This window comes from Silene latifolia, chromosome 7, assembly GCF_048544455.1.
Source record: "Silene latifolia isolate original U9 population chromosome 7, ASM4854445v1, whole genome shotgun sequence".
Lineage (NCBI taxonomy): Eukaryota > Viridiplantae > Streptophyta > Magnoliopsida > Caryophyllales > Caryophyllaceae > Silene > Silene latifolia.
The window spans coordinates 23,010,689-23,081,286 of record NC_133532.1 but is presented as its reverse complement, the minus strand read 5'-3'; the positions used below and the strand labels follow the sequence as shown (position 1 = coordinate 23,081,286).

The following is a 70,598-nucleotide window of genomic DNA, read 5'->3' as shown; positions in this document are numbered from 1 at the left end:
TTCCCGCAAGAGGTGGAGTCTAGTGGTTAAAATTTGGGTGAAATTCCCAGGAGATCTAGGCCCAAGCCTCCCCAAGAGCAAAATCTTGTGGAGCATTATTGGCATGAGTGCATGCCAAATAGATAGACTTCGAGCCTGTCATCCTCGGATGACTTACCTGGTATACGTGGTTTGCAGGCTATCACGTACACCCGAGAGTTTACCCAATGCGCACCGAAGGTAACGGCTGCGGGTTCCCTCGTCACCAAAAAAAAAAAAAAATCTAATTATTACAAATGTAAATATGTTAATATCATACTTAAAATTTTACTTTTCATAATTCACTCACAAAAATGAAGACCAAATTGTATAAAGTTGGCTTCAAATAGTAACCGGGTAGATTGAATTAGATAGGAGCAGACCTAGGAAATAGGTCATTAGGGTCGGGTTCGGGTCGAATCACTTCGGGTCGGGTCATTTTCGGGTCAATAATGTTCTTGAGTCGTTTCGGGTCGGATCACTTTTGGGTCAAGTCACTTCGGATTGAGTCATTTTGGGTCGGGTCGTTTGGGTCATGATTTTGCATTAATTTAGTATTTTGATTCAGTCGGGTCATTTCGGGTTACTAAGTCGGGTCACTTCGGGTCGATCATTTTCTTTTCTGGTCAACCTTATTGTAGATAGGAGTAAGAATCAAGCTCAAATTTTTCTAAAGTTGATTTTCTTTAGTATTTGATTTTTAATTTCAAATCAAAATTTTACTTTTCATAATTCTCTCACAAAAATGAAGACCAAATTGTCTAAAGTTGACTTCAAATAGTAACCGGGTAGATTGAATTAGATAGGAGTAGACCTAGTAAATGGGTCATTCGAGTTAGGTTCGGGTCGAGTCACTTCAGATCGGATTATTTTCGGGTCAACATGTTCTCGGGTCACTTTGGGTTGGGTCACTTCGGATTGAGTCATTTTGGGTCGGGTCGTTTTGTCATTTCGGGTCATGATTTTGCATTAATTTAGTATTTTGATTCAATCGGGTCATTTCAGTCACTCAAGTCGGGTCACTTCGGGTCGGATAGTTTTCAGGTCGGGTCTTTTCGAGTCTATCAGGCCACTTTCGGGTCATTCTTATCCGGCCGGGGCATTCGGATCAGGTCAGTTTTACCGGGTCTAGATAGGAGTAACCGAGTAATTATCTCAAGCTATGAAACTTGGAGGAAATGAATAGACAAGGCGAACCAAACGAATCGGGTTACAAACAAAACGAATCGAGTTAATGGACAAGACGAACCATGAACAGATTAAGAGAATGTACACAGAACATGAACCGTTGAGATCAAACCAAACCAAATGGTCCAAATCCCAACAGACAATTAAAAATCAAATCCCACAAATTTTTTAATCCCCCGCGAAAATGCAAATCCTTTTACACACTCTCACAAACCCTTAATTTAACAATCACTAAACTTTCCCCATTTTTCCAATCTCCAAAAATTGCTCAAAAATGAAGAGAGGTAGAAGAAATTCAACCAAAAAAGACTCTAAAAAACTCCAAAAAACACTCTCTAATACTAGACCTTTGAAACCCATGCTTACCCAACTCTCTGTCCTTCATTCTCAAAAGATTATTAATAATAATATTAATAATAAAATTAATATTAATATTAATAACAATATTAATGTTAATAGAGTTGAGTGTTCTAAGTTGCAGAAAGTTAGTTCAGCTTCAAATGATGTTGATTTAATTGTTGATAATGTTATGGGTAGTTCTGATGATAAAGATTTCATCCTTAGTCAGGATTTTTTTTGGTACCCATCTCATTATTTTATTCAAGTTTTAATCTTTTTGTGTTATTAATCATTACCCATGTTTTTGTTTTTGTTTGATTTCAACATTCTCTGCAGTTTTAGCTATTTTTTTAATTTAATTGCTTAATATGATAGGCTGCTGAATTGATATGCTGATAAAATTGGTAATTGTGAGTGTGATTTATGTGTGAGAATCGTCACAACCAAAAGTTTAAGCTGATGGTTGGAGCCAAATCGATGGTTTGAGCTCCGGGTTTCAAAGAGTTTTGAGTATTGAGTCTTGATGCATTGCTTTGATTGAGTAAGCTTTTGTTAAACTGGTATTAATTGGTGTTGTATTTCGATTTATGAAATGACTCGTTTTGTGTGGTTATTTGATTCAAATTGTCAGTGTATTTGTGTGTGAGAATCGTCCCGACTAAAGGTGTGTTTGGATAGCAAAAGTTGAGGGAAAGGGAGGGGAAGGGAGAGAAGGGAAGGGGAGGGGGAATGTGGTGTGGATGTTTGGATATAATTTCCCTCCGAATCTTGCCTATTGTAGAGAGATTTTAATTAGGCTTGGAGGAGGAAAATTGGATCCCTCCAAATATCTCCTCCTCCATTTCCTTTAACCCTCATTTGCTATCCAAACAAGGGATTTTAAGTCCCCTATTCTCCCTCCCTTTCTTTTCCCTCCAAATCCTTCAATCCAAAGACACCCTAAGGGTGTGTTTGGATAACAAAAGTGGAGGGAAAGGGAGGGGAGGGGGAAGGAGGGAAGAGAAAGGGAGAGAAGGGAAGGGGAGGGGGAATGGAGTGTAGTTGTTTGGATACAATTTCCCTCCAAATCTTGCCTATTGTGGAGAGATTTTGATTAGGCTTGGAGGAGGGAAATTGGATCCCTCCAAATCTCTCCCCCTCCATTTCCCTCCACCCTCATTTGCTATCCAAACAAGAGATTTTAAATCCCTTACTCTCCCTCCCTTTCTTTTCCCTCCAAAACTCCCAATCCAAACACACCCTAAAAGTTTAAGCTGATGGTTGAAGCCAAATCAATGGTTTGAGCTTGGGGTTTCAAAGAGTTTGACTGTTGAGTCTTGATGCATTCCTTTATTAATCTGTAACAAAGTTTGGTTTTATAAATGTCTGGTTTGCTGAATATTGACCCTGTCTGTGGAAATGTATTGCAGCACACCTGATTACATTACGCCCGAATGTCAAAATCTTTTCAGCAATTTGGATGGGAACAAGGTAGTGATGATGATTAGATTCTCTTGGTATATTAATCCAGATTTTGTTCTTGTTGTTGTTTATTGGTTTTATAGATGTCTTTGCTTCTACAGCAGGAAATTAACGCTTGTCCACCTTCACCGGAGAAGTTGAAGACTACCTGGCGTAAAATACATAAACAAGGTAGTTGCCTACTTAGAAGCTCAGACTTTAGAGCCTTAGGATTATACTTCTTTCTTTGCTTACACCAGGACAACTTTAACTTTGTTTAAAAATCTGCATTGAAGTCATGAAGTTTGCTACTAATTCGGTCCATGTACCTGATTTGATGTGTTAAAATGAGTAGTTAACCAGTTAGCTATGACATATGAAGGTTGAGATGTACCCAAATGACGTTGATTCTTGTGTATGCCCATGAGGATCCTTGACGTCTTTCCACTTCACATACAGCAGTGGAAACTATATTAGCATTAGCACCATAGATTGCTTATTATGTAGGGCTCTGAACTCTCAAGGACATGAGTGTTATTTCACTACGGAAAACAACAACATTACCCTAGTGGCTATAGGGATCCCGTAAAAGGTGGGGTAAAAAGTACGAGAATGAATGTTGTGTTGGTAACTTCTGTTAATATTTAGTGAAACCTACCAATATGTTCTCTAATAGGCTAATACAACTCTTTGAAATGTATCACTATTGAATTGGAGCATGTACATAGCTGCGTGTTTTCAGTATAACTAGAGCAGCTGTTCTATTGCGCTTTTTGGTCTTCTACCTCGCTGAATTTTTATGATTTTCCAGATATCGTCCCTGTGAAATCCCCAGATTCCCTGTCTGATAGTCAGAAGACTGAGGAACTCTCAAAAGATTCTTCTTACACTGATGAAATAAAGACGGAAAAAACAAGCCTATCAACTACACTGGGAAAAGGACGAAGTTATGTTCCTCCGTCAGCAGTTGCTTTACGTTGTCGTGTCATGCCACCACCTTGTATAAGGAACCCGTATATAGATGATGCCTCAGAAACGGATGTGGATCCGTTTGATAGTTGGAGAACTAAGTGCCCAGGTAGCTACTTCTGAGCCATTGTTTGCTTCCTTCTCTAATAGTGTTTTGCATAATGAGTTAATGGCATTTTCAGTTTGCGCTTCTTCCCCAACCCTTCTACTCTTCTAGGTGTAGAGTCTCTTTGGAGACAAACGGGTGATGATAATGATGATATTTGTACCATCTAAAATTTCTGTTTTTCTAGAAGTGATGTCATATCCACTTTGCTTTTCTGGCACTCAGGTTTTTTCTCAGTTTCTGCTGGTGCTGACAGCATGTCACGATATCGAGCAGACTTTCAAGAAATTGAGGTACTTGCAGTTCCACACAGCTTATAAATTTTACGTTTAAAAATCAACATACTTAATACTTGATTTCCTTCTTCTTAGCAAATTGGAAATGGGAACTTCAGCCGTGTATTTAAAGTGCTGAAGAGAATTGATGGTTGTATGTATGCTGTAAAACATAGCATCAGGCAATTGTACCAAGACACAGAAAGGTAACTTGTTTGCTCGTTGCAGTCCACGACTTGACAGCTCTCTTATTGTCTAACTAACTTATCTTGAAATGATAACTGCAGGAGGAAAGCTTTGATGGAAGTTCAAGCATTAGCTGCTCTAGGTATGTGAAAAAGTCTGATATGTTGTAAAATGTAGTTAGTAGTAGACGCGGTAGAACTGACCAAGATTCAAATGACCCAAACACCGACTGGACTTGGAAAGAACACCCCAAAGTACATCCAAACCTAAATCAACGCAGTCCGAGAAAACTTGTATTGAAAATGTCCGAATTGGGCCTGGCCAATTACCACCTACTCGAAAATGATCTGTACTAAAATTGACCCTATAACAAAGTGCTTGAAATGGCACGGCCAACTTGAACAACCCGTTTGCCAAGTCTAGTTACTCAATTATCGCCACCTCAGTAAGATTTTTGAATAATTTGATTTGGTAATTGCAGGTTTCCATGAAAATCTAGTAGCATACCACACATCTTGGTTTGAAAATGAGAAATTGTACATACAGATGGAGCTCTGTGACTATAGCCTGTCTATTCATAATTCGTGTTGCTTGCAGAATGAGGAAAAAGTTTTGGAAGCTCTATACCAGGTATATATTTGTCTTCAGTTAGACACTTGCTCAGAATTGTTCTTTTGTGTGAACGTGATAAGTAAAATGATGTTGCAAGCTTTAAAATGTTCGAGATAGTCGCAGACTCTCATACAAAGGTCTTAATTCTTAGACCAACCCGAATACGTAATATGCATTTAATTTGTATGGTCAATGAGTTGGCATCACATCACATGTAGAACCATCTCATACTATAAGTTATTGTGTTCTTTGATACAGATAGCCAGAGCACTGAAATTTATACATGAGAAAGGTATTGCTCATCTCGATCTGAAGCCAGACAATATTTATGTCAAGAGTGGCATCTTTAAGCTTGGTGATTTCGGCTGTGCTACACTGCTTGATAAAAGTTTGCCCATTGAAGAGGGCGATGCACGCTATATGCCCCAAGAAATTCTGAATGAGAAGTATGATCATCTTGATAAAGTCGATATCTTTTCACTCGGAGTCTCTATTTATGAGCTTTTGCTAGGGTCGTCGTTGCCTGATACTGGTCATCAGCTTCTAAAGGAGGGGAAACTGCCATTGCTTCCTACCAATTCACTTCAATTGCAGAATTTACTCAAGGTAATTATAGTTCAGTTCAATTTAACTAACTAAACAAGAATGTTGCTCTACGTTCCCACACGATTACATGACTAACTGTCACACTCGGCTAATTCTAAGAAATTTCGTGTTGCTGAACTGATTTGGACTGTCAAGTGTCTGTCGAGTGTTAAGGGCAGCCCGGTGCACGATGGCGTCCCCGCTAGGCGTGGGTCCGGGGTAAGGGTCCCACCACAAGGGTGTAACAGGGGCAAGTCTTCCCTTGCCATTTTTGGCAAGAGGCCGCTCCAAGGACTTGAACCCGTGACCTCACGGTCACAAAACAACACCTTAACCGGTGCGCCAAGGCTCCCTTTCAAGTGTCTGTCAAGTGTATGCGAAGAAAAATAGTGTTTCTAAGCGAGATAGTTGATCAGTCTTTCAATAGGTTTGCCTTCTGCTGTGTTTTATTCATCATCTTATACGGAATATCTCATGTTCAGACTTAATCTCACTATCGGTCATTGTGCCACAAATGGCGCAAATAGTGGATCCTGATCCAAAATCGTGACAACTAAGCCACAATGTGCGTTCACTGTCCAGTTCTTATACCTTGGTTTTCTCATATATTGACATATAACAGGCGATGGTGGATCCTGATCCGGCTCAAAGACCTTCAGCAAAACAAATAATCGAGAATCCAATTTTTTCCAAAACCATTCAAGCCGTGAAATCCAAGTAAGCCATGTTGGTTCATCGGAGATTTTGAAAGGTCTAATTATAAAAGACCTACCAAAATGCCAAGATTTCAGCTTGCAACCCGCCGAGGTTAGAAAAAGTTGATCATGAGTTTCATATAACTTATGTTCTTCAATGGCTATATGCACCAAGTTTTGCCGTATTCAATGGTGCAAATTTTGTAAATGTGTAATGTGTAACATGTTTCAGTGGTTTTGGCCATGCCATATCAAATTATCAATGCAAGCTGGATACTGTTCAACAGTTCGATTCCTGTCAAATGGTGAAAATGCATGTTACTCAACTCGATTAGAAGTATATTATCCTATGAAAAAAAGGACTCCCTCTATCCTATTTTTATCATCTCCGAAAGAATTTAGTGGTCAAATACTGTTGACTTTCACTAAAACAAATTCATAATAATATTTTGACATTCACTATAAATATTTCACAATATATAATTATCGATTGAATGTCAAAAAACATAATAAATATTTTTTTCACAAATTATACTATAAGACTGTTGTATAATGCATCCTAGAAGTCCAAAACCTAGAGCAATTGTATGAGACGGTTTGACCCGTGTAGTCTATACAAAACATAAAGAGTTTTTTATTTTTTTGCTTCCAAAAACTGTTCAACCTAGAAGTCCAAATTAAAAGTGCCTATCCATCTCTGAAACTTCAGTTGCACACTTGCACTACTTGATGCTATGATATTTTGCACGGTTTTGTGATTATTTTATAGTCAAATGTGTGACAATGGTCCAAACCGTCCAGTTTTATGGTGCTTTTTTTTTATTATTATTTTTTTTCTAAAAAAGCGGCCACATCTCGTCTTATTATTTTAGGCGAAAATAACTCGTCTTAAGAGCATCCGCAAAGGTGAGGCTCCCATATCTTCTCTTTCCTTTTCTTATTTGTCCACCTCATTTTCCACTAACTTTTCCATTTACCCTCCCATTTCATAATTACATTTATGCAACAATGGGGTTCCCCAATTCACACACAAAAATTTGGGAACAAAAAATAACAAATTGCCTTACTTTTTTTTGGGGAGCTCCTCTAAAAACAGTGGAACCCCAAATGTTGGGGAGCTTTGTGCAACAATAAGGAGCCCCATATAAGAAGAGAGAGGACATATGGAGAGGCACCTCCCTACCTTTACGGATGCTCTAAAAGAGACTTACTCTATTCATTTGTTATTTTTTCTCACATGCAAATTGAGTCACATGTTGATGTAACATCAAAGAAAATCCAATTTTACTTTCCCTGTCCGTGCACTTGACTCTTGTTTACTAGTCCAAGTTCACGTGAACCCTGGGAGTTTGCACGTATTTTACCTCCTCCGTACCATACAAATGGTAACGTGGTAAAAAATGAGATTTTTAAGAAAAGAGGGTAAAAAAAGGGGGTAAAGAGGGAAGAAAATAGGTGGGGTATGTAATTGTGTGTTTAATTGTGAGTTGGTAGGTGGGATATGTAGTGACATTTTATGTAAATATCAAATGGTTATAAGGATAATTTGGTAATGTTGTGGGCCAAATAAGAAATGTTACCATTGGTGTGGTACAGCCGTATTAGGTAAGTGTTACCATTGATCTGGTACGATTGTATATCTAATCGTTCAAGCATTGCCTATTGATTGAGAAAATTCAGCGGCATAACAAGCAATATAATTATAATCGCTTCTGTTTAAATAATATTATGACGTAATTAATTAATTAATTAATCCCCCTATTTACTAAATGAATATGCGACCACTTTTCCCGCCTAAAGGATATTTCCTAAAATATTGCGTGATATTTTTAACATATATTATAGGTGTGGACATGATAAGTTATAAATGGACATAATCTTTTGTATTTAAATATTTATATCATTTAATATTTCACATTCTGCACAAATTTATCTCCGATTTTTTAGGATAAAAAAATTCTTTTTTTAAAGAACTTAATCATAAAATTATTGACTTTTTATGATAAGAAATTGCGGCTAAAAAATATGGTATTAGTAAATATTTGTTAAAAATTCATTGAATTTTTATGATAAAAATTTGCAGCTAAAGTAAATATTTGTAAGTTAACATCATTAATTTCCCGGTAAAAACCAAAAAAAAATACCCATTTTATTACTTCTTACGATCTAAATTTTTATTTATTTATCCAATCAAAATACATTAAGCAGAAACATGAAAAATAAGTGAATTGTCGATTTAAATTCTAAAATAATACACTAGAAAGTAAAACTCTATAAATACCGTGCATCTATTGCACGGGGTCTATATTAGTAAGTCTATAAATACTGTGTATTCATTACGCGGGATCTAAACTAATTAATTAATTAATTAAAAGCAACTGACATTCCCTAATCATGGTGCCCTATATAATAATGAGGTTGACACAAAGAAAACAAATACGAGATGGTGTTTCACTATTTGGAAAAAGAAAGCCGCCTTTGTTGAGTTCTAGACTATTAACATCTCAATTCTCAAGCATGAAATAATAATCAAGGTCACGCTTGTGACGGGTTATCATTTGTGACGGATATTTTGTGAGATAAAATGGTAACAAAATGGGTTAGTGGAGAAAGGGAACCACATGAATAGTGTTGCAGAGAGAGAAAAAGTGGGTACATTATGAGATAAAATAATATCCGTCTTCAGCTTGTGACGGATATGTCATGTCTTCAATGAGAATTTGGGAATAATAATGCATTTATATATACAAGTCAAGCCACCCTTCTACCCGTGCATGTCAAGTGTCACACACTTTTAAAAATTAAAACTCGTGGTATAGAGTATGAGTTGAGTTATGGCTTAAATTTACAACGATTTTAAATGAGGATTGTATTTACTTTACATATAACTGGTAAAATTGAATATTAATTTGGAAATTATTTGGCCAGGGTGTCTAAGGTTTAACAAAAATTTAGTTTAATGCCCCTGATATTTATTTGTATTCTAATTTAGGTATTTTAGATTTGATCATAATTTCGTTTTCACTACTTAAAGATTTTAACCTAAAGATTAAGATTAATGTATAGTGGACTTGTATATATAGGATAAATTGTTGTAAATATAAGACGGATATTATCATCTTAAATAAGGATCGATGACGTGAATTAAATAGGTAAAGTAGCATGGCTTATAGGAGTGACCTCAGTTTTTTACTAAGGTTGTTAAGAGCATCCACAATAGAGAGGATGATTTCATCCTTTTTTTTGTCTCTTTCTATCTTTTTGGCACCTCACTCTCTCTTTCATCCACCTCATTTTCCACTATTTACCTCATATTCATTCCTCTACATCTATTTTACTCCGACAATAAAGAGGATCCTCATGTGATCCTCTTACATTAATTTTCTTATTTTACTTATTTAATATTTAATATTATGTGTCACTTATTTTAGTTTAATAATTTATAAATTAATAAACTATATAAAAAAAAAGATAGTGTTGCTAATTGCTAAATTAAAATTAATACCATATAATTCATAAAACAAAATACATCAAATAAAAATACATAAAATTGAACATTAAATTCCGATACATATTAATCTATGGTCAAGCCTTGAAACATAGTTTATGTTAATGTTCATATTACTTTTGTACATATATACAACCCGCATTAGTCAAATTACTGTATATTGTTTTAATTTTGTATTGTATGTATACACAGCATGCATGTATACATTCAATATTATTGCTTTGTAATTTGTACGTAATCAAGCTATGCTCATTGCTCAACATTCATTTTTTTTTTCTAACAACCACTGTACACAACATTCATTTTCATATATTGCTTTTTTTATTCCATCTTTTATATATAAAAAAAATAAATTAAAAGTTATACAATTAAATATTAATTTGTGGGTACAAGGGCCTATGTCTTCTTTTCTCTAAAACTAGAGGAAACTAGAGGAAGTATCCATGTTTCTCTATAGAAGAGGACATTTAATATGTTTCCCACAATATTGAGGATGTCCTTTTAGAAGAGAGAGGATTAAGAGGATTATTGTGGGTGTTCTAAGGAGTATTATTAGCGGTCCAGTTAGTAGCAGAAGCAGACAAGCAACCCTTATTTTTTAAAATATTTTTGCATGTGAGTCAAATTGGTCGACGTACAATTAGATGCCTCCACGATTCCACAAATATGGCATTTTGGCATCTCACATATTATCATTACTCAAGTACTCATCATCTTCATTTGACTTCCTCAATTATTTTAATTGAGTATTAATTAACTCTAGACACTTAACTTAATGGGTGTATCATGACGTGATTTGGTTATTAAATTTTGGTTTATAGTAATGAGCATTTCTAATGGTTAAGTTACAATTTATTGTAGCCTGATTTATCGTATAGGTAATTCTAGCAACCTCACTTTTAAGTTACACTAGTATTAGTGTCGGCTTCGCTCAGGCTACCTGTACTTACTATTAATTTTTTTTTTCATTAAATAAAATTACTAAAGTTGCATAACCCATAAATTTATCATTAATATATTTTTCTATGACATATCCTAAAATTACGATGAAATAAATTTTGAGACAAATTCACTACTCCCGCTATTAATAACTCTTATTAGTGAAACAATAGTAATAACATTTCACTGCTTGCCCGTAATCATTGTTACTTTCACTACTCCCGCCGTAATTATTATTACTGTCACTACTGTCGCATTAATATTGATAATTTCACTACTCTCGCCGTAATTATTGTTACTTTCACTATTGCCGCATTAATATTGATTATTTCACTACTCACATTGTTGTTTCTACCACTTACACTAATCTCGGTGATAATATTGTTACTTTTACTATTCAAGTGAGCGATTACTATCATATAACTATATCCAATGTATCAACAATTCTTTTCTTTACTGACGAAATTACTTTTACTACTTAGTCGTGAAATTTTAAGAGAATTATATATTTATATAAATATATTACATATATGCATTAAATCAAATCGAAAGAATTATGCAATATTATATATTATGGAATCTAACTTGAATTATTTATAATCTACTTATATTATATTTTTGTATGTTAAATAATTAATATCTCTATACATCTAATAAATTATAAAGTTTAATAAAATTGCATAGATTTGAAATTTAATATATAATTTTATGATGATAATAATTAATACCATAAGTGTGCATGTTTATATTAATTAATTATTTTATTTTAAGGAAATTTACCATCTTCTATAAATATTTAGGAAAATTACCAAGCATCTTCTTTGTTTTAGTCTCCTTGAAATTGACCATCTTAATTAATTATTTTATTTTAAGGAAATTGACCATCTTAATTAATTATTTTATTTTAAGGAAATTGAACATGTTTTAGTCTCTTACAAATATTTAGAAAAATTACCAAGCTTTTATATAATTCAATTTTAACCCAAAATGTATAATATTTGCATTGAGGTCCCTTAATCGGGTCCATCACACGGTGCTAGTGATTTAAAACTATATAATATGATTAATTTGTATAACTTTCTTTAATTACATTGAACTCCCTTGGTTTCTGGATTTAATATATAGTATTGATTGATTGATTGATACCTTAATAATGGTGAGCTACGTACTTGCAGAAAAAATTTTACTGTTAATCCGGTACCCATGAATTACTCATATTTTTAATTAACCAAGTCAATTTTTACAGACTATTTATGATTTATTCCTGTAGAAAAAAAATTACTATTATTCCAAATTAAAATAATACTCCGTATTAATTGTTGCTATTATTATTAGTGTTTGAAGCTAGTTGTAACTTGTAAGTAGAAACTTGATTGTACATTATTGTGGTAAGTAAGAAAAGTAGAACAACATTGCTGGATTTGGGATGACACAAAGACAAAAATACACTACTATTAAACCAGCACGTGTTATATTAAATGTACTCACATATAAATACAAAATGAGAATTAGCCATTTTAATGTATGGAAGCTTTGTGAAAGATGACGATGACGGGACACTTTAGGGTTCACAACAAATAAAAATACTTCGAATTCGATTACAATACTCATCGAATTCGACAATTGAACATTAATTTAACATATTCGAGTATTCAATTAATTAATATTTCGAAAAAATTCCATATTTTAACTAAAATCATTGCAACTTTACATATTGTGATACTAAAAATTATACGTTGAAATTTAGAGTTGACAATCAGGTTAGTTGCGTCAAAACTTGAGAATAAAAATTCATTTGGTAGTATTATTAACACGACACAAAGTCGACAATAAAAATTATAATATCATAGTATAAGTTTTATGACGATCTGATTGAAAATGAGACGGGTAATTCAACATACATGTGAATTTTTTTTTTTTACTATTGTTAAAAGAATCAATTAAAATGCTTATTAATTATGTGTTCATATTAAGAATGTAAACAGAGAACAAAGTAAGTTTAAGACAACTCATTTCATTCCAGAAATACATTTAACTTCAATTAATTTCTTCCTGGATTTTCTTAATTGGGAAACCCTCTTTGTAATTCACTAATTAATTATTTCTCAACAAAATAAAACAAAAAAATCAAGAAACTTAAAATTGGTGGGCCCCTACTTCATGGAAATTAAAAACCCTTTTAAATACCCTCATCACCTTCCTAGCTCCCATGAATCTTGATCACTTTCTTTGAACAGAAAAAAAAATGACATCGATAGGAGAAAATACAAGCAAAAATAATAAAAATGAAGAAGAAGAATATATCGAAATTAAAGGGAAGACGAAACTACGTCGTTATGACTCCCTTGATCTTGAATCTTCTAGTGTTAAAGGTCATCATGCTCATGCCTCCAAGGTACTTTTCTACGTCCACAATAGTTTTTTTTTTTTTTTTTTTTTGTATGTAGAGATATAAATTTTCGGATATGTTCGTTAATTATACACTCGATATATCATGTCACCATGCATCTTTTACGAGTTAAGACTACGTACCTTTGTTAGTGACATCGTAGATACGATTGTATATGAGTTATGAGTATATATGTTATGTTTTGATCGTCGACCTTGTTACTCCCTTTGTCTAATTATTTATTTATTTATTTTATTTTTTTGTGAGATTATTATAATAAAAGATAAATATATAACTGAGGCCGAGGAAGTAACATTTATATGTTTCTTTCAGAAAGTACACCATTAATGTTTTTATGAGATGCAATCGCTATATAATATCACTATACCATTCATTTTTACGATCTCACATCGTGATAGTTCATTTTTACAAAAAAAATCATTAATTAGTGATACATTTTACATAAATTCTCTTTTTATATAAAAAAAAACCATCTCAATGTAAACATCATTTTACCCCATAATTACTATGCCTTTTTCTTGTTTTGTCAGTTTCTGCATGATATTATTAGAAGTTGGTCTCACCTAAGAGGAGTCATTTTCGTCTAATTATTTAGACGGAGTTTTGAGACCATTATGATCAACCAAATGGAAAAAAAAAAAAAGTTACCAATAAATCATAATATTAGATGGACCATTATAGTTATATTTGCCTATAAAATAATTACAAAATTATGCGTCTAATTATTTCAGACACAAAATAACCCGTATGAAATAAAGACTTAGCGTTTTATTAGACTTTTGTCCGCCTTTTTTACTCGTGTTATTTTGGTTTCTTCGTAGGATTCTAAGGAATCTTAAGACTTTTTTTTGGGTCGTCCTAAATCTAGGACTCTAGGTGCAAGTAGTGTTTAGTTTCTTCTTCTAAAACTAACATTATTATTAGTGAAATGATCAAGTTGGTTAAGGGACCACAAAATTAATGATTTTACAGTAAATTTTTATAAAACCGTCTTATATATATGAAAATTAATGTTTCATTGATATATGGAATACATAATAAATCTGCATGTTGATTATTAATTTATACACCTTACTATTTTATTCATTTTAATGCTTATGGCAACATTCGCATAACAATTACCGTTTCCATTAAGCATAATAATGTTAAATTAGAATCATATTACTACGATGAGATATGCCTGTCTGAAATAAGTATTTGTGCATTTTGTAGTGTAATTGTATTTCGTAATAATTCTTTTGTAGATCATAAACATACAATGTATGTTCTTATACAAGATTAACTAATTTTTCTTTGAATTTCGCCTTCTTATAAGATAAATTTGTTGTTTATTGGAAATTCATGGGTGAATATTATAGGAAATGAGTTGGGCAGTAGTATTGTCTCTTGCATTCCAAAGCCTCGGTGTAATATACGGAGATATCGGAACGTCGCCGTTGTACGTGTTTGGAAGCACCTTCCCAAATGGGATTAAAGACACAAACGATATCTTGGGTGTTCTTTCCCTCATCTACTACACAATTACTTTACTACCCTTGATTAAGTACGTCTTCATTGTCCTAAGGGCCAACGATAATGGAAAGGGTACGTTCGTCATTTCCATCTTCTTGCTTATTTACTTTTTTCATGACTTTTCATTATATTCTTATCACTAATTCACTATATTTATTCTATATGTATATGTTCTTTAATTAATTTTTAGTACTTCTTTTGTTCTAATCATTTATTTACCCTTAATTAAAATACCATTCATAAATAATAAAAAGACAAATAAATGATTAAAACATATGTAATACGGAGTATGCTTTAGGGCGAGTAGGCACAACTAACCCCTTTTTGCTGCTAACAATAACTATTTTAAAACTTCATTAATTACTTCCTCGTTCTTTTGTGTCTCGGTTTATATTAATAGCCTTATATATTTATCTTTTATATTATGGAAAATGATTAAGGTGCCAAAAAAGGAATAAAAACCTTAAATCAAGCATTAATGACATCAATTTACGCGTAATTGTGTCATAAATTCCTAATTTAATTCCATTTTAAAGTTGTATTTATCATTACCGTTATATTATTTATGAGAAGTATTTTAATCAAAGTTAAATAAATAATTGAGACAGAGCAAGTACAATTTTACGAATAATGAGGAAATGACAAGTGTGATTAGTAAGAAGCTCTAGTTTTGTTGTTAAGTGGTAGGTGACACTTAGGTCACTAGGAAGAGTTTATTTGATTATTTTTAATATGCTTTTGATGATTAGTAAACCTTGTCCAATTTTAATTAGTCAAATGATTCAAAGAATATACCAAGATGGGGTGATTGATTTTGGGTACTACTAGACTGATCTTAACTATATCTAACATTTTACTATCGGCATTGTGGGCCAGCTTTAAGTTGAAAGACGTCAATTTTGTGCATCATACTTTTGTCTGAAACAAACATCGTTTACTTTCCCTCGTTTATCACAATTCGTCAACTAAAACGGCCTTATAAATGACACGTGTTACTTCAACTTTTAATTGTAATTTTTAAAATAAATTCTTGTCTTAAGACGGATGTCCTATCTTCAATAATAAAATAGGTCAAGTCGATGGATGCGACAAAAGCAGAATATTACAAACATGTGAGTAGAGGTGTTTTCGGGCTAGGCGGGCCGGGCTCTTCTGATCAGGCCCGTGAGTGAGGGGTTAGGTCAGGCCGGGCTGTGGGAGATATAACCCGGACCAAGCCCGCGTACAATTTTAAGCGGGTTTGGGCGGGCCGCGCTAGCGGGTCTTACCAATTTTTTAACTTTTTTGCTAAAATGGCGGGGCGGGCTGGAAATTTAGGGCCCGGGCCAAGGGTGGGCCTGCTGATGGGCTGGTCGAGCCGGGCCAAAATGCCTAAAATAACGGGCCAAGGGCAGGTCGGGCCGAGTCAGGCCGTGTTGTTGACCAACTCTACATGTGAGTATGTGACATGCTTTAATATAACACTAAAACAGTTGATCTACCTTAAATCGACAATATCCTTCTTAGGGCTTAAAATGGCGCAAGTACTAATCAATATAGATAGATGTGACATATTTATTGCAATTTCCTCGACATAATACTTTTTCTCATTTATTTATTTGGTCTGTCTCATCTATCTATTTGGTCCGTCTCATGTTTAAGAATTTGTGTAATGTCAATTCTAACATGTACGAGTAACATGTGAAAAACGTTCTCATTTTTGTACTAACAATAAACAATCTTTGTTAAAATAGGAGGAACATTTGCGTTGTATTCTCTACTATGTAGAAATGCAAAGGTAGGATTACTTCCAAGTACACAAGTTGAAGATCAACAAGTCTCTAATTACCAGTTGCAGTTGCCAAGCCATCATTTAGGATTGTCATTGAAGCTCAAAAACTTGTTAGAAAACAGCATTCTTGCCAAATACGTTCTTTTGATCGTTACCATGCTTTCTACATCCTTGGTTATCGGTGATGGTGTTCTCACCCCCTCCATTTCAGGTTCGTTTTCTCGTTTCATTTATATCAAACCTTAAAAATATAACTTATGGAGCTCCTTCGTTACTGGTTAGTATAGTTTTCTGATTTCAATCTGTTTCGCAGTTTTATCCGCTGTGAGTGGGTTAAAAGAAGCTTCAGCATCTACCTTTACAGAAGGTAAATATTTACTGTTCTCGAAATTCTAACGTGTATAGTCGAAAGTAGAGCTGGCCATCAGCACGGGCTTACCCGGCCCGGCCCGGCCCACCCTTGACCTGCCATTTTAGCAAAAATTAAAAATAAATACTCGTAAATAAATTGGTAAGGTTCGCCAGCCTGGCCCGCCCTGGGCCATGGTCCGGGTCAACCATATTCCGGCCCGGCCAAGCCCGCTCCTCCCATGGCTTGGCCCGAGTCTGACCAGGAGAGCCCGGCCAGCCCCCTAGCCAGCCTGGCCCGGTTCTAGCCCGGCCCGAGTACAGGTCTAGGTCGAAAGTATTGTTTTTGAAATTATTGTGGTGATTGGTATTCTGACTTTAGTTGTGATCTGGTTTAAATTTTAAAGGAAGGGTGGTGTGGATATCGGTTGCAATTTTGATATTGCTGTTTTCGGTCCAAAGATTTGGGACAGACAAAGTGGGATACAGTTTCGCGCCAATTGTGAGTGTTTGGTTCGTAATGAATGCTGGAATTGGTATCTACAATTTCATTAAATATGATCCTACCGTTATCAAGGCGCTTAATCCATGGCATATCATTGAGTACTTCAGAAGGAATGGAAAAGAAGCTTGGATCTCCCTTGGCGGCGTTGTCCTTTGTATCACAGGTTATCCTTCTAACCGTTATCAAGGCGCTTAATCATGTTCGACTGTTCGTTGAGTTTATAAGTGACAATTAAATGAATGCTGCAGGGACTGAAGCATTATTTGCTGATGTTGGACACTTTTCTGTAAGGTCTATCCAAATAAGTATGTCTGCAGTCGTATACCCTACGCTTATGCTAACTTACTCCGGCCAAGCGTCTTTCCTCCGCTTGCACCAAGATGACGTCACCAATACTTTTTACAAGGCTATACCAGGTTAATACTAGATACATGTTGTTGTCCTGTTTTCTATCTGTTCTAAAATGCATTTTTTCTGATTTACGCCAAACTAAATCGACTCTTCAATTCTTTATGCAGGTCCATTGTACTGGCCGATGTTTGTGATAGCGGTTCTTGCAGCGATTATAGCAAGCCAAGCTATGATTTCTGGTACTTTCTCCATTATTCAACAGTCCCTGGCACTAGGATGTTTCCCTCGGGTCAGTATCGTCCACACTTCAGACACTTTTGAAGGCCAGGTTTATATCCCGGAAGTGAATTACGTCATCATGATTGCTAGTGTTCTCGTCACTCTGGCTTTTAGAACTACAGAGAAGATAGGAAATGCATATGGTTAGCTCCTTCATTCCGCTTTACAAGCATTATCTTTTCTACATGTTTTTTTCTGGCATAAAAAACCCGACTGCAATTTTAATGCAACTGGTTTCGAATTCTGGTCATGGGTAGCTAACTAGTTGCTGTTATTGGAACGGAAAATAGAGGTTACTAATAGCAATAAATATAATAGTTGCGTCTCAACCATCACTTTGAAGTTTTGGTCGAGATGGTTCATCTATCATGGTATCAGAGCCAGGTTCCGATCCTAGGACCTGCCTGTGGGTAGACTTGGCAAAAAGGGGGTCAACGGGTCGGGTTCGGGCCGGGCCAATTCGAGTCTCCCATTGATTTCGGGTTAATTCGGGTCGGGTCATTTTGGGATTCGGGTTTGTTGGTCAGTCTGTTTCCGGTCAAGCGAGTCGGGTTGTTTCGGGTCGGATCAATTTTGGGTCAATGTATAATAGAGAAATAGCCATTTCAAATCTTTTCGGTTCAATTATAGTTATATTTTGTCGGGTCATTTTCGGGTTTGGTGGTTTCGGATCGGGTCATTATCGGGTCGGGTCAGTTATGGGTCATGTTCGGGTCGGGTCGGGTCAATTCGGGTTTGCAGGTCACATTTGGGTGATGTAGTTCGGCTCACTTCGGGTCTCGGGTCAGTCTTATCGGTCGGGTTGATTTTGCCAGGTCTAGCTGTGGGTCATGATGGATGAACTATCTCGATTATTATATTTATTTCTATTAGTTACTTAGATTCGGACCAATACTTCAGGCCTGAAATATCCGCGATTTTACCCTACTATCATGAAACCCGTCATAATGAATTTACCAATTAAGATAGCTGACATCTATATAATTCATTTCATACATTACGTATGTGTCTGACTGAATTACCGACAAAATGCAGGAATTGCCGTGGTATTCGCTGAGACGATCACATCGTCGTTCATGATCCTGGTGATGCTAGTAATATGGAAAAAGAACATAGCATTGGTGATAATATACATCTGTTGTATAATGTCTGTGGAATTCATTTACTTGACATCAGTGCTCTACAAATTCCCACATGGCGGATATTTTCCAATAGCCTTCGCGTGCCTTCTACTATCCGTAATGTACATTTGGAACTACGTGTACCGGAAGAAGTACTATTATGAAGTCGAGAACAAAGTCTCACCCGAAACTCTAAGGGAAATAACGAGTCACAGCAATTTCTGTCGAATTCCTGGTATGGCGATCTTTTATTCTGAACTCGTTCATGGGATTCCACCTATTTTCGAGCATTATCTTGGGAATGTACCAGCATTGCAATCGGTGGTTGTGTTCGTGTCTATTAAATCACTTCCGATTAGTACTGTTCCACCTGAGGAGCGGTTTCTGTTTCGTAGGGTGAATCCGAGGGAACTTTATGTTTTCCGTTGTGTAGTACGGTATGGATATACTGATGGTCGAAACGAGGTTGAGCCCTTTGAAAGGCTCCTAGTCGAAAAGCTTAAGGAATTCATGAGGGAAGATTTTTGGTTTCATCATGTTAAGAATAACCAAGGCGACATTGTAGAGATAGTCGAGGAGACGAAGAATGAGGAGGAAATAACGAAGGAAAACGAAGAAGAGATGGAAAAAGAAATGGAAGTAGTCGAGAAAGCTTCTTGTGATGGGATTGTACATATGATGGGAGAAAGTGAGATTATCTCCGGCAAAGGAGCCGGAGTCGGAAAGAAGATTGTGATCGATTTGGCGTATAATTTTATCAAGAGAAATTTGAGACAAACTGATAAGGCTCTTGATATTCCTCGAAAGAGATTGCTGAAGGTTGGAATGACGTATGAAATATAAAAAATGTGATCTCTAAGTTGAGAAAATTCATAAGCTAAGTACTATAAGAATAACGGTTCTGATTGTTGTTAGTAGGATTACTGATACTTGTGTATAAACATTAGTTAAGACGGTAAGACGGATACCACCGTTTTAAACAAGAATATTTGTAGTTAAGAAGATGCTTGATTGGTTTTCCTTATTATTCAAATATAAAAATGTAACTTCTAAGCATTTGTATTTTCCTTATTTTCTTTTAATTAAGGTGATACTCTCAGTACCACCCGGTGGCGCCTTAGCTGTTATAAAAAGAAGCGATAAAGATAAACAGAACGCAAAGAAAGCAACACACGCTTACGTAGGGATGACAATTATGGCCTAAACCGGACCGAAACCGAACCGACTCGAAGGAAAACATATGATCCAAACCCAACTCTTAATAACCTATACCCGATCCACTATTTAAAAATCCATATCCAAATCCACAATTGAAAAACCCGAACCAAATTCAAACCCGATCCATTCGTACCCAAATCCAATCCTATCAAATATTTTTGGAAATTTAGGCTATATTGTTCTTGAAATTTCAATTTTGTCATATAAAATAAATTTTTTATGTAGTCAAATCAAGTTTTGGATTGGGTTTTTGATTGTATGGTGGATCGGGTATGAATTCTGAAAAAGTATAATGGGTTCGGCATGAATTTAAAATTTTAGATATGAATCGGTGATCCACTAAGTTAGTGGATCGAGTTTGGATCTTGCAAAACCCGATCCATTACCATCTTTACACTTACGTAGTTTATTATCGGCGTGTTAGCTACGTCCTAGCAATTATTTTCTGGGCTAGGCCCATAACAGAGCCCTAGCCCAGACGATAATAATATCTTGATCTTCTCATTCGTCCAATCAAGTATAAACATACAAAAGTTCTTAGGATTGTTATAAACTCTAGCATACCATAAACCATTAAACCCTAGCTTTCCTGACAAAGACATTCAACAATGGAGCAAAAACATAGATGGAGCTCCCTTCCGGACGACATCGTCAACAACATTATCTCCCGCCTTAACCTTCTTCGCGACACGGTCATTACAATTTCCACTACTAGTTTCATCATCAAACAATCTTACAGACAATATAACAAACCTACTTACAATATTTACCAATATTGGATAACCCTTGATAACCTCTTCACCTTATTCGCTCCACCCATTATCGACACATTTTGTCTTAATATTCAAGCTAACCACTACGACGAACCTCGTTGTTGGCTAATCATCGATACATGGGCTCGTCAACTACGTTCTTGTAACGTCCAACATATGAAGCTTTCTTGCTCTGCAGGTTACGGTCAATCTGATCATCAATTGATGTGCCCACCAAGCGTTTTTCGTATGCATTCCCTCGTAACGCTTGAATTGGATCGTCATTCCGACGGCATTCGTTGGAGACTTCCTAATTCGATTACTCTTCCGAACCTCAAGAAACTAAGTATCCATAGGTCGGATGATGTATGTATCGATGAATTCGATTATAAATATTTGGAAAGGTTATTAAGTTGTTGCCCGTCACTTGAAGACTTGTTCTTGTCGATTTGCCATTCTCAGGAAAGGAAGGTATTAAAACATTTTTTTTATTAAAACAATTCTTTGTTATCTAAGAAAAGTTTAGACAATTAAAACCAGACACATATATTTTTTAGATTATTCATTCATTTTTTTTTGTCAAAAAAAATTATATACGGTATATTTTTTAAAAGAATTGTTAACAATTTTAGGAAATACTCCCACCATTTTTTTTAGTCTAAACCATCCGGTAATCCGAACCACATTGGGCCGACTAATCCGGATTTCTGAGCGTGTCCAAGGATTACGGTATTTAAACCCTTCCCAATCGCAGTTGTGGGAGATCGATCCGTCGACCTCCCTATCAAGCGCAGCCCCATGCTACCACTGCGCCAACCAACAATTGGTACCATTTTTTAATATATGACGTTTTGCTTTTTCAAGGCAAGCCTTTGACTTTAATATTTACAAAAATATATTTGATAAAAAAATTAAAAAATTATACCATTAAATTCCTTATGAAAAACTCTTTCATATGAGTATACATATCACTATATTTAAGCATATAATTTGAGAGATATTAAAAAAAGGAGTGTGTGTCTCGAAATGTGAGAAAGTCATATATAGAAAAATAGATGGAGTATTTAGTTCTATTTTAAAATTCAAATATTTTTTTCTTTAAAATAATTTAAAATATTCTGTAATTCATGTTAATTCAATTTCGATTATGATTTCATTTGTTAATTGTTTTTTTTTTTCTGAATTTTGATTGTATATTTTGTAAAAAGTATAATTTATTTCACCTTTGATTGTATGTTAATTCAATTCCTTTTATGATCCTCAGGAAAGGACGTTATTAATCACAAGTAAGAGTTTAAAACGATTAATAATAAATTTAGATGGGAAATTGTTCCGTGATATTATTATGGATACTCCGATATTGGAACAATTGAATTATTCTTCTAATTCCTTATTATCGATGCAAATGTTGGACTCGGTTTCAAATGTCAAGGCGCTTATGCTTTCTACCGGCTCAACAACGAGGTTCGACAATAATTGTCGTCATATTACGTTACCCGAATTGATTCGTCTTGAATTATCTTTGAGCCCTGAAATATTTCAAGCAATATTTGAGAAACAAATGATACATTGTCCGAATTTAGAGGTTATTGTGTTACATCTTACCTTGATAATGCCGAATCCAGAAGCTATGTTTATGTTAGTTCAACGGGTGAAACGTATAGAATTGTATACGTGTATCTATCGATTTAGCGAATATGTGTTGAATCTAGTGACAGGGTTGCTAAGAAGTGCCAAGGTTTTGGAGAAGCTCGTTCTCCATTCACATGTTCCGAATTGGCCTAGTGATGATTATTACTTGGTGAAATCTCAATTTTGCCAAACTTTATTTGAGTGTGTAGAGAGTACATCGGGATGTCAAGTCGAACTCTTAGGAGCATATGAGCTAGGCTGATTACTTGCTCGGTACGGGTCTTTTGTTTACCGTTTATATAAGGCATACGCAGTATTATAATTGTTTTTTAACTATTTTCTTATATTAACTTGTTTCAGTTCATTTCAGTTCAGCTTCATTCAACTCAATTAAGCTAATCTTTTCACAAATTAGCTCTTAGTTCAGCTCTGCTCTTTTCAAAAAGAGCAGGGACTGTCATGCAAAACTTCCGGCTACTACCAATTCTTTAAAGGAATCGAATCTAGGTCATTTGGGCATAAGGAGTGGGATGATGATCTAACCACCACTCGAGAAAAACTTGCTAAAAGAGGAAAGAAAATCGACGCGATAAAAGACAAAAAGGAATCAACGTGTTTCCTTAATTAATACTCCCTCTGTTTCTGGTTATTTGTTCTCCTATTTTATTTGAGTATCTCAGACAGTTGTTATCCTTTCTATTTTAATAATGAAATTAATGAGTAGATTTGATCATTCATTTTCCTTGATCTTTTTGCCAAAATCAAAGACAACAATTAATCGGGATGGAGGGATTATTATTTACTCCATTTTCATCCCGGTAGACAAAAAAACATAAAAAAGGATTACGCAACGTATAAGTTTGATAACAAGGTATGAAAGCAAGGTCAAAGACGTTAATATTACGGCAACAAAAGCACTAATTTTATTTTCTACATATTCATACTGCAATAGGTCTTGGTATAGACGGGTGGGGCGAACAGACGGGTAAAGACCTCTAATAAAATGGGTAGAGGGGACAAGGTGGGGCACCCCCATGTGCTTCCCATTTTATGGTAAATGGGTATTTTGTGAGGGGAAATGGTATCCGTCTATACGTATAGACAGATAATGTCCGTCTATAATTAGAATTTGTGTTCATACTGAAGCTTCTACTCAAGAAATTTATAATTCTATGACGGTCTCTTGTCAAAATGGGACAAACGGACAATATATAATAAATTAAAAGGGGGTATAATTTGATTTTTCTAACAAAAAAAATACAATTTCGAAAAACAAATTCTTGTACGCGATTGTCATACAACAGAATACACTCACTTGTACAGTTATACGTATAGTTGATAGTTGATACATGGTGAAAATGATCCATTATTAAACGTAAGTGGTTTTACACCGAAAACATTGAAAACTGAATCTTGTACGCGATTGTCATACAACCTGTATCTAGAGGTGATCAAATGCGGGTTTGAGTCGAAAATACAGAAATATTTTGGCCCGGTATTTTGTAGATTTGGAAAATACGTATTCTGTAGGTCCTTTTTTTCTCGGATAGATGGCCCGAAAACATTGAAAACCGAAGCCGACCCGACTCAACCCGAAAGGGTTGGTTGAGCCAATATGGATTGGAAACCAATATGATCCGACTAACCCAATTTCTACCTTTACATACAATACAATGGTCTTATTTGATCTAGGTAAACAGCTAGTCTTGTTTCAGACGGGCCATTTTTGTCTGAAGCAATAAGACGGAATTTTATAACTATTTTACCGCTAAAAGTAACCACTATTGAAAAACAAGTTATCATAAACTGAATGTACCATTATGGATATATTTAATCATAAAATAATCACATATGCACGTCTAAAGCTTCCGGAAAAAAGTGTCCGTCCAATAATTTTCCTAAAGACAAGTGACAGCAAGGAAGTAGGTCCCTAATCAGTTGCACATTCGAACACAGCAACTCTCATGTGGTTTAATAAGTCCAAGAGTAGACCAAATACCGCGTTCCAGCCTCCATTACTCTTCTCCAACCCTTTCTTTATTCCTCCATGACGACTTTTCGGGTCAACCCGGGACCCACACAAGAAAAAAAAAATTTAAAAATGGCATATTAGTATGCTCAATCACCAACCTTAACTAATTAATCCAAATCTCAAAATTCCACATTCCACATTCCACAACAATGGAGCTCAAAACAAGCATCCTAAACACCTCAAAACACGCACCCGTGACGATACTTCTAATTATAATCACAACATTACACCTTCAAATACAATTATCCGAATCTCAACAAGCCTATCTCAACAACGACCAGCTCGCTTGTGGAAATAACGACAACGTAACCAAAGGGTTCGTTTGTAACGGTATTTCATCAACGTGTACGTCTTACATAACATTCAGATCAATCCCGCCTTACAACTCTCCTCCCACTATCGCGTATCTTCTCAACTCCACCCCCTCGGCCATTGCAAAGCTCAACAACATCTCTGACGTAGACCAAATTGACGATAATCGTCTTATTTTAATTCCTGTCGCATGTTCGTGTGTTAAACACGGGAAAAACGGACAGGGGTATTATCAGAAAAATGCAAATTACACATTGAAAGTAACAGGCGAAACGTATTTTAGCATGGCTAATAATACTTACCAAGGCTTGACTACATGTCAAGCCATGATGGCGCAGAATCCGTATGCGGCTACTAATTTGACTGCTGGGGAGACCTTCTTGGTGCCTCTTAGGTGTGCTTGCCCTACTTCTGAACAAAAGACGAAATACGGTGCTAAGTTTTTGCTGTCATATTTAGTTGTAAGTGGGGATACTATAAGTAGTATTGCTGCAATGTTCGGTATGACTGATCAAAGTATTGTAGATGCTAATGAACTTCAGCCTAATGAAGTTATCTACCCTTACATTCCATTATTGGTCCCTCTCAAGTCCGAACCTGTTAATATTAACCTTGGTTCATCCCCGCCTGCGCCAGCTCCTCAATCTGACAGTCTTGTTGGTCCTGTTGGTCCTGGTAGTGGTGGGTCTTCAAAGACGGGGGTTTATATTGGAGTTGGAGTCGGGGCTGGGGTTTTAGTCATTGCTATGGCTTCCTTATTAGTCTGGTGTTTTCTCATCCGCCCTTCGAAGAAGAAGGCGGTTTCTGTGGTCAAGAGTGAGGAAAAGGGTGAATCTGCCCAATACATATCCGTACCAGGATCTTATAGCAATAGTCAAACGACAAAATCGTCGTCTGCAGACTTAGATGGGTTCAAAAGCGCAATTGGGTCGTTGACTGCATACAAGTTCAGGGAAATCGAGAAGGCAACTGGGAATTTCAGTGATGGGAATCGGATCAAAGGGTCTGTGTATCGAGGCGAGTTTAATGGTGATGAAGCAGCAGTTAAGATCCTTAAAGGCAGTGTACCGAATGATGAGATTAATATTTTAAAGCGCATCAATCATTATAACATAATCCGGCTATCTGGGTATTGCATTCATGAAGGAAACACTTACTTGGTTTATGAGTATGCTGAGAAGGGGTCGGTTGATGATTGGCTTCTCCGTCAAAAGAAACATCACTCTGAAGACGATTCCCAGGCTCCGGTTGTTCTTAGTTGGAAACAAAGGGTCCAGATTGCCTGCAATGTCGCGGATGCTCTCAATTACCTGCACAGCTACATTAATCCACCTTATATTCACAAGAATTTGAAGAGCAGCAATATACTTTTAGATGCCAGCAACAGAGCAAAGATCACAAATTTTGGATTAGCAAGGACAATACAAAGCGAAGATGAAAGTGGAGTAATACATTTAACCAAACATGTGGTTGGAACTCATGGTTACTTAGCACCCGAATACATAGAAAACGGGGCCGTCACCCCCAAACTTGATGTGTTTGCATTTGGGGTAGTAATTTTAGAACTTCTATCAGGAAAACCAGCTGTAAAACCATCAGGAACAAACCATGGAGGTGCAGATGATCTATTGTTTGTTGTAATCAGGAGGGTGTTCGAGGGCAGCAACGTGAGGGAAAAGCTGACGGAATTCATGGATTCTAATCTACACAAGGAATACCCATTGGACATGGCATATTCAATGGCTCAATTGGCTCATAAGTGTGTAGATCGTGACATGAATTCCCGCCCATCAATGGCTGAAGTCTCCCTGACACTTTCAAAGATTTACTCTTCATCATTAGATTGGGATCCATCTGACGAACTCGCAAACACCTCTTCCCGAAGCCATAGCATTAGTATATAAGTAATTCTATTGTCTTATTTGTCTACCTTAATACCATCAAACTAGCAGAGAATTGCATTTCATTGTCAAACTTGTATCAGTGCATACCTGAATGTTTCATGTACATCACGATTCTAAAAAAACACGAAAAAAAATTATGCAGCATGTAGACATTGTAATCTCTGTAAACAACATTTGAATATGATCAATTTTACCCTACAAAGTACAAATGCAGATTCCACAACACAAAAAGAGTATTATTCAGCCCATGTGAAGTATGTATAAGTCTGATAACAACATATGGAAAGCAGGGTCAAAGTCCTCAAAGACGTTAACACTACGGCAACATTATGACTGTCTATTGTCAAAATAAGACAATATAAACAGAATGAAAGGGGTAAATTTTGATCTTTCTAAATATTACAATATATCTAAACATAAATTTCTTGCACGTGATTGTCATACAACAGAATAATCCCACTTATGCACGTAGGTTATATCACGGTGAAACAGTCTCATATTAAATATAAGATGGTTTTACACCGCAATACAACCTATAACTAGTGGTGATCAAATGCGTGCTTAACTCGGACATACATGAACATATAGGCAGGACATTTTGTAGTTGTGGAAAATAAGTTACCTATACCTCATCCTTTGCAGGCAGATGACCACGTCTAATTGGTTATTCCGTCCATAAAGAATTCCTAAATGAGTCATGAAAGTATACCGAACATACCCTGTCTTCACATTGGATCAAGAACGGGATCAGAGGAATCAAAAGCGGCTAATTCATATAGAGCCATCGAACCAGCTCAACCGGCAACAAGAGCTGTATGCAATATATACAACAGTCTTACGTGATCGAGGTAAAACATAATCAGAATTTTCCTATGACGGTGACGGCAAGTAGGCCCTAATCAGTTGCACATTCGAATACATCAACTGATCAACTCATGTGGTTGAATAAGTCCAAGAGTAGACCAAATACCACGTTACAGCACCCATTACTCTTCTCATACCCTTTATTTATTCCTCCATGACGACTTTTAGGGTCAAATCAGGCGCCATCCATGAAAAAAAGAAGCATATTAGTATGCTCAATAACCAACCTAACTAGTTTATCCAAATCTCAACATTCAACAACAATGCAGCTCAAAACAAGCATCCTAAAGAACTCAAAACATGAACACGTGACGATACTTCTAATAGTAATCACAACATTATGCCTTCAAATACGGTTATCCGAATCTCAACAAGCCTATCTCAACAACGACCATCTAGATTGTGGCAATACCGACAATGCCACCAAAGGGTTCGTTTGCAACGGTATTTCATCATCGTGCACATCCTACATAACATTCAGATCAAATCCACCTTACAACTCTCCCCCTACTATAGCGTATCTTCTGAACTCGACCTCCTCGGCCATTGCCCGGTTCAACAACATCTCGGATGTGAATCAAATCGAGGCTGGTCGCCTCATTGTGATTCCTGTCACCTGCTCGTGTACTAAGCACGGGCGAAGTGGAGAAGGCTACTATCAGCATAATGCAAACTACACCTTGCAGAAAACAGGTGAGACATATTATACTATAGCTACTGATACTTACCCAGGCTTGACCACATGTCAAGCCATGATGGCTCAGAATCCCTACGCAGCTACTAATTTGGCAGTGGGGGAGACCTTCTTGGTGCCTCTTAGGTGTGCTTGCCCAACGTCTGAACAAAAGAAGACATATGGTGCTAAGTTTTTGCTGTCATATTCAGTTGTATCTGGGGATACTGTAAGTAGTATTGCTGCAATGTTTGGTGCTACTGATCAAAGTATTCTAGATGCTAATGAACTTCAACCTAATCAAGTTATTCAACCACTTAATCCAATATTGGTGCCTCTCAAATCCGAACCTAATAATCTTAAGCTTGCTTCATCCACGCCTGCGCCAGCTCCTCAATCAAACAGTACTGTAGGTTTTGGTAGTGGTGGGTCTTCAAAGACGGGGGTTTATATTGGAGTTGGAGTCGCGGCTGGGGTTTTAGTGCTTTCTGTGGTTTCCGTTTTAGCCTGGTTTTTCCTCATTCGCCCTTTGGAAAAAAAGGGAGTTTCTACCATCAAGAGTGAGGAAAAGGGTAATCTAAAGGGGCCTGAATCTGTCCTATACAAATCCTTACCAGGATCCTACGGCAATAGTCAAACGACAAAATCGTCTTCTGCAGACTTAGATGGGTTCAAAAACACAATTGGGTCATTGACTGCTTACAAGTTCAGGGAAATCGAGAAGGCAACTGGGAATTTCAGCGATGGGCATCGGATCAAAGGCTCTGTGTATCGAGGGGAGTTTAATGGTGATGAAGCAGCAGTTAAGATCCTTAAAGGTAATGTACCGAATGATGAGATTAATATTTTAAAGCGAATCAATCATTATAACATAATCCGGCTATCTGGGTATTGCATTCATGAAGGAAACACTTACTTGGTGTATGAGTATGCTGAGAAGGGGTCGATTGATGATTGGCTTTTCCGTCAAAAGAAACATCACTCTGAAGATGATTCTCAGGCTCCGTCTGTTCTTAGTTGGAAACAAAGGGTGCAGATCGCCTGCAATGTCGCAGATGCTCTCAATTACCTGCACAGCTACATTAATCCACCTTATATTCACAAGAATTTGAAGAGCAGCAATATACTTTTAGATGCCACCAACAGAACAAAAATCACAAATTTTGGATTAGCAAGAACAATACAAAACGAAGATGAAAGTGGAGTAATACATTTAACCAAACATGTGGTTGGAACTCATGGTTACTTAGCACCCGAATACATAGAAAACGGGGCCGTCACCCCCAAACTTGATGTGTTTGCATTTGGGGTGGTAATTTTAGAACTTCTCTCAGGAAAACCAGCTGTAAAACCATCAGGAACAAACCATGGAGGTGCAGATGATCTATTGTTTGTTGTAATCAGGAGGGTGTTCGAGGGCAGCAACGTGAGGGAAAAGCTGACGGAATTCATGGATTCTAATCTACACAAGGAATACCCATTGGACATGGCATATTCAATGGCTCAATTGGCTCATAAGTGTGTAGATCGTGACATGAATTCCCGCCCATCAATGGCCGAAGTCTCCATGACACTTTCAAAGATTTACTCTTCATCATTAGATTGGGATCCATCTGACGAACTCACAAACACCTCTTCCCGAAGCCATATCACTAGTATATAAGAAATTCTATTGTCTATCTTAATACCATCAAACTAGCAGAAAATTGCATTTCATGGTCAAACTTCTATCAGTCTATACCTGAATGTTTCATGTACATCATAATACTATGCAGTATGCACACATTGTAATCTCTGTAAACTACATTTGAATATGATCAATGTTACCCTACAAATGCAGATTCCACAATACAATCATACTATAAAACAATACAACTCGATCAGATGCACACAGCCTTAGTCTTGTAGCAACGCAAAGAGTTTGTTTCCGAACAAAACAATATGAAAATCGAGTCAAGAACTGCATCAAATGATTGTTACAATGAAAACATTCATTACAAATTTCTCAAATATTTATTCAACAACAACCACCACCAAAAGCCGATATCATCAAACTAAATATCCTCGAAACAACAAAATTAAAGTCATCATAAACTAACAAAATCACTCAAACAACAGAAAATTGCTACATGATTCATCAATTACTTTGTACAGAAGATGAGTGATCATCAGAAAATAAAACAGACGAATCAACATGCTGAGCTTGAATGTTTTCATTCTCTTTCCTCGTTTTCTCCTCCACATACTTCTTCAATTGTTCATCCCATTTTGCCTGCATTAATTCAAAAACTAATCAATACCCAATTGAAAATCAACAAAACCCATTTCAAAATCAAATTACCCAGAAAAAAATTCGATCAAAATTGAACCTTGTAGCTAGTTTCAAGGCGGTGCATGACATAAAACCCTAACATTCCGCCTGCAATTGTACCGACGATAATACGAGTGTATCCCCATCTTTGTGATCGAACTGTTTTTAATTCCATGTTACTGTTGAGCAATTACAGAAATATAATTAGGGTTTGTGATTGTCGATCGCCGGGATATTTTCCGACGAGATAAAACCAAGGGGTTTGGGGGTTTTGTTGGAGGTCTCTGAGACTGAGGCTAATTTTTGCGGGTTGTAAATGTCAAACCCAAGCTTAGGCGGTTACCCACTTTTTTTTTTTTTTTTTTTTTTTGATGACGAGGAGGTTGGATCCTCCCCGGATACCCACTTATTTCAACTATTCCAATTTGTTATGAAATATTATGGTATAATATTATATGGATGTCCATATCTTAGAATATTCTAGAGAGTATTATCTTATGGAAACTTTATCCTCATTGTATGTGTATATATACCCCCTCATGATGGAATAATATACAATTCGGTCTCCCTTATTTTCCCTCTAACTTCTCTCTACAATTCTCTTGCATTTATTTCACAACACGTTATCAGCACGAATTTTAACCAACTGAGTTTTATTGATAAAAGTATAATTCATCTACTATTCAGATCTGATAATCACAAGGTTCATATCAGATCTTATTTTTATTTTTATTTTCCGCTAATGAAGGTATGTTTTCGTATACTCTATAATTGGTTTCATCCAATTAATTAGGTACGCTTTCACGTTTGAACATATTACTTGTTTGCTAGTAGACCGTCGTTTATACACGATTAAGATACGGAGTATTATCTATTATGTATAGAGGTTACAAGTCAACTATTGCTTTATGGTATGATTTTTCTTTGACAATTACCTGGGTTTATTGACTTAATTCTATTGCTATAAGTCTATAACATAATGTCAGCATTTCCATAAAACCGTTTGATAATAGTTTTGTTTAAAACCTATATGGTATATTCATGTATGTTGAATTGTTCACATGGTAATTAATAGTTAGCCGCTGGACGTTTGATAATTATTTTGATTTAGTATGTTAGTATTTGATGAGATTTTGGCTTATAGTTTTGGAATTTGTATTTACTCTGCATAAATTGACTGTGTTTCTAAGTCTTGATCAATCATCTACAACTCACGCTAAATATATACGTGTAATAATGATAAGAACAACGAAAAAAAATATTGAGAACTTTATTTCCGTCACTTATAAAATTTACATGTGTTATTTGATTTAGTATCTATCATCTATCATTAATTCAGAATTTTCTTTAATGATAGCTAATCATTGAATGCTTGTAATGATTATAAACAATTGGTTAATGATTCTATTATAACATGTTTCTTCATTCTGTATAAATGAATTGATATACAAACATTATGTTCTTTCAATGGCTATCACTGTTTCACGTATAAATAGGCGTGTGAATTTGCTAGCATCACATATTTTAACCATTGAAGAATAGCAGCCACTATAAATTTGATAGTGTCACTACATCATTAATTAACCAAGCTTATATTGCTAGTTTGTTATTGATCATTGTTGCTACTTCGGATAAATAAGTATAATAAAAACATGTTTTATTCAAGAAAAATATTATCTATGTAGAATTTACATAATTTGGACTTGAAGTACCATACATGTGGTAAACAAATTTTAAGAAAGGACATATCATACAATATTTGGATCCGAAGTTCCAACAAATTTATTTTACAAAGATGAGAGATATGTCCACATTATAACTTTGGCCCGAAGTTCAAAGTTTTAAAAGGTGTGTAATAATTTAACACCGTCTCATCAGTACAATGTATTAATATTGCATAAGTGTAAATGGCCAGAAGTCCACGTCTATGAGTATATGAACCGCTGTATGTTCAATTTAAAGCGGTCTTTATGAAAGGCAAATTTATTTGCGAATTGATTCTTGTTCACCTAAGAAATTGAACAGTATAATGAGATATGAAATTTGATTCATTCTTTGAAGTGAATGTGACATCTCATAAAGACTCTGTCTGTAGCAGAGATCAAAAATATGGCGTTATGATAAGCCTAACATTGCGGCCTTAATTGAGCCTAATAATATGGCATTTGATGAGCCAAGTAAAGAAGCCTTAATTGAGCTTAATGATGTGGCCTTATTGAGCCAAATTTGTTCATTGAAAGAAATGAAAATATCTCATGAAAGTGAATATTTCATGAAAGGTCATATGAAAATACTCAAAGAGGAATATATTCCCTATTGGAATATTGATGAGTCTTGCCTACATTTATGAGACACCTATTGTGTCCTATTGTTACATCATTTATTCGGTTGAATGAAGTATTGTTAACCACAAGATTAACATGAGAAATATAGTCAACTAAAAATGTGGCGTGTGATAAGTTAAATTATTGAACACAACCAATTGTTTTGAAAGATTGCCATTGATTGTGGGCAAACTAAGAAAGTTGACATGAAATGATTTAGATGTGACAAATTAAAGCCATCCGGGTTCTTACTATATCCGTTTTGATAAACCTTGAGTTTATCTTCAAGAAAAGATAAGTGCTGAAATTCTCTCGTGTAGAAATTTTATTAAAGGCAAGACACTACACTGAGATTGAGTATGTATGATGTTGGAGATCTAAACACTACTCGATATTGAATAAAGAACTTAAATGTTCGTGTATGGATTGACATTATATTGAGAGTAATCACATAATGATTTTTCTGAGTAGTTCCCGTGATTAAAAATCACATTCAGATTTTTATATAAAATCGTTGATCTCTTAAATTGGGCATTGTAAATCAGCACATTAAAAATCCAATCGCATTACACATTTCTTCCAGAAATATCTGTTATTGTACAGAGATGCCCATATAAATTCTCATCGATGATATGAGAAATTGAGATCTAAGGTGGTTATGATAAATTTTGGACTATAAATTGATTATAGTTTTTACCACCTTAGGAGGAGAAATGTGAGTTAAAAGCTGATAAAAACAAATATGATCCCATCACAAACCGTAAGTTCGAGAAAATGTTATACATTAAATTCATTGAGTAGAGGTTTTTGAATTTGATATAATGTAAATGTTTTACCGAGAAAATAATACAAGTACACATTAAGTGTAGTATAATAAAAGTCAAGATGAATTGACGGTTCCAATGAATGTGAAATAGCAAGTTCAAGCAGTTGGTATGATATATAATTGCTATATTTGAAGTGTCCTCAAGTGACACGATATCCTCGAAGGATAATAGATGGCTTAAATGAATATAATGGTACCACATACATATTCGATTCGGATATCATTAAACGATCGATATCATCAAGAAGTGATGAAATTATATCGATATATTTATGGAACCTACATACATTTGCGCGCGATATTTTATGGACTTTATAAATAGGGATCATAAATTTACGTCCATTTTGATTGTCGACATATAATCAATGATTATAAATGAGCTCATGGATTAGAAGTCCACTTATTGACCTGAAGTCAATCCAAATTATGAATCTTGGAAAAGAAAACTGTACAGTTTGCATTTTGAGTCATCATCATGTGCATATAGAGAGTAAGTTCATCATTGCATATTAGTTTTAATATTTACATTATTATTATTACATATTTGTTAGGATATGTTATTTAGAACTTAGTTTCATATCATATGCATGCACATGTTTCATAATATAATTTTGAATGGATAATGTTGGAAAGGAGAAATATATTACGATCTACTCCTTTGAGGATAACTCCCTCTAGGAGCCTCTTATTAATGATCATCAATTGTTAATGGTTGATCAATTGAGTTATTGAAAACTCTTGATGAAATATATAAACCTTTACAATACGATTGAAAGATATTGTGCTTAGTTCCAAAATGGAACATCAAAACTCCTATAGAGTTTATTTGAAAAGTTATTGTCTCAACCTGAAGTTGAGCATATGGGAATTCATATTTAAATGAGCTTTTTGCTAAACATGTGAAATTAGTTTATGGTCCAGAATTACCATAACGATTAGAATAATGTAGTGGAAATCTACAGTGGAAAATGTCAATCCATACATATATGGTTTAGCAAAGAAAATCGCTCAAAAGTATTGGATGATTTATTCAATAATTATCGGATTGTTCTCCTTAAGACAAGGATTAAGGAATGATGGCTACACTCTTTTTCCCTTCGACTAGGTTTTTTGTCCCAAAGGGTTTTTCCTAGCAAGGTTTTTAACGAGGTAGCACTATAAGCGTATTATTACGCTATAGTCATGAACGTCATTATATTTGAGATGACAATTATTTTCGACATATAATGTTATGTTACATATTGAGGAGAAACTCCATCATAATTATGGAGGTATTATTTGAAATGAAGATCCAAGAGTTATTATGAAATGATCATATCTAGATTGTGAGTTCCGATAAAATATGAAGATTGAAGTTATCAAGAATTTATACTAATTGAAAATATCAAGTTAACAACGAAGATGGATTATATTTCAACAATCGAGAAGTTATCTCAAAGCATGGATTATTTCAAGATATATCAAGTTATGTAATCATCAGGGGGAGTGACACGTGCTGTACTCTTTTTCCTTAGCCATGGTTTTGTCCCACTGGGTTTTCCATGGAAAGGTTTTAACGAGGCAGCTTGTTATGCGTGTTTGAAGATTAGTGTACTCTTTTCCTTCACTAGTGTTTTTCCCACGGGATTTTCTAGGAAGGTTTTTAACGAGGCATCTTCTTCAGCGATGGACATCCAAGGGGGAGTGTTATGAAATATTATGGTATAATATTATATGGATGTCCATATCTTAGAATATTCTAGAGAGTATTATCTTATGGAAACTTTATCCTCATTGTATGTGTATATATACCCCCTCATGATGGAATAATATACAATTCGGTCTCCCTTATTTTCCCTCTAACTTCTCTCTACAATTCTCTTGCATTTATTTCACAACACAATTTTTTTTTTTCAAAATTATTTTTTCAACTATGGAATATCATTAACTTTACATCCAATACCCTTTTAATATTTATAAAAAAAAAAATATGCACCACCCTCCCGCTAGTGTTTCCCCACCGTTGTTTGGTAAGACTAATTAAAAAGTTAACTTAAACCTGAGAATGATAAGGTAGATGAAAATTAGGATCTGATAAGATAGATGATTATATAAAAAGAGTGTTTGACAAACAAACTGAAAATGTAAACTGATTTGATGAAATGACGTAAAAGGATATGATAATTATTTAATAATATAGATTTATGAGATAAAAATGGAAAATCAAATCACGTACCTGAAATCTCAAATGCTACCCTAGGTAACATTTCATTTTAGATAGTTTGGTTAAATAATCTACTTGCCAGACGCTTAAAAAAATAAGGTGCCTAAAATTTTGGTCAAATAAACTACTTTGCCAGACAAACCCTAAAACTATACAGTAAAGCGCAAGTCGGATTTCTGAAATCTTTATGGACCTCCACGGATCACTGCTCCCACCGGCCACCACCTCTACAGCGACCGACCCAATCACCAGAGCCGATCACTCGACCACGTTGGCGCCGATCTCCAAAACCAAGTTGGGGTGAAATCTAGAGGTTAAAATTTTTGTATTAGTAAAATTCGATAAATATGCCCGCAAGGGTGGAGTTTAGTGGTTAAGGGGTCGTTTGGTTCAACAAGTTGAATGCAATGGAATGGAGTTTGATAGTATAGTAGTATGTGGTTCTAAATCCATACTTGCGTAATCTTGTTTGGTTCATCAAAAATTATAGAAGGGAGAAATGAAGTTTGAATCCAAGGTAGGAGGGTGGGTATGAGATTCCAATGGGTTGGGGTGGAGTTAAAATCAATTGGGTATCTAAGTCCATTCCAAATCACCCCAACCAAACACTAGAATCCATTCCAAAAGCTCCAACCTTGTGGAATATTTATGGCTTGAGTCAATGCCTTCTAAACTTCGAACTTGTCACATTCGGGTGACTTACCTGTTATACGTGGTTTTGAGGCTATTATGTATTATCGAGGGTTTACCTGGTGCATACTAAAGAAAGCGGATGGGGTTTCCTCGTCACAAAAATAAAAGGGATATTCTACGTGGTAACCCCGTGTTTTTTTATTTTCTACATGATAACCTCATTTTTACCGAAAAGGCCCTTGACTGGTCACAAAACACAACCATGAGTTCCGAAAGCAACGTTTTTTTTTTCAAATCAAAGATATCATGAACACAATCAATTTGGAAGAAAATGTCACATTCGGAACTCACTACAAAGAGGTACGGTCAGTCAAAGTTTAAAGCTTGACTGACCGTAACTCTTGCCACGAGTTCAGTAACTGATTTTTTTTTCCCTAATTAAAGATCTCGTAAAGCCAGTTAATTTGAAAAAAAAAACGCCCCTTTTAGAACTTTCGATTGTGAATTATGTCCACTCAAATGTGTTTTTGCTAAAAATAAGATTATAGAAAATAAAAAATACGAGGTTACCGCGTAGAATATCTCAAAATAAAAACGGATAATTCACATGGTACCCTTAAAGTTTGCCACTTTGCACGAAATACCCAAATTTTTGATCCGGAAAACTTAAAGAGGTCATAACTCGTGTTTACGAACTCAGAAAGTGAAATTTTTTGTTTTCAAATCGATCATCTTTCCAAGAACTATGATTTGATAAAAAAATTTGACGTACTTGGAACTCGTGACCAAGAGATATGATCACTCAAAGTTTGTTCGGTCGGAAAAACTTTGAGGCACAATAACTCCTAGCAACGGATCCAAATGCGACAATTTTTTTTTTCCAAATTGTAGTTCTCGGAAAGATAAGCGATTTGGAAAAAAAAATCGTTACTTTCTGAACTCGTAAACACGATTTATGACCTCTTTAAGTTTTTCGGATCAAAAATTTGGGTATTTCGTGCAAAAGTGGCAAACTTCAGGGGTACCGCGTGAATTATCCGAAATAAAAAAATAAAAATCGACAGATATTTTTTCAAGTTTTTTCTCCCACATATTCAAGGAGTATCGAACTACAAACCTTCCACATGTCAACCAACAATGGCTAGCTTTTAACAATCTTCCACATGTCTTCTTCCTTCATCTCCTTTCTCCAACCTTCTTCATCTTCATCATCATCCATGCGCATTCGATTCTCTTCCTCTCTCCACCGTTTTTTCTCCTCTCACCACTCCCACAACTTTCTTCTTCCCAAACTACCCTTCCTTAGAAAACAACCACCCTTGTGTTTTTCTCAATTACCATCATTTTCTTTACCCTTTAGTGTAATTTCTCCTCGACCCATTTCGTCAAACAAGGTTTTTTCAATGGCGGCTCATTCTTCTTCTTCCTCAAGTAGTTCTCATACTAATCGGTTGGGTTCTGAGCATAGTCCTTACCTTCTTCAGCATGCTCATAATCCTGTATGTCTTACACTTTCGTTTGTTAGTAGATTAATTTTATTGGGTTTGCCCTTTTGTTTACTCTTTCCGTCTCAATTATTTATTTACCTTTGATTAAAATAACCGTCTCAAAGAATAAGAAACGTAAACAAATGATTGGGACAATTGGACAATACAGTATTGTCTTAGTAACTTTGCAAGTGTATTGGATAATGTGGTATATCTGCTGAGTTGTGCTAAGATGTAAGCTGGAATTAGGGTTTACGATTTTGACTTGCAATTGATTAGACCTATTTGCTAAACCACGGTCGAAATGAGGTCAAATTGGGCTGAGTTAAAGTTAATGTTGTAACTCGTAGCTCGAATCGGCTTTTTGTTGGGTGAAGCTTCCCAAGGGTGTTAAGAGACATTTGAATTCCAAATATAATATGAATGAACTAGTCTTGAATCTTGTTAGTGGGCGGTGGATGTTTTGGATCAGTACATTTATGCTGCTGATGACGACATATTAAGGAGGATATATCAGCTTCAGGCTTTCAGCTGGTAATATTAGTATGTGGGAAAGTTAGTACTACATACTCCCTCCGTCACAGTCAATGGTTGTCCTTTGGTTTTGGCACAAAGAACAGGGAAAGAGGAGGGGGCCAATTACTAAAGGACAAGTGGACCAAATTGAGTGTGAATGATCAAATTGCTCATCAAATGCTTTCTTAAACTAGAAAGGATAATAATTGACTAAGACACCCAAAAATGGAATAGGACAACAAATGACCGGGACAGAGGAGTAGTATTTATTTTAGAAGGTAGGGTTTGGAAGGTAGACTGCTTGACATTCCATTCCCACTTAGAGCTTGTGCAGGATGGGAGTAATTGTCGTACTAGGGTAATAGTGATCAAATGACTTAGAAAATGGAGGAAAGTAATTGTAGTGGAAGGTGGAAATGGTGAAGGGTTCAGTTATGTTTAGCGTTGATTGTTTGTTGGTGATCATTATTGTCCTTCTCTAACGGGAGAAGTAATACGGAGTATTCTACTTTGTGTTGTAATGACATAGGTTATTGAGCTTTTATTGGTTCAATGTTGTCATACTTTTAGGAATAGTTGGTCTAAATACCCTTTCAGTTCTTTTAGTTGATCGCTAATCTAAGGCAGGAACAACATATACGCGACTGTTACTAGCTTTTGCAACATGTTAGCTATTATTATAATCTGCAACATGTTAACTTTTTTGGAATATTACCTTATTACTGTAGAGTTTAGACATTAACATGTGCGTTTGTTGGATTCAAGTGTTCATCATTATTGTTTGAGTGATTACATCTATGTTGCAAATGGCCCTTATCAGTTTATGCGTTCATCACTATTGTATGAGTGATTATATCTATGTCACATTGGTTTAAGTTCAATATGAGCGCATATATGGACAACTCTAATTATGTTTTATATATACCCTCAACACTGAACTTTACATAAATCTTTCAAAATATCTTTTACCGATTAGGTTGTTGTGCACGAAAATATAAAAAAATATGATGATGCTAAACAAGCAGCTAGCTTTAATGCCTCTTAGCCTTTGCTACTTGTCCTAGTGCTGGAGCGATGGGCACATGCTTCTAAGTACTGATTCGTATGGTATTCGCACGCCTCGGTGATCAAATTCTTGGTGGAAATCATCAACTTCATAGAAATTTTTCTTTTACGAGTGTATACATGAATTTTAGTAGCTGCATAATTGATGGTGTATTTGGTGATGTTAGGTTAACTGGTATCCGTGGGGCGAGGAAGCATTTCAGGAAGCTAAGAGAAGAGATGTGCCCATTTTCTTATCAAGTATAATTCCTTCTTTGAAGCGGTCTATTATTCCTTGATTCTTTGTGGTTTTATGGTATTATTTAATTGATGAATAATCATTTGCTTGGCATTTCTTTTGGATGAAGTCGGCTACAGCACCTGCCACTGGTTAGATTTCCCCAATCCATCTTCTTTATTAAAAAATTCCGATAGTTTCTCACTTCTTTTTGTTGAACTAAAATTCACATGTGCTCTCTCATTCATAGGTGTCATGTTATGGAAGTGGAGTCATTTGAGAGTGAGGAGGTCGCCAAGTTGCTAAATGATTGGTTTGTCAGTGTCAAGGTCAGTTTATTGCTGTTCTCTGAGGGCATCTATTTTTTATTTACAGTGTTGCTTAATTTTGAGGACGAGTAAAGCAGGGATTTTAATATATTTCTAGTTTCTCTAACAGCGTTTCTTTAACAGGTGGACAGGGAGGAGAGACCAGATGTTGACAAGGTATCCCCTATTGACTGACCGAATCTTCTAAGGAGCGGCTTGGCTCTAACTGTTTATAATAAATTCTTTTAAGAGGCGAACTTGATATTGTATCCTGTAAGATAACAATATATACCATGGGGTTTGCCTTAAATTTTCTCATTTTTGTTAGTTATTATGCACGGGCATTGAAGTATGATGTAGTATATAAAAATGGCTCACTATACTGACTGACAGTAACAATCTCCGTTTCATGCATCATATCAGTTGGTTGCCACAAAAATTCCTTATGCATTATCCATAAATAATATCTATATGATTTCAACTCATGAAGAGGGTTGTGTGCATCTGAACCCCTTTACCCTCCATAGATTTTAGCTTATAGGCATTGGGGTCAGGTTGCTGTGTTCGTATGCCTTGGTTTGTTGTGTTTATACTATATTTTTCTATCTAATTGGTTGAGGAAGTGCTTTTAAAAGTTTTGTCTTGCCTCCAGGTTTACATGACTTATGTTCAGGCTTTATATGGTGGCGGAGGTTGGCCCTTGAGCGTATTCTTGTCGCCTGATCTTAAGCCACTAATGGGTGGAACTTACTTTCCACCAGATGACCAGTATGGAAGACCTGGTTTTAAAACTGTGCTGAGGTAAATTTAGCACTGAAGTAGTCTGAATATATCTGGCACCTCTTCTTTTTTGGAGTATTGAATGACTATGTTATCAAGTGTTTGCATCCATTTTCTGTTACCTATACTATAGCTGCTTTCTTTTTTTCTCAGAAAAGTCAAAGAGGCTTGGGATACTAAAAAGGACGTGCTTATAAAAAGTGGAGCCTATGCCATTGAACAACTATCTGAAGCTTTATCGACTAAAGCGAGTTTGGATAAACTACCTGATGGTTTATCTCAGGAATCATTATCCCGGTGCGCAGATGAAGTATGTACTATGTCGTACGGCCATCTTTTAAATTGTGTCCTGTTGGATTATTTGGTAGACCAGACATATCTAAATTAGTAAAGATGAGCCCAAAATCAAGGGGGTTATATTCGCTAACCGTTGATCATCTGAGTTAGGTTTCAACTGTGTAAGATGTGTAATATTCACTTTATCATTATTGTAGGTGGTGCTAATATAGGAGATACATGATGACTGTTTTTCCTTGTATATTTGAGACATAATCAGTGAAAATCTGAAAACTACATTGCTTTTGGTTTCTTCTATTTAGCAGATGAAAACATCTAGCAAATAGAAGTTGGATCTTCTTATTTTTATTATTATATTTTGTCTGATTTATATTTACATAAAATATATTGTTTTGTAGTTTTCAGAAAGATATGATCCAGTGAATGGTGGGTTTGGTTCTGCTCCGAAATTCCCGAGGCCTGTAGAGATCCAAGTGATGCTTTATCATTCCAAAAAATTGGAAGAAAGTGGAAAATCTGGTCAAGCGAATGAAAGATTTCAGATGGTGAAGTTCACTTTGCAATGCATGGCTAGAGGGGGTGTTCATGACCACATTGGAGGTGGATTTCACAGATATAGCGTGGACGAGTACTGGCATGGTTAGATTTGCAATCTACTTGCCTTGTTGGAAACATTGTTAAAATATATTGATATTTATTAAAAAACATTAGTCGATCTTCCATTTTATCTTTGAATTATACATTTTCCCCGGTGCTATGAGCCCATGAGTAACTTACGGATACATTTTTTTGTTTCAGTTCCACATTTTGAGAAAATGTTGTATGACCAAGGGCAATTGGTCAATGTTTATTTGGATGCTTTTGCAATTACAAAAGACAGCCAATACTCGAGTGTTGCAAGGGATATTCTCGATTACTTGAGAAGAGACATGATTGGGCCAGCTGGAGAAATATTTTCGGCAGAGGATGCGGATAGTGCAGACGCGGACGATGCAGCACGGAAGAAGGAAGGGGCTTTTTATGTTTGGACTTCCAAGGAGGTAAGTGAAGTTGTTGACATTATGTGTTAGTGTATTTGAGTTGACTTATGTTTAAGTCAACAGAGAGCCAACTTTAGTGACAGTGAACTTTTCTTTGGGGAGCGAAGTGTGTAGTGCTTGTTCTCCTGGAGTAGTGTTTAGTTAGGAACATGGTATCAGACTATCAGATCTCAGTATGACACTTGATTAGTTGGTCATCGTGGTCTCTGTCTGTCGCTGTACTATGAATGCGGCCAAGACCGCCTCAATTTTTTTTTTTTATTATGATTGGGGTAACCCCGAAGCCTTGATGATTTAGTGTCATGGCCCAAATTTAATACGATGGTTAAAAGGCATTAAGATATCCGTCTTGAGCTTGTCTCTGTGTGTTATGTTCTATTAGTGACTTTACTTTTGAGCAGATCAATGTATGTAGTCTGTGTAGAAATGTTGGTCTTTCCCAGAAAAAAGTTTTTGATGTTTTGGGAGTCTAAAATAGACGGAGAGGATATGAAATTGTTTGATGGTGTAGTCCTATTGTGTTTGGTTAAGTTGTATGCGTGCTTCAACTTCAGCCTACTTGTTTCAACCCTTTCTTCTGTCTTCTTGAACAAAGTTTCATGTTTTTAGATTGATGACATCCTCGGAGAGCATGCTACCTTATTCAAGGAACACTACTATGTAAAAAACTCTGGGAATTGTGACCTATCAGAAATGAGTGATCCACACAGTGAGTTCAGGGGCAAGAATGTCCTTATACAGAGGAGCAGTACCGAAGCATTGGCAAAGAAGCTAGGTGTTCAAGTCGAGGAGTACATCGAGATTCTCGGAACATGTAGAAGAAAGCTTTTTGATATGAGACTGAAACGTCCCCGGCCGCATCTTGATGACAAGGTATAGCCTCGCTGGATCAAACTGTTTGGTTCCTACACAGCAGTCAGTTTATCTACTTAAGTATTAGTGTGTGAATTATATTTATTGCTCTTATGAGATTTGGATTTCCATTTCCAATGGAGGAAATTCTGAAGAAGTAATCAATTGATGTAATTCTCCGGCAATCTTCATTATGATTCATTGTACACCGACTCTCCCTATTGTTAACTCAGGGGGTAGGGATGAGGTTGTGTACTTGCATATATTCACACACATTGCTAGCCATTGATGGGAGATGTTGTAGTACTTGTAACATTGCAGTGATGATAATGATGTGTGTGAGTCATACTCTAAAGAATAACTTCTTTTGATTTTTGTTTGACCCGCGAGTAAATCTGTAAGTCACAGCTATAATTATTTGACTCACGAGTCGTCCAGGTGATAATAGGTGTGTGGTGCTTAGTTTCAAACTTTTTTTGGGAAACATGTAGAGTTTGTATTTTGTAAGTTTAGAGGTTGATCAAGGTTTTTTGTTTGATCTTGCAGGTGATTGTGGGTTGGAATGGACTTGTAATTTCATCTTTTGCTAGAGCTTCCCAAATTCTCAAAGGCGAACCTGATGGGCTAAAACACTATTTTCCCGTCGTTGGTACTGATGTAAGATCCGTTTGTGTCTGTTAACCTTCATCTTTTTTTATATTCTTTTAAAAAATGTTCAACAAAAAAGAAACGTTTTGTTGATTATTGATGTTTTGTGATTTTTGTATGCTTGCTTATAGTAGTTAGAAATTAGGTACTTAGTTGACATGGATATTAGCTATGTTTATGAGAGGACCTTTTTTTTTTACCTTGAGTTCATGATTCCTTATATCAAATTAGAAGTCGTGGACTCGTGGTATGAGTAAGCATTTGTGTTCCTTTTGATTTTATATTGCATTCTTTGTAAATTGTTCAGCCTGAAGAGTACATCGAAGTTGCCGAAAAGGCGACATCTTTTATAAGGAAGCACCTGTACAACAAGGAAACTCGTAGGCTTCAACATAGCTTCCGTAAAGGACCATCTAAAGCTCCTGGGTTTCTAGACGACTACGCCTTTCTTATATCTGCTCTGTTGGATCTTTATGAGTGTGGTGGTCGAATCAAGTGGCTTGAATGGGCTCTTGAGTTGCAAGATACTCAGGCAAGTACATCTGTAACACATAAAACTTTCAGGATCTTAGCCTACATAAAAATAACGTCGAGTGAACCGTTGAGTCTGGATTGATTCACTAGATATCCATATCCAAGTGTCAGCCATGCCATGCATTAATCTTTGGGACACCATTTTGTTGAATCCCTACCTTTTATGAGTATACTGGTATGGGGGCACAGCTTCAGATTATAAATTTAATTAGAAATGTGAATAATAATTTTGTTTAAAGTATAGAAAGATTATGAAAGATATTAAGATTTAAAATCCGTAAAAACCGTACGTGAATGTTTCATACATTCGCTTTTTGTGCTTATATTGCAATATTGCATGCGAGCACCCCTTTTCGTCCGGACTAGTAGAAATGTCAGATTGGAAGGTTAGGTACAAGCTTCATACACATGGTCCATACACATACCCCAAAGAGTATTGTCGACCCAAAACTGAAGAGTCGGAGTAACATAGCCTACTGCATTGTGTTCCAGGATGAAGTGTTCATGGACAAAGAAGGTGGAGGATATTTCAATACAGCAGGGGAAGACCCTTCGGTACTATTGCGAGTAAAAGAAGACCATGATGGTGCAGAACCTTCAGGCAACTCTGTAGCTGCTATAAATCTTGTCAGATTGGCATCTATTGTTTCCGACAGCCGAGCTGATCGCTACCGGCAGAATGCTGAGCGTCTACTGGTAAATTGACCCATTATACTTATTTACTTGTGCTCTCCTACTTAGTGTTGTTCATCCTCAAAGGTTTAGAAATGGAAGTCCTTTTCCCGAAAAAAAACATTACGTGATTTGTGAAACACCTTCAAAAAAGTTGCGGTTAAATATGTTCAGCTTATTGCCTAATTTTCTACCCAAACTTCTGTTGGGTTTATTTATTTCTTTTTTCCTTTTTTTGTGTGTAAATAGAGCCACAAGTGCTGCTTTGATGCTGATGATTTTTTTTACCATGAGTACTGAAGTTCAACGTTAGCTTAGTCGATATGGGTAGTTGTGTGTATTATTATTTTTTTGCTACAAGAGATCACAAATGACAGTTGTGATGCTAGCCTAGTCTGAATCTAGGACAAAAGTATCACCGCTCATCAACTTTACCATAAGTGGTCGAGTATATACAACTTTTCTGGTGCAAGGGACGCCATAAAGGCAGCTATGATACTGATGAAATTTGAACCTGGGTCATTGTGTCCATTCCTTCAATGACTTTATAAAAGTTTGTATTTTAATGATTGAAAGTTATGATTTACAGGCCAACTTTGAGAAGAGATTGAAGGATATGGGAATGGCGGTACCTTTGATGTGTTGTGCTGCCGACATGCTAACCATTCCTTCAAGAAAGCAGGTTGTCCTGGTTGGCTCCAAGACTTCAGAGCAGTTCAGCAAGATGCTGGCTGCTTCTCATGCAACTTACGACCCTAATAAAACGGTATTATTGCGTGTTAAATCCTTGAAATTCCTAACTGGTTTCTGTTACCAATTTTTTCTCGTAAATCAGCATCTTCATTGATGATATACGTTGTAGGTGATCCACATTGATCTGAGTGATCCCGAGGATTCAAGATTCTGGGAAACGAATAATGAAAAAATAATGCGAATGGCAAGAGGCGTGTATTCCGAGGATAAAGTTGTCGCTCTTGTTTGCCAAAACTTTACTTGCAAGCCTCCGATATCAGATCCCGCTTCTCTCACAGCTCTTCTTTTGAATAAGAATGCAACCAAGGTGGCTTGACCCGTTTTGTGTATCAGATTAACCCATGGATTCTTATGTGAGTCTCTTACTTGCGATTAGACTATCATCGTACCGCTCCATAGAATAGGTGGTGGTTACTTCGTACAGAATTTTTTGGTAGTTTACCTTACAGGGTGAATGGTGGTGTAGTTTTTAACTTATACAGGCCGTCACTTGTTATAATATAGGGGAATTTGGCATTGTAAATAAGGTATGGTTGTACACTCTCGTTATATCATCCTTTCGTCTCAAAGGATTTTCCTATGATTATTTTACTCAAAATGAATACTATTATACCGCAAGTTGTATGATAGCATCGTACAACCATCATACATTTAACAGAGTTTATGTGTAATTTTGCTGAGCTTTTTTAAAGTTTTTTTTTAAATGTCTAAGTAGGTGAGTTCAGAAACTTTATGGTATAACTCATATTCTTTAAAACAAAACTCGAAAATTTTATTATAAAGCTCGGATTCTTTACCGCCGGTTGTACTACAACTGGTGGTATAGTCTATTAATTGGGCTAGAATAGGACACATGGCAATAGGCTAGGTTGGCGGGCCATACCCGCAGATCTCGAGGCAGGTCAAGGAACGGTTCAAGTTGGATTTGTTCAACCCAAGCCCAACACTAGTTTCTGACGGGTCGGCTGGGGTTAGTCACGTCCTCGCGGGGCTGGGTAAAAATCAACCCAAGGGGCGGACCGAGTCGGCCCTAATGTTTGACAAGGGCTAATTTGGGGTATTTGATAACTTGCCATTCTCATTCTCAATTTCTCATCTCATACGAAGGCCAAACCCCTTTCTCACCCCCAAACAGTCCAACACACAACACAAATTATAAAATTCCATTGATTTTATTTTTAATTTGAAATAGAGATGCAAGGCGACAACCACGGTATTCATCGTCACTTCATCTATTCATTGTTTTTCTTATTCCGTTTCAATCATTTGTACCTCGATTAAAATATACTGTATATCCCGCATAGATAATGGAAATAGGTAAACATATAATCGAGACAGAACTTCTTTTGCATCCACCCAATGGCGGACCAGACCTGTGATTTATGAATTTATCGATAAATAGACTAAAGTCGACAATTTTCTATATACGAATTAATCAGTTCTATTAAATAGATTTGTATAGCATTACAATATAATCAAAATTTAAACTGTTCTCGTATACTTTAGCAATACATTGTTTTGTCAATCGGTCCTAAAGCTTGTTATTGTGACGTGACGTGACGTTGTCTATTATGAATATTACGGCTTTGATACCATGATACGATAATACAAGCGTTTCGGAAATACTCCGTAGTTTGTTGTATATTTCGATATGTATGAGATCGTACAAATATAATCATGGTATCAGAGCCGTAATATGACATGTAAATGAAGAACTTTATTTTAAGAACTTTATAATCATGGTATCAGAGCCGTCAAAATATAATGTGCCAAAGGAAGAACTTAGTTTTTGTTTTCAAACCCAAGTTTGATAATTTAAGAATAAATTTTTGTTTGCAATGGGACAAACTTGATTTTAGAGTTTAATTTTGACAAACCCAATTAAAAAAACTCTCCATTGCTATTGCTCTTATATTTGTACGATCTCATAATCATGGTAGGAATAGCAATAGCGTAGTTTTTGTTTTGAGTTTGTCACAAGAACTTTATTTTGGTGAGTTTGTCGTGACAAAAAGTTTTTGTTCTTGGGTTCTTCATTTAACAACCCAAGTTTATTAAATGAAGAACCAAGTTTGTCCCAAAAACCAAAAAAATTGACCAATGAATATATATCTTTATTTTAATTTTGTCCATTACCAATATTCTTAAGAATTTTATTGGAAGAACACTTTATTTAAAGTTCTTCCAAATGTTTCAAGTTTGTGGAGGTAAAAGTTTCAAGTTTCCTAAAATTCGTAATAAATATCATCGGTGGTCGTTATTGTTGTTCAGGTAGCAGTATGGATTGGAATATGAAAAAGCGCTTTACAAGTAGACCTGTTTCGAAGGCATGTCGCACTGTCGATAGGTTAAGTAGTTTACCGGATGAATTGGTGAGCAGAATAGTGGGTATGCTCCCAACCAAGGATGTTGCTGCTACGCAAGTATTGTGTAAGAGTATGAGGAGACTTGCCTTCACTTGTCTAACATCTGTAGATTTGGATGATTCCCCTCTATCTCACTGTCAACATTATCCCCATCTACCTGATCGCTTCCCTCTTTTTGTCTCCTTTGTCGATCATGTTTTGAATAATTTATCGCTGTCTGGACAGCCTCTTACCCGGTATAGACTTCATGTGGGTGGGGGCAAACGTAAAAATTCTTGTCTTTTTGGTTCTTGTTATGGACCGTGTTTCCCTGGTTTGCAACCTTCTCGTCTTAAAACATGGATTTCTTATCCGTTGGCTCACCGTGGCCTTAGGGAGCTTGACCTCTCCTTTCACGTAAGCAATCCATGTGATTGTCGGCTTCCTCACCAACTCTTCGCTTGCCATTTCTTGGAAATGTTGAAGCTTGATTCCAATCTCAAACTTGATGGTGATGAATTCTCCCTCATTTCTCTCCCTAACTTAAAACGACTTCACCTCTATTCCTTTCTCATTGTTCGGGATGATTTCCTTACTAAATTAGTTTCCGGTTGTCCTTCCCTTGAAGATCTTGAATGTGCTTATTGTGAGTGGTTCCACTCAGATCGTCTGGCCGTCTGTTCCCAGTCTCTTAGGAGATTGGTATTAATTATTAATAAATATGGACATGATGACGACAGAAACAGCGACCTTGTGATTATTGATACCCCGAATTTGCAGTATTTTCACTACAGTGACAATCTAGCAATTCACTACTCCGTCAAAAATATGAATGCTCTCGTCCAAGCTAATCTGGACGTTAGGTTGCCTTTGCGATTCTCTGCTGGGATTTCTTATGCTGTGCTTTCTTATCGGATCCAACTTAGCCTTGTCAGACTCGTGTCTAATGTTCAGCATTTATCTCTGCTTGGTTGTTTTGTCGAGGTCTGTCCCTTGCTCTTCGTTCTGCATTTTTGCTTACATTCTATTTCTTAGAGTAAGGCACTCTTTCCGTCTCAGCCATTTATTTACCATGATTGCAGTACATATATTTTGGAGGCGAGTCGAAAGATCCACTGCCCATGTTTCAGAATTTAAAAACCTTAGAGTTGGGTTGGAATTCAAGTGAGGCGAGATGGGATAAAACGCTATTGGAGATTCTCGCCTGTTCGCCTAACTTAGAAACACTTACTTTCCCAGAGGTTAGTGACTGCATGCTATTTTGCAATACGGAGTATTTGTTTTAGCAAAACTTGTCGTTTGTTCAAATTTGTTTTACTTTCTTTCCCAGAGGCGAGATGGGATATACTCTCTCCGTCCGTGTCATTTGTTTACCTTTTTTTTTCCTTACATAAGTTTGGTCCGCGGTCCATTTGGTTTCCAGAAACGGACGAAAGGCCAACTAACGTAAATAGGTGGACTGTGGTGAGGACCAAATAAAGTATGGTCCGGACCAAATTACACGATCAGGACCACCGAATGAAGACCCCTAATCGTCAAGTGTATTTTTTTGTTTATTTCAGGGATTCTTATACCCCGTGGAGCTTGAGGAGATTCAAGAACAGGTAGCTGATTTAGAAGACCAGGGTTGCGGATCAAGTGAAACAACCCCTCTATGTCTTCGGTCTAATCTCAAACGAATTGTGATACAAGTTTACTATGGGACAGCAAAGGAGCTTAATTTAATCAAATTTCTTCTGCAAAAGGCATTAATTTTACAGGAATTGGAGATTATATCCTTTTCCCAAAACTATGAGCTTGCAAGCACATTGACGGAGTTACCAAGGGCATCAATTACATGTTCAATTCGATTGCCATAGACTCCGTATATTACTTTCTTTACTTGGATATTGTTATCGTGCTCTTTTCTAATTTATTAGTTCCTTCGTATTGTCCTTGTATTTAACCTCTTACTATTATTAAGTTCACAAATTCATGGTCTCGTGAATACTTGTATTAAACGGTTCTACTAACTCTTATTGTAAGATTAGTACTCCCTCTGTTTTTTTATATATGACTTTCTCATATTTCGAGATCCTCTCTTCTCTCTTCAATATCTCTTAAAATATAAGATTAAAATACTGTGATACGTATATTTATATGAAAAAGTTTTTCGTACGGAATTTAATGGTATCATTCTTATATTTTTTGGACAAATATATTTTTGTAAATATTAAATTAAAAGGCTTACCTCGTAAATGTAAAATGTCATATATAAAAAAAAATGGAGAGAGTATTTATTTATGCAATTATAGTCAGGCAAGTCAGCTGACTCCAATCATTTTGTAATTAAGGCTCTGATGTTGTTGTCCCGCTAAAAGCCTATGTAATGGTTTTACACAATCACGTCAAAAGGATGTAGAGATTCACCTTGGCTTTGGTTCCTCGCTCTGTGTATTCGACCTAATTATAAATTTTCTTCTTTTGAAAGATATAAAATGGAATTGTTGATGTTGTTAATATACAATTTTTTTTTTTTCTTCTGTGACGGGGGAACCCGCGGCGGGGCGCATTGTGTAAAAACCTCGGGCGTACATGATAGCATGCAAACCACGTATACCAGGTAAACCACTGGAGGGTGACATGCTCGAAGTTTATTAGGTATGGACTCATGCCAAGAACGCTCCACAAGATTTTGCTCTTGAGGAGGATGAGTAAAAATCAACCCGAGAGACGGGTCGGATCCAGACGGTCCGGGTGGACCTTAATGTTTGACCATGGCTAATTTGGGGTAGGTGATGACTCCCAAAGTATATATGTGAGTGTGGCAATTAACTCCCTTAATCTTGGTTAATGATGAAAATAGTTTAGAGATTGATGGTGCTCATTCATGGACGGGTTTTACTCCTTTATGGACGAAAATGACCATTTTCCCCCTTTTATTTATTTCACCGACCTCATTTTCCTCTCATTCCAATTCAATCAACAGGTTTCACGTTACTGTCTACATTCCCATTACCGTAGACCACCCTAGAACCTCCCCCCGCTGCAACCACCTCACGCTACCCTGGTCAGGATCCCGGCAGACGACACCACCAAGAGAATCACCTGACACCACCACCATCAATAGGCGCGTCCATATTTAATTACGGCGAATATCTACCACCACAACCGCAATAAAACAACCACCTTGGTGGTCGCGTGCCCTCCATAGGCGACCATCTTGCCTACCATCGCAACACATACATACGACGCAAGACCCGGACTATAAATTTTCAATTAACAATTATTTCTACACACTAATTTCATTAGTTTAAATAATTTAATCTACCCGTAACATCGTTAATAAAGTAAATAAAGAGTAAGTACAAATTATTACTTATTCGACATGAGAACTAGCGTCCATAGTTGATTATTTTGACGAATTTGATTAATCTTCTGATGAAGAGAATTAGAGAGTGTTTGTTTTTTTTTTTTTTTTGGAGGAAGGATAAGGTATGGAAAACAAATGATAAAAAGTCCATAAAAGAGTAAAATGCGTTCGTAAATGAGTAATTACGTTTGATTTTTTTACTTATTACTTCTAGATTTTAGATTTATATCTCGTAAATTTTTATAAAACAAGAAAAATTAAAATTAATGAAGAGCATTGTTCTTCTACTCCTCTCGCTCAACCCACCCCAAGTCCTCAACACATAACACAAGAGAGTGAGTGAACACACCATTAATTATTTTGAACACAAATTATTTTATAGGACTATTTTATAAATAAAACTAGCCCATTTACAAAAGGTCAACTAAAATAATTAATATATTTGTATAAAAATACTTTATTTTAATAACCTAATATTATATATTGATAACTTGCAAATTTAAATATGTCCGAGTTCATCCTAAGATATTGAATTATTAAAATTAACTATTAAGTGTGGGCTATTCTCTTATTGGGCTAGTTCTATGCTATAGAACGGTCCTATAGAAAAGTTGTTGTATTTCGAAATAGAGATGGAAGGCGACAATCATGGTATTCCTCGTCACTTCATCTATTCATTGCTTTCTTCGTTTTTTGTTTACTCTATTGTTCAAAAGCTGAAGACGGATAGTGACTCTCTCACAAGACTTAATTGGAATTAATTTACTCCACGATTTTATTATATTTTTTTCTAGTGCTCCTTCTATTTTGTTTCAATTACTCTCTCCGTACCATACCAAAGGTAACGTAGGGAAAAATGGAGTATTTAAGAAAAAGTGGAAAAAGTAAGGGTAAAAAGGAAAAAAAATAGGTGGGGGTATGTAATTGTATGTTTAATTGTGGGTTGGTAGGTGGAGGTATGTAATTGCATTTTGTGTAAATATCAAATGAATATAAGGATAACTTGGTAATGTTGTGGGCTAAATAAGGAATGTTACCTTTGGTGTAGTACGTCCGTTTATAGTAAGTGTTACCTTTGATCTGGTACGGAGGGAGTATTTGTTTACCTCTATTAAAATTGACATATAATGGAAATAGGTAAACATATGAGACGGAACCATGGGCGGATCTAGCCCAAGGGCTCTGAGCTTAAGCCCAACCCATGAAAAAAGAAAAAGTTCACTTATATATAAGTTAGAAAAGTCAATAGTGAGTAGTGAATACAAACACAAAAAACTGAAAAACAAAGAAAAAGAAACTCAAACGTCACGCTGCAAAGCACCAATTCAACACAGTCACCACCGGTTCACCACCCTAGCTTGCTGTTGTCACTTCGGCAGAGGTCACCATTTCCAACGTTGTTCACCACCCCCTAAAGGTAATTCTCTTATTATTCATCAATCATCATCTTCCTCTTGAAATTAGTAAACTATTAATTTTAATTATACATTTTGATGATGTTAAGAATGCTAAGTTATGTCTTTCTCTCTCAATTTCTTGTATCGAATATCATATTATTGATTAAGTTATTAGGGCACTTCTATAATATTGAAAATATGAATGATTAAACTATTAAAGTAAGGGGAAGAGAGTGTAGACGGTCCAAATTAAGTACCAGAATGCAGTCGATATGTGAATTGTTGATAAATTGATAATCATGAATAATTATTCTATGATAGTTGATAAAGTGATGCTTGATACCCACCGATGATTGATAATTTGATAGCCATTGCATATTGCCGTTATTACTCAATAAATTTGGTCATATTAGGATATTTAAGAGTACACATGCTTGATTGCTTGCACTAGAATGGCTTGGGATAGGATTCATGGGAGTGCTCGTGCTTCTATGATCCGATAATTGTTATAGAGCACTCATAGGGGCTTGTTTTCACACTACTAAAAAATACTCCCTTTGTCCCCGGTCATTTGTTGTCCTTTTTAATTTTTGGGTGTCTCGGTCAATGGTTGTCCTTTTTATTTCAAGAATGAACTTGATGAGCAATTTGATCATTCACATTCAATTTGTTCCACTTGTCATTTAGTAATTTGTTCCCTTATATTTCCTTGGTCTTTGTGTTAAAACCAAAGGACAACAATTAACCGGGACGGAGAGAGTAGGCCATTAGCTACGGATATTTTGCCAGCGTCCCAAAAATAATTTATTTGCTATAGGCTAATCTATATTCCATTTGCTACGGATTTTGGACCATCCATAGCAATAGAATTTCCTATGCCCGCATCAATTTTTTCACATGGCGGGAATGGCTGCTATGGAATTTCCGTAGCAAAAATTTTGCTACGGAAATTCCGTAGGAAAATCGTTGCAAGTTTTAGCCACTGTACTTTAAATAAATTCCTGGATCCGCCCCTGAACGGAACTTCTTTTACATCCACCCTGGCTCCGGACCGGACCCGTGTTTTATCGATAAAGTAAGTCAGAGAGAAATTTAAACTGTTGCAATAGATTGTTTTATCAATGGGTTCTAAGGTTTTGTTGTGTTGGTGTTGCTGGTTTTTTTTTTTGGCAAAAACAACCCAACTTTTGTCAAGTATTTTGAAAATAACTCAATCTTTTATTTTAACAAGAATAATCTAACTTTTACTTTTATGTTATAGAAATGTCCCGACATCTTACTTATACTAGTATTGGTGCCCGGCTACGCCCGAGCTACCTTTATTTACCATTAAAATTTATTTTCAATTAAATAAAACTACTTTAAAGTTGCATAATTTATAAATTTATCTTTAATATATTTTTCTATGTCATATCTTAAAACTACGATGAAATAAATTATTTGACAAATTCACTACTCCCGCTATTAATATTTTACTTAAACCGATTAGTTAGCTAATTGTTCATATATGCTTTATTTTATTGTTATTATTGTTACTGTTATTACATTCGTTATTATTACGGTTACTTTCACTACTCCCGCCGTAATTATTGTTCCTTTCACTACTACCGCATGAATATTGATAGTTTCACTACTCCCGTTATTGCTTCTATTAATTTCACTACTCCCCTTGCTAATATAGTTACTTTGACAGTTTGACTATTCAAATGAGTGATTACTAACATATTATTATATCCAATGTTAGTACCATTATTTTCACTAATAACATAATTACTTTTACTATTTAGCCATACAATTTTAAGAGATTATATATTTATATAAATATATTATATATATGCATTAAATCAAATTGAAATAATTATAGAATATTATATCTTTTGGAAATCTAGCTTGATTTATTTATCTTTTAATAGTTTCCAAAATACAACCTACTTATATTATATTTGTGTATGTTAAATCAATCAATCAATCAATCAATACTATATATTAATTTCAGAAACCAAGGGACTTTCATGTAATTAAAGAAAGTTATACAAATTAATTATACTATATAGTTTTAAATCACTAGCACCGTGTGGTGGACTTGATAAAAGGACCTCAATGTAAATATTATAAGTTTTAGTTAAAAGTATAATATAAAGATGTGTTGATGAAGAATATTTATGGAAACTACATAAAATTAAAGTAATTAAATTTAGAAAACACAATAATATAGTGATTTTCCTAAAAATTAACATGTCCCACTTATGGAATTAATTAGTATCATCATAGAATTATAAATTAAATTAAATGTAGTAAAAGTAATAGTAGCAGTAACGAGATTAATAAAATTAAACGGTATTAATGTGGGAGTAGTGACAGTTATAATAACGACAGCGGAAGTAGTGAATGTAACAACGAATGTAGTGAAAGTAACGGTGGTAACAATGAGAAAAAGTATGAACAATTAAATAACCAATCGACTCAAGAAAATATTTTATTTATTTAAATATAAGCTGGATAAAATTAACGGGAATAATGAAATTAATAAAAAAAATAGAGGAATTAGTAAAAGAAACAATAGTAACCACGGGAGTAGTGAACGTAATGATATTAACAAAAAATGTTTTAATCTCATTATAGACGGCATATCCGTCTATAACTAAAAACGGGTCAAATACAATACCACATTCCTAATAGGACAAACAACAAAGTGGGGTGATTGGGGCCAAAAATATCACCACTTTCAAGCTATTTGACCCGTCTTTAACTATAAACGGATATATTCGTCTATAGCAAGACTAGCCGATAATATTAATAGTCACCACCGGTTCACCACCCTAGCCACCTTTCTTGCTGTTGTCACTCCGGCAGAGGTCACCATTTCCTAAAGGTAATTCTCTTATTATTCATCAATCATCATCTTCCTCTTGAAATTAGTAAACTATTCATTTTAATTATACATATAGGTTTTGATGATGTTAAGAATGCTAAGTTATGTCTTTCTCTCTCAATTTCTTGTATCGAATATCATATTATTGATAAGTTATTAGGGCACTTCTATAATATTGAAAATATGAATGATTAAACTATTAAAGTAAGGGGAAGATAGTGTAGACGGTCCAAATTAAGTACCAGAATGCAGTCGATAAGTAAATTGTTGATAAATTGATAATCATGAATAATTTGATATCCATCTTGCCGTTATTACTCAATAAATTTGGTCATATTAGGATATTTAAGAGTACACATGCTTGATTGCTTGCACTAGAATGGCTTGGGATGGGATTCATGGGAGTGCTGGTGCTTCTATGATCCGATAATTGTTATCTTGTTCGACATTGCATGCATATCAAGAGCACCCATAGGGGCTTGTTTTCACACTACTAAAAAATACTCCCTCTCTCCTGGTCATTTGTTGTCCTTTTCCATTTTTGGGTGTCTCGGTCAATTGTGAAAAGTATGGATTGGAAGATGAAAAGAACGAAAAGGAGCTACGGAAGTAGACCAGTTTCGAAGGCATGTCGCAGTGTCGATAGGTTAACTAGTTTACCGGATGAATTGGTGAGCAGAATAGTGTGTATGCTCCCAACCAAGGATGTTGCTGCTACGCGAGTATTGTGTAAGCGAATGAGGAGACTTGCTTTCACTTGGATAACATCTGTAGACTTGGATGATTCCCCTCTATCTCACTGCCGACATCTACCTGATCGCTTCCCTCTTTTTGCCTCCTTTGTCGATCATGTATTCAATAATTTATCACACCCTCTTACCTGGTTTAGACTTCATGTGGGTGGGGACAAAACTAAAAATTCTACTTGTCATACTTGTCATCGTTATGGAGCGTGTTTCCCTGGTTTGCATCCTTCCCGTCTTAATACATGGATTACTTATCCATTGGCTCACCGAGGCCTTAGGGAGCTTGACCTCTCCTTTCATGTAAGCAATCCATCTGATTGTCGGCTTCCTCACCAACTCTTCGTTTGCCATTTCTTGGAGGTGTTGAAGCTTGATTCTAATCTCAAACTCGATGGTACTGAAATCTCCCTCATTTCTCTCCCTAACTTGAAACGACTTCACCTCTATTCCTTTCTCATTGTTCGGGATGACTTCCTTACTAAATTAGTCTCCTGTTGCCCTTCCCTTGAAGATCTGGAATGTGCTCGTTGTCAGTGGATCCACTCAGATCGTCTGGCCGTCTGTTCCAAGTCTCTTAGGAGATTGGTATTAATTATTTATAAATATGGACATGATGACGACAAAACTCCGACCTTGTGGTTATTGATACCCCGAATTTGCAGTATTTTCACTATGATGACAATCTAGCATTTCACTACTCCGTCACAAATATGAATGCTCTCGTCCAAGCTAATCTGGACGTTAGGTTGCCTTTGCGATTTGACTCTGCTGGGATTTCTTATGCTGTGCTTTCTTATCGGATCCAACTTAGCCTTGTCAGACTCGTGTCTAATGTTCAGCATTTATCTCTGCTTGGTTGTTTTGTCGAGGTCTGTCCCTTGCTCTTCGTTCTGCATTTTTGCTTACATTCTATTTCTTAGAGTAATCTTTCCGTCTCAACCATGATTGCAGTACATATATTTTGGAGGCGAGTCGAAAGATCAACTGCCCATGTTTCACAATTTAAAAACCTTAGAGTTGGGTTGGAATTCATGTGCTGCGAGATGGGATAAAACGCTATTGGAGATTCTCGCCTGTTCCCCTAACTTAGAAACACCTTCTTTCCCAGAGGTTAGTGCATGAAGCCTGCCTATCATAGATTACAGTTTATTTATTGTTGGGTTTAAAGCCGTATTTATTTGAATGTTTCGGAAAAGGGTGATTTAGGAGTTAGCACTCGCGCAAGATGCTATGAGGCCTATGACATAATGAATTCTAGTTGGAACTTGGCGCGTTAGCTAGCCTTAATAACATCAGGTTAATTGAATAGATGTGGCAATTGTATCGTCAAGTGTTTTCTGCGTTTATTTCAGGGATTCTTCGCGGATCTTGCTTATATTCAAGGAGGGGTAGCTGATTTGGAAAACCAGGGTTGGGAATCAACTGAAGCAACCCCTCTATGTTTCCAGTCTAATCTCAAACGAATCGTGATACAATATTACTATGGGACGACAAGGGAGCTTAACATAATCAAATTTTTCCTGCAAAAGGCATCGATTTTGCACGAGTTGGATATATGCCTTTCGGGCATCAATTACATGTTCAATTCGAGTGTCAGTAGTATAATTTTATTTTATTTTCTTGGATAATCTTAACGTGTTCTTTTCTAATTTTTGTTGTTTATATCGTATTGTTTTTGTGTAAAACCGTCTTACACGAGAATTTGCGGGTTAGTAATTGGGGAATTGGGGTGACTGATGAGTGATGAATCAGATGGTGGTCAGTTGGAATATGACTTGTACCGTTGTACATGAAATATCATTTGTTAGCATTTGTTTTATTCATGAAAAGGGTAGTATTGTAATTTGGGAAGAAAAAGATGTCGGTTGAAGAATAAAAATTCGAAAAGTTGAAGCTCTTTAATTAATACAGAAAACAAAGAGCCTCTAAGTAAGGTAGGTTGTATTAATAAATGCCCAAGACTTTCTCACGTTTTGGCGGGTATCTTAATGCCAACAAACTAACTAACTTCAACGCCCATAGAATTTCCTCTTTTTTTTATTAATTATTATTATAATTTCTCCACACTTATTATTGGTTAAAACGATTATATTTGTCGTAAACTTAAAACGGTTCAGTGTATATGAGTGAGACAAAAGTTCAAAATCTCAGTATCGGTCGTAATTGCTGTCGTCGCGGTATAATCAGTCCTTAGTACAGCCAATGTGGGTGGATCGCAGTGAATCTCAGTGATTTTTCAGGCGATATTTTGCAACGATAGAGTGAAAATTCGATATAATTCGGCTAATATTTTGAATTATGGATGGAATAAAAGTTGATTATTCGCGGACTAATAAAAAACTTGTCTTATGATATTCAAGTATATAATATGTGTTGATTAGTTTTTAAATTGGAATAATAGAATCAAGTAATAGTAGGTAGGAAGTGCCGAAGTGGGATGGGTCAAGTGCATTTGGACTTTGGGATGTCCTTTTCAACTCTTTTGTGCTTTTGCTTTACATTTAGATACTAGGCTTTACTACTTTAATTACCTCTTACCCTTTGGAAACCATGGCAAGTAATTTACAAGCATTTGAAGAATCACAAATTCTCATTATAGACGGACACTATCCGTCTATACGTATAGACGGATACCATTTCCCCTCACAAAATACCCATTTGTCATAAAGTGGAAAGCACATGGGGGTGCCCCACCTTGTCCCCCCTACCCATTTTATTAGAGGTCTTACCCGTCTATTCGCCCCACCCGTCTATACCAAGACCTATTGTTGAAGAATATCAATTTTTCGATATGTTACATAATAGTTATAGTAAAAAATATTTAAACCAGTCAAAAGTAACATAATTCGATAAATGATACAACCCGCAAGCCGCAACCATTGGCAGATCAATGTACAAAAATCTAGAATCTCATAATACTCAAATTCTAAATTTTAATATGGTTACTTTGTCCAAATACTAGCAAAACAAATGAAGTTTATACATTATAGGAGTACCTTTTTATGTAAAAGTAGCCCCAACATCTTCATGGTACTCAAAGTGAGAACATTTCCCAAATTCGTCACTATCGTAACCACCAATTGAAATAGTCTATAAGCCAGTGACAGATCTTGAAGTGAATAATAAGGGAGGCTGAGGTTCAAACTACTGATTTTGTGGACAAATATTTAAGAGTCAAGGGAAAACGACCGAGAATTTGACATTGTATTATGAAATTCAGCATAGGTCACGTCTTTCCCGGCATAACTAAGATCCTCAAGCCATAAATTCAAATGTAAACTGAACTGGAATCAATCGTACTACAATCCCAATCAAAATAACCCGATTAGAAGTTCTGGTGTCAAGTCAAGCTAACTTATTTTAATCAATACAATAAATCATACAACAATCCCGATCAAAATAACCCGATTATGAATTTTAGTGTCAAGTCAAGGTAACTCCTTTTAGCCAATACGCTCACTACATCACTCCAACAAGCCACACACCCACTCCCACTTCCACTCCCATTCCCACTCCCTCACTCCTAAATTCCGTCACATTAAAAGTGAGAAATATTGTGAACCCAAAAAACAAAGAGAGAAAAAAAAACACCCAACAACAACAAAAGAAAAAGAAAAAGAAAAATCCAAAAAAAAACAATAAAAAAATAATATTAATAAAAGGACAAAAAAGATTACATTTTTAGCATAGTTTCACTTTCCTAGTGATCACACTTTGAAGCTTGGGGTTCTATAATAGTATTGATTCCCCCCTTAAATTTATCCAATTTTCTTCATCATTTTAATCTCTTTTTTAAAAAAAAAACATATATATATACATTCTCCTACTTTTTTTAATTTTTACCATTGCATTGTTAAATTAATTACTACCCTGTACAATCTTCATCACCATCTTTAAGTATTACCCAAAAAAGGTAAGAACTTTGTCAATTATTATCATTATTGTTATTATTATTTTACTGTTTTACTGTGATTTTAAGTGAAAAATGGAGTTGTACGGAAGGAATCAAGGGTCTGAGATTGATCATCCTGCAACCCAATGGGGTGAAACTGGACTTGAAGGTAGTAAATTTTTGTGGGTTTTTGTTATTTTTTTGTTTTGATCATTTTTTTTTACTGTTTAGGGTTTACTGTTGTAATGAATTATGGTGTAAAAGTGAGTATTTCTTCATGAAATTATGTGGGTTTTTATTGGAAATGTAGGGTCCATGTGTGATTTTGTTTGTTTTTGTCTAATTTTTTTTAGATTTTTTTAATTTTGTGTTAGGTTATTTTAATTATTATTTTAGGGGGTTTATTGTTGTGATGATATTTATTCTTAATTTTTAATTATGTAGGGTATGAATGTATATATAATCATGATCTTCAAGTATTATTTTGTGAAATTATGTGTTTCTGCTGAAAATGTAGGAGTAATTTTTCAGTTTTTTTAATGTTTTGTTTATGTTGTGAATTAGTGTTGGTGATATTTATGTTTGATTGGGTTTTGTGTGGAAAATGCAGAGTCCATGTGGAGGTTAGGTATATCCGGTCAGGAGGCGTACCCTGAGCGGCCTGGAGTATCTGATTGTGTGTATTATATGCGGACTGGGTCATGTGGGTTCGGTAGTCGTTGCCGTTACAACCATCCTCGTGACCGTGCTGCGGTCAGTTGTTTACTCTTTACCTCATTCATGGGTTCTGTTTTTGTTTGAATCACCTGCATTTTGCTTCTTGTTGTGAATTTCTTTGTTGGTGTTTTTTATTGTTTTTGATTTGGTGTGGAAATTGCATGTTTGAGCGAATGCAAGTTCTCGTACACTGAATAGGAGTCTACTTACTGGTAGATTATCAAATTCTCGAGTAATGATAATGTCTTGTTTAAAGGCTTACATTCCCCGGGTGAAGTGATAACATAATGAAGTAAAGGATATAAATAAATGACAATAGAAGCCTAAAGGGGAAGATCATCACAGTAAGCCCTGGCTTATTTACGGCTTATGGTATATCATGTACATTGCTAGATTGCCGAGAGCGTTCCTGAAACTGTGAAGGAGTATGCGTTTGAACTGGAAGGTTGTTTGATGGGAGAATATGAACAAATGAACGAGAAATATGGTTTGTCACTCGTCAATGGGCAATGGTTTATAAGAAAGGGTGTATTAATATCGACAGACTTAGATATCTTTCTAAACTTATAAAGACTGTGTTGGTAGTACCTGAAACTTTGACTGACGAGGATTGTTGTGACACAAGCTCAGCCCAATGATGGAATAAAGTAAAACAGCTCATTAAGGTGTTCATGCTTTTGGTTTTGTGAAGTAGCAGTCGGCCCAATTTCTGTCCATTCAAATCTTGGTGTGGCTGTTTCCAGGCATAACAATAACAATTGGGTTTTTCTTGTTGTCTAGGTTGTTGTGGCATCTAGATTAGTTGGAGGAGAATACCCAGAACGTCCAGGCGAACTTTCATGTCAAGTGAGTTTTTGGTGATCTGCAATTTGTGACGTGCAGTACAGAGATTAAGTGCTTCACTCTGTTTGTTTACTTGTATCACCCCCTTGTGCAGTACTATTTGAAGACGGGAACTTGTAAATTTGGTGCAACTTGCAAGTTCAATCATCCAAGAAATGCTGGTGGATCGCTAACTGATGCACCCCTAAACTATCACGGTCTCCCGTTACGACCGGTTCAAACTAAACTCTTACATCCATTTATGTTTTTGACAAATGAAGAAGTCTCTTGTAATTTGTAAAGCGGTGTCACACAAAGATGTTGTAAGGTTGCATGTTAATTGCCAAATACCCCTGTATAAGAAACTTGTAGTAACTATTTTCATAGCGGACTCTTGGATAAATACCACACATTTTTACAATAATAATTATGTGAAACCGCCTTACATAAGTATTTGTGCTAGCCAATAGACTTGCTTAATTTTATGTGATTCAGGTCTCTTTTTCAATTATATGTCTGTCTTCTCGAACAGGGTGAGAAAGAATGCTCCTATTATTTGAGTACGGGGCAGTGCAAATTTGGGAGAACTTGTAAATTCCATCATCCTCAACCAGCTGGCATGCCAATGCCAGCAGCTGCACCTCCATTTTATCCAACAGTGCAGCCTCCTTCTCTTCCTATAACTGAACAAGCTTCCGGGTCGTCTACTAGCTATAGAGCAACAAGGCCTCCTCTTGTACCTGGTTCTTTCGTTCCAGGGTCTTACGGCCCCATGCTTCTTTCTCCAGGGGTTGTTCCCATGCCTGGTTGGGGTTCATACTCAGTAAGTAGTCTTCACTCCTTAAGTTATATTTGACAGTCTCATATTAGACAGTCTCATATTAAGTTAATATTATCATGATACTAACCCATAAAGAAGTCAAATGGGGTAGTTATATTATTTAGCGGGTTCATGGGTAGGGTTCATGTTAAAAGGCTTGGTCTCTCATCACATTAACACGAGTCTGTCTTTCTAAGAAATCAGTTGAATTTTGTAGCAGGAGTTGAAAATCTTCTGATAATTTATTGTCCTATTTGAATGCAGGGGTCTGTACAGCCTGCTTTATCTCCTGGTGCTCAAACTGCTGGAGCTTCGGTATATGGAGTAACCCCTAGACATGCTTTACCAGGATCTTATCCTAATTTACCAACTTCTATAGGGCAGTCTGCGAGTAGTGTTAAAGAATTTAGCTTTCCAGAGAGACCAGGTGAACCTGAGTGTCAATACTACTTGAAAACAGGTAGTTGTAAGTTTGGCGCCTCTTGTAGATTTCATCATCCACCAGACAGAGCTGCAGCTTGTTTCCTTGGTCCACTCGGCCTACCTCTTCGTCCTGTAAGTCTTATCTTCCACTTTTGTATCTCTTTCCCACAGTTCAACATCCAATAAAGGGACTCGATCTAGGTTAAGAGGGCCGCCCCTACCCTCACTTCTGCTTTTGGCATTGTGATATTTGAATTTTAACTGCTAGCAGTTTGCACGGATTCTTTTCATACTGCTACTAAATACCCCTGATAAGGTTGTATTAAAGCCTTATCTGGGTATGCATGGTTTGTGGTCACATGTATCTCATGCTTTGTATGTTTGACGAAGACCTACTGTTTGGATCATGTTGGAATATAGTAAAATGCCACAATAAATTGGTTGTGCTTCATTTTATTGTGAAGCAGGATGCGATTCAATCTCGACGCAATTTTCATTATAGGTCATTCAGAATTAAGCCTCTCTATGTCGTGAATACATTAGTTAAAGGCTGCGTACATCTGATCTGCGTTTAACTTTGAATTGGCGAGAGGTTTCTAGGCACTAGGGTAACCTTGTTAAAGTGTCCTCAGTTCGTTAGTGAATCTTGGTTCTAGTTTAGTTTGAGTACGTTGAAATGTAATGCACGTAGGATATGAGAGTAAATACAGTTCTATTAGCGTGTTTTTTTGTTTGGAAGTAAAGATTTGAGGATGGCTTGATAATTGAGACTTAGAATGTGGGAAGCTATTTCTTATGAAAACTCGTTAACTTCTGCAACAGCTCTTGTTTGATGTCCATTTAACAATGGAGTCCACGAGTGCTAGTGTTAATCTGATGACTGTAATCTAAGTAGTCATTTCGGAAAATGCTCAGTAAGATTCGCTTACACCATGCATTGGGGGTGAATTTGGTAGAAAGCGGAAAGGGGGGATAGTTGGCATGCTGGACCTAGGGGAATGATGGGGGCTAAAAGGTTCAATTTTCTGTCCATCCTAAGAAAAAAATTGAGTGTGAAATTTTTTGAAGGCAGAGATGGCCTCTAGTCTTTTACAAACTCTACATGTGAAACGAACATAATATCCTCCCATAAGCCTTAAAATGGATTTGTTATTGTTGTGAGTCATGAGCGTTTTGGTGCATTATTTGCAATATTATGGATAGCAGATTAGCAGTATTGCACTGACGTTGGGTTTAGGAGGAGCCCAACGTATGTAAGCCGGTGGGATTGGATGCACCAAAAACATACTACAAATACGAGAAACAAAAATCACGAAGTAGCAATCCGGAGTATTTTACTGAAATGTGTAGAAGTGTGCATTTTATCTTATGATATACTCCATGCATGGATGATTTTTTTTGGTTTTTTTTTTGGTGCAAATGATTTTGTGAAGTTTATAAGAAGCATGCAGTATTTGACCCTAACTTTAGAGAACTTGGTTTCTGGTACCCTTTGTCAAAGTAGATGTACAGAATTTGAAACTCGTAGTTGTCCTTCGTCCCATTTCATTGGTCAGCTTGTTGCACATAGGCCACCCTTAATCCTAGATAGATTCCAGTAAATAACAGTTGCATGTTTAGTGGATGTCTTCTTAATTGAATGAGTTGTAGGACAAATCTAACTTGAATATATTCATAATGCAACAACAATACAACATTGCTCCATTATTTCAAACCCTTTTGCCTAGGAAGGGTAGGGGGTTCGAATGTACGCAGCATTGCGCCTCAAACACAGAATCTAATCATAATGGTCCATGACTAATATTCTGTTGAGAAATATATTACTTAGATTAAGATATGGTTAGAAGCATTCGACACGAGTGCATGTCCAAGTGTGGCTAATATATGAAATATTCTCATGTTTTGGTTCGAATTGAAGTGTCATAGTGTCTAAATGTCGGATATTGAGAAGCTGCTGATTGATAATGTTTTCTATGGTTTCCATTCTGACGGATCCCAAGACACGCTATTTTTATGGTTCGATATAATGATGAAATAAACCAAAATGGCTCGCTGAACTGTATGTGCTTTTCTATTGTAATTAGCGGTCATTCGTTGCACATTCTCTATGAAATTTTTATCACGAGTCATCCGAAAACCACCTCTTTTTATTCTTAGCTCAAAGGTTAGGCCACATATATCAGTATCCCTCGAGACACTGTATAATTATGTTTTTTATGCTATACTCTGCTAATTACCGTCGCTTTTTACAGGGAACCCAACCGTGCACCTTCTATATGCAAAACGGGTATTGCAAATTCGGCACCACATGTAAGTTTGATCATCCAGTTGGTATGATGAACTACAGTCCGTCAGCTTCATCTCTTGCTGAGATGCCGATTTCTCCCTACTTGGGTGGGTCCATGTCAGCTATTTTGCCTTCTCCATCTCCGTCATCCATGTCACTCCGACCAGAGTATTCCATACCGTCACAATCTGGCAACGGCTCTATTGGTTCAACGTCAACACTGACATCTTCCATTAGTGACCATCGGACTGGTGGTCAAAGTACAGTACTATTAGCTTCCGGACATTGAAGCCTGCTTATGTGATGTTAATACCATGTAAGTCAACTGTACAAAGTGAACTCCATTGGTATCACTTTTCGTGTACTCAGTATCTCGCAACTTGGGTATCTGTATACTTTCTCGTCTTTCTGTTAATAGTAAGTAGCTATATATGCTTAGAATTGCACAATGGAAATTAAGCTGTGGAAGAATACTGCAGTATGGATTTTTACCATTGGTAAATAATGAACGGAGTTTTATGATTCTGTTCCGCAGTTCCGGTGGAATTAGTATGTACCGGTGAAGGTGTAAAGCCTGCTTTTCTTTTGTTTGGTGAATAAAGTAACTATGGCTCCCTGAACCGGTTGCGCAATTGCTTTGTATTTTGTTATGGACTATTAATGTGATCAGTTTGTAACTGAAATAGTAAAATTACAAAAATGGTCGTGTTTGAATATAAGATAAATTCCGTAAAGAATTGATTGAGACGAAAATAATATTGAAAAGTTATATAAATAGTAAACCTTTGTAATCTTTTTGGCAAAACACTTATCTAAACGCAGAAGTAGTAATTAAACAGGGAAGTGACAAATAAGCTCTTTACGTTTACTCATATGTGCAAATTCACCCCATGACTTTCAATATGTGCAAATAAGCCCCAAATGTTTAACAATTGGTACAACTTACCTTCTTTTAATTTTTTTTACCTAATATTGAATATAATATTACATTTCTTATTTATTTCCCATTTAATTTCCTTCTTTTTTGTAAGAAATTTAGCCAATGGACCAATCTACCATTTCCACTCACTTTTAAACCAATTTTCTTTCTTCTTAGCCTCTCAGGCATGTTGCACTACTCCTACTACACTGCCTCCTCTCACGTGAACCTCCACCACCACCACCACCTATGGCGTCTCTCTCTACAACCCTCCACGGCGCTACACCCCAGGTTCACTAATGCACCACCGTGACCCGCGCTATGTCAATTCAACGCACATGCCATCTAGCACCATCGACACCATATTTGCCGGAGATGGGATTCGTTGATGGATTAAGTGGATTCATAGGTGAGTGATGATGTTTCGTGTGGTTGGGATCGGGTTCGACAAGAATGGGGTGATGCCGTGATGGTCGGAGGTAGAGTATTGCAAACTTGCTTCGTTAAACTAAACTTAGGTTTGTGGTGTTTGGGATAGGTGCTGAAGATTGATCTTGGCCTGGTTGTCGGAATAAGGCAGGTGGTGGTGTGCTAGTGTGGTTATAAGAAGAGGTTATTTTTGGGTTTTAACTGAAAGTATATTATCGATTATTTGTGTTAATTCAATTTTCATGTTTTAATATTACTGATTTCTTATAAGAGGATTGAATTGCACCAAAACATAAAGTTATGGGGCTTATTTGCACATATTGAAAGTCATGAGGGTGATTTGCACATAGTGTCAAACGTATGAGGCTTATTTGTCACTTCCCCGAGTAATTAAACCCCTTAACTTTGGTCAATGGTGAAATTAAGCCTATTAAGTTTGACATGTAGTAATTAAACCCCTTAAAACTTTCCTCAAAAGTGATATTAAACCCTATTTTATAAATTTCACTAAATTTTGATCATAAAATCAATTTATAATCCATTTTATTAAATGTAAATGTTTTTTTTATAAAAAAAATAAGATTTTTATATTACATATTAAATCTAAAGAATTATTTCTTATAATCCCCTATTTACTAAATGAATAGGTATCCTCAAAAATTTTACCTTGATGTGACTCATATTTGAGCACATTTAGTCCCCGTATTAACCTTGTTCCCATGCTTTGTAGCATATATTAGGGTCATTTCTTATCTTTAGTTTCCCATTTTGCATATTCTTTGAGGTTTTGTGTCCTTGGTAGGAGAGGGTTGCTAACCTTGCATTTACGAGGCAAAATGGAGCTAAATGGATCGCATCTAATGACCAAGCATTGAAGGGAAGACCGACACTAGAGACCTAAGCAAATAAATAAAGTGAAATGAGCAATGATGAAAAGATCCATGCATCCCCAACGCGATCCCCGTGGATTGATAAGGGACCAAACAAGAGGAGAACCCTGTGCCAGGATCCGAGCGTCCTGAGCACAGGACGAGCGTACCATAGTGCCAGGAGCCGAGCGTCCTTAGCACGGGACGAGCGGATTGAAGAGCCACAATCTGAGTGTCTCCATGTCGATCCGAGCGGATCTTCTTACAGGACAAGCCGTACTTCAGACCAGGACGCACGGATCCCTCTGGGAGTTGCAACATGATCCGCGCATGTCCTTCCGGAGGAGCAAAATTGTTAAGTTTCTCTTAGGGTCTTAATAGTCATTTAAGTCCTTAAGTAACCCTAATCCTTGTACTTAATTTTAGTATAAATACCCTATTGTACTATCTAGATTAATCATGTCCCCTTAATGTCCTCTTAATCAATTCTTAATCCTCTCTTAATCTAGTCTTAATCAAAGTTGTAATACACATTTCAATATTAATTATATCTTAATCTTTCATTAATTTCTCAATTGTTCTTAGTTTAGTTAGGTAATTAGAAGATCATTTGGGTTTATTGGAAGATCGACAACATTCCACCAATCATCAAGTTTACTTCTATTATTCTTTGCTTTATTATTTGGATCATCTCAATTAGGTATAATCTCTTTTACCCTTGTTTAATTATTATTAATCACATCATTTATTCATCATGTTTTGCTTTGTTATTATGATTGACAACCTTATTAGCATGTTAAACTTGATCATGAGTGAGTAATCCTTTACGTATGGTTAATGGGGGAATTAGGGGAAACAAACATGGGGATTGATCTATGCTTAATCTAATATATTTTCATAATTAATTTGCTTATTTTAATTTCAACCTATGCACATGTTATGTTTGATGAAATGCTAGACTATGAAACCTTGAATTTTTTGACCATCCCTTATCTTTTTAATGAGGCTTGTAAGACATAAACCAACTCGAGCCTCATTAGACCATGCATAGAGTTGAATAGCAGGAGACTAAGTCGACTTGTAGGTGTTGTACAGTCTAGACGACTCGGCTCCGGGACCTAAATCTTCCTAGGGATTGTAAGATATACACTAACTCGATCCCATCACAACAATACGTGTTTGCTTCTAAATTGAGAACATGTTTGTATGATCTATTTCCATGAATCCCCTATGAACCCATGATAACCTAGTGCCTTTAATCATTGTTTACAAACCCCTTTCATTGCTTTACTTCATTAATTTACATTCTCCTTGTTGATTAGTTAGACCACATCGCATCTCAACCCAAATTTGTGACACCCAAGACATAGCTACTTACAATTGAAATCCTACATCAATACCCGTTCATTGGGATCCGACCTTTACTTACCTCTTTACTAAGAGTAGTTTGTGAAGTTATAAATATTGTTTTGGTTGGTAGCTTTGATGATGAGACTATTACCGCACCATCCCTCCAAAAAGCATCTTTTTAAATAAGGTAACTAATAACAATTATACTCCCTCATATTCATAATAACTCTCCACCTTTCTTTTTTCATCTATTCATATAACTCTCTCCCTTGGTAAAGTTTTATACTTATTTTAATCACCTAACCCCACAACAATACCCCACAGTACTCATACTTTATCTTATTTTAATCACCTTACCCCCACAACAATACTTATTTTAATCACCTTAACCCACAATAAAACCTTCCCTCTCTCCAAGTACCTTACATCACCACAATACTTTACAATAAAATAACCCTCTCTTTAATTCGCGTGCCCTTTTGAAAGGGGAGAGTTATTATGAATAAGAGGGAGTATATACATTAACTAATGTTCCGGGTGTAATTCCGGAGCAGGATTTGTTACCACGTAAGCTTGGTGAATGATGTCTTTGCTCGTCTCTTCCTCTCGGTCTCTCCTGTAAAGATGAACAAACTGAGGGCTCGGCTTGGTACCGAGCGTACTCACTCCGACGCTCAAGTCAGTAAACTTAAAGAGATTAAGTTGTGTGTTACTTGGCAAAGTATATTGTAGAGAGATAAGGGAGTTTATACCAGATTAATAGTGAGTTTATGGATGAATTGTGGATCGTTTTCTCAATGAGGATTGAGGAGTATTTATAGACTTTCACCTTTTGTCACGTAGTGGCCAAGTGGCCAAGTGGCAGAGCAGGTGGAAAGACTGTTCTACCCTCGATCGAGGGACCCATGGCAGGCCGGCTGGCCTGGTTGACTCCATGCCGAGGGGACTTGGATGTGAGTGCGCGGATATGCCTCCCGGCTGGCTAGTTACCCAGCCGAGATATAAGTGACAGGCCGACAGGCTGCGTCGATTAGGGTCTAATATGTTGACTTCTTTGTGGATATCTTTGACCTTGCTCAATATGTTGACTCGGTCAGCGGGTGCAGAATATGCCCCATCAATTTGCCCCCAGCGTAGTCTATGCCGTGGTATGGACCTTCGATGAGTGTTGAGCGTATTCTACGCAAGTTGAACTTCTTCCCCGGCTTCTTCTTCCTCGGCGTTGTTCTGTTCAGGCCGTACCATATCCCCCCTCCACATGGATGTGTAATGGACATCCTATGTGGAAAAGAAAATGGCGCTGGTCGAGACCAAGGTTGAGAGTGCCGTTTGTGCTTTTGATTGCCCC

General features: G+C 36.1%; 8 protein-coding genes across 11 annotated transcripts; all 8 read left to right on the top strand.

Moving 5' to 3' along the window:
- The first annotated feature begins 1,341 nt into the window (after nt 1–1,341).
- Nucleotides 1,342–6,703, top strand: LOC141591927 (wee1-like protein kinase). 3 transcript variants are annotated; one of them, XM_074412429.1, is made up of 10 exons: nt 1,342–1,785; nt 2,955–3,015; nt 3,111–3,177; nt 3,797–4,063; nt 4,286–4,353; nt 4,432–4,541; nt 4,623–4,663; nt 5,003–5,151; nt 5,392–5,739; nt 6,341–6,703. In XM_074412429.1, exons 1-10 carry the CDS (start codon nt 1,481–1,483, stop codon nt 6,437–6,439), a joined length of 1,515 nt encoding a protein of 504 aa, XP_074268530.1. In that variant the 5' UTR covers nt 1,342–1,480; the 3' UTR covers nt 6,440–6,703. The 3 variants fall into 3 exon arrangements, with proteins under 3 accessions (XP_074268530.1, XP_074268529.1, XP_074268528.1); XM_074412428.1 differs by having other exon boundaries at nt 3,108–3,177; XM_074412427.1 differs by having other exon boundaries at nt 3,090–3,177.
- A 6,362-nt stretch (nt 6,704–13,065) lies between these two features.
- Nucleotides 13,066–20,200, top strand: LOC141591926 (potassium transporter 5-like). The gene is made up of 8 exons (XM_074412426.1): nt 13,066–13,255; nt 14,629–14,854; nt 16,516–16,764; nt 16,867–16,920; nt 17,309–17,569; nt 17,655–17,822; nt 17,925–18,179; nt 19,072–20,200. The coding sequence occupies exons 1-8, from the start codon at nt 13,106–13,108 to the stop codon at nt 19,998–20,000; spliced, it is 2,292 nt and encodes a 763-aa protein (XP_074268527.1). The 5' UTR covers nt 13,066–13,105; the 3' UTR covers nt 20,001–20,200.
- A 4,403-nt stretch (nt 20,201–24,603) lies between these two features.
- On the top strand, nt 24,604–27,150 carry LOC141591925 (protein LYK5-like). The gene has a single exon (XM_074412424.1). It carries the CDS (start codon nt 24,941–24,943, stop codon nt 27,005–27,007), a length of 2,067 nt encoding a protein of 688 aa, XP_074268525.1. The 5' UTR covers nt 24,604–24,940; the 3' UTR covers nt 27,008–27,150.
- Nucleotides 27,151–27,243: 93 nt separating this feature from the next.
- LOC141591924 (protein LYK5-like) lies at nt 27,244–30,725 on the top strand. Its single transcript, XM_074412423.1, has one exon. It carries the CDS (start codon nt 28,060–28,062, stop codon nt 30,205–30,207), a length of 2,148 nt encoding a protein of 715 aa, XP_074268524.1. The 5' UTR covers nt 27,244–28,059; the 3' UTR covers nt 30,208–30,725.
- Nucleotides 30,726–37,934: 7,209 nt separating this feature from the next.
- Nucleotides 37,935–46,690, top strand: LOC141591923 (uncharacterized). Its single transcript, XM_074412422.1, has 15 exons — nt 37,935–38,340; nt 40,077–40,149; nt 40,257–40,278; nt 40,377–40,455; nt 40,579–40,611; nt 41,087–41,235; nt 41,368–41,524; nt 41,910–42,150; nt 42,310–42,551; nt 43,161–43,424; nt 43,950–44,060; nt 44,359–44,583; nt 45,078–45,281; nt 45,847–46,023; nt 46,120–46,690. Exons 1-15 carry the CDS (start codon nt 38,005–38,007, stop codon nt 46,324–46,326), a joined length of 2,520 nt encoding a protein of 839 aa, XP_074268523.1. The 5' UTR covers nt 37,935–38,004; the 3' UTR covers nt 46,327–46,690.
- A 435-nt stretch (nt 46,691–47,125) lies between these two features.
- Nucleotides 47,126–50,376, top strand: LOC141590962 (F-box/LRR-repeat protein At4g14103-like). The gene is made up of 4 exons (XM_074411465.1): nt 47,126–47,223; nt 48,282–49,339; nt 49,438–49,596; nt 49,918–50,376. The coding sequence occupies exons 1-4, from the start codon at nt 47,205–47,207 to the stop codon at nt 50,212–50,214; spliced, it is 1,533 nt and encodes a 510-aa protein (XP_074267566.1). The 5' UTR covers nt 47,126–47,204; the 3' UTR covers nt 50,215–50,376.
- Nucleotides 50,377–52,961: 2,585 nt separating this feature from the next.
- LOC141591922 (F-box/LRR-repeat protein At2g42730-like) lies at nt 52,962–58,666 on the top strand. 2 transcript variants are annotated; one of them, XM_074412421.1, is made up of 4 exons: nt 52,968–53,124; nt 57,385–57,591; nt 57,674–57,832; nt 58,075–58,666. In XM_074412421.1, the coding sequence occupies exons 2-4, from the start codon at nt 57,433–57,435 to the stop codon at nt 58,348–58,350; spliced, it is 594 nt and encodes a 197-aa protein (XP_074268522.1). In that variant the 5' UTR covers nt 52,968–53,124; nt 57,385–57,432; the 3' UTR covers nt 58,351–58,666. The 2 variants fall into 2 exon arrangements, 1 of the variants encoding a protein (XP_074268522.1); XR_012521003.1 differs by lacking the exon at nt 57,385–57,591 and having other exon boundaries at nt 52,962–53,124.
- A 1,899-nt stretch (nt 58,667–60,565) lies between these two features.
- LOC141591921 (zinc finger CCCH domain-containing protein 58-like) lies at nt 60,566–66,315 on the top strand. Its single transcript, XM_074412420.1, has 8 exons — nt 60,566–60,635; nt 60,702–60,783; nt 61,225–61,367; nt 62,112–62,177; nt 62,269–62,388; nt 62,686–62,976; nt 63,238–63,528; nt 65,649–66,315. Exons 2-8 carry the CDS (start codon nt 60,708–60,710, stop codon nt 65,970–65,972), a joined length of 1,311 nt encoding a protein of 436 aa, XP_074268521.1. The 5' UTR covers nt 60,566–60,635; nt 60,702–60,707; the 3' UTR covers nt 65,973–66,315.
- The last annotated feature ends 4,283 nt before the right edge of the window (nt 66,316–70,598 follow it).

Coding starts and splice junctions, on each gene's coding strand:
- LOC141591927 (XM_074412427.1), top strand. CDS start 1,481: ATGAAGAGAGGTAGAAGAAATTCAACCAAAAAAGACTCTAAAAAACTC. Junction 1,786..2,954: donor CTTAGTCAGGATTTTTTTTG/GTACCCATCTCA, acceptor AATGTATTGCAG/CACACCTGATTACATTACGC. Junction 4,542..4,622: donor TTGTACCAAGACACAGAAAG/GTAACTTGTTTG, acceptor TGATAACTGCAG/GAGGAAAGCTTTGATGGAAG.
- LOC141591925 (XM_074412424.1), top strand. CDS start 24,941: ATGGAGCTCAAAACAAGCATCCTAAACACCTCAAAACACGCACCCGTG.
- LOC141590962 (XM_074411465.1), top strand. Junction 49,340..49,437: donor TGCTTGGTTGTTTTGTCGAG/GTCTGTCCCTTG, acceptor CCATGATTGCAG/TACATATATTTTGGAGGCGA. Junction 49,597..49,917: donor AAACACTTACTTTCCCAGAG/GTTAGTGACTGC, acceptor TGTTTATTTCAG/GGATTCTTATACCCCGTGGA.
- LOC141591921 (XM_074412420.1), top strand. CDS start 60,708: ATGGAGTTGTACGGAAGGAATCAAGGGTCTGAGATTGATCATCCTGCA. Junction 61,368..62,111: donor ATCCTCGTGACCGTGCTGCG/GTCAGTTGTTTA, acceptor CTTGTTGTCTAG/GTTGTTGTGGCATCTAGATT. Junction 62,977..63,237: donor CTGGTTGGGGTTCATACTCA/GTAAGTAGTCTT, acceptor ATTTGAATGCAG/GGGTCTGTACAGCCTGCTTT.
- LOC141591923 (XM_074412422.1), top strand. CDS start 38,005: ATGTCTTCTTCCTTCATCTCCTTTCTCCAACCTTCTTCATCTTCATCA. Junction 40,279..40,376: donor GGCTACAGCACCTGCCACTG/GTTAGATTTCCC, acceptor TCTCATTCATAG/GTGTCATGTTATGGAAGTGG. Junction 44,584..45,077: donor TTGAGTTGCAAGATACTCAG/GCAAGTACATCT, acceptor ATTGTGTTCCAG/GATGAAGTGTTCATGGACAA.
- LOC141591924 (XM_074412423.1), top strand. CDS start 28,060: ATGAAAAAAAGAAGCATATTAGTATGCTCAATAACCAACCTAACTAGT.
- LOC141591922 (XM_074412421.1), top strand. CDS start 57,433: ATGAATGCTCTCGTCCAAGCTAATCTGGACGTTAGGTTGCCTTTGCGA. Junction 57,592..57,673: donor TGCTTGGTTGTTTTGTCGAG/GTCTGTCCCTTG, acceptor CCATGATTGCAG/TACATATATTTTGGAGGCGA. Junction 57,833..58,074: donor AAACACCTTCTTTCCCAGAG/GTTAGTGCATGA, acceptor CGTTTATTTCAG/GGATTCTTCGCGGATCTTGC.
- LOC141591926 (XM_074412426.1), top strand. CDS start 13,106: ATGACATCGATAGGAGAAAATACAAGCAAAAATAATAAAAATGAAGAA. Junction 14,855..16,515: donor GGCCAACGATAATGGAAAGG/GTACGTTCGTCA, acceptor TTGTTAAAATAG/GAGGAACATTTGCGTTGTAT. Junction 17,570..17,654: donor CGTTGTCCTTTGTATCACAG/GTTATCCTTCTA, acceptor TGAATGCTGCAG/GGACTGAAGCATTATTTGCT.